This window comes from Lygodium microphyllum, chromosome 4 (assembly GCF_053477565.2).
Source record: "Lygodium microphyllum isolate KBCC chromosome 4, Lygodium_microphyllum_v1.1.10, whole genome shotgun sequence".
Lineage (NCBI taxonomy): Eukaryota > Viridiplantae > Streptophyta > Polypodiopsida > Schizaeales > Lygodiaceae > Lygodium > Lygodium microphyllum.
This window is the reverse complement of record NC_141138.1, coordinates 43,336,071-43,408,159: the sequence shown is the minus strand read 5'-3', so window position 1 is coordinate 43,408,159 and position 72,089 is coordinate 43,336,071.

Sequence of the window (72,089 nt, the reverse complement as noted above, 5' to 3'; positions counted from 1 at the left end):
AATAGATGAGCTTCTTGATCGTCTTCAAGGTGCGAAGATCTTCTCCAATATTGATCTCAGGTTAGGTTACTATCAGATAAGGATCAAGGAAGAAGATATCCCAAAGACGGCCTCCAATACAAAATATGGGCACTTTTAGTTCCTAGTTATGTCATTCAGGCTTACGAATGCACCTGCCACCTTCAATAGGTTAATGCAGGATATCTTTAGGCCATATCTTGATGATTTCGTGCTTGTCTTCTTCGATGACACTTTAGTCTATTCTAAACAGGAAGAAGATCATGAACCCCAACTTCGGATTGTCCTTGAGACAATGAGGTCAAATAAGTTGTATGCTAAAATGAAGAATTGTGCATTCTTCAAGCGTCAGATTGAATATCTAGGATTCATAGTATCAGCAAAAGGAATCTCAGTGGACCTAGCCAAGGTCAGAGATGTGCTTGAGTGGCCAATACCAGCATCCGTCAAAGAGATACGTAGCTTTCTTGGATTGACAGGATGGTATAGGGTCTTCATCAAAAACTATGCTTTGATTGCAGCACCTTTGATGGACTTATTGAAGAAGCAAACTTCCATTGCATGGTCATCTCCCGAACAAAACAGCTTCGATAGATTGAAGCAAAGTTTAGTATCAGCACCTATTCTAAAACTTCCAGACCTCAATAAAGAGTTCGAGGTAGTAATAACTTATGCTAGCATACTCGCCTTGGGGTGTGTACTTATGCAGGAAGGTCATCCAATAGCATATTCTTCAAGGAAATTGAAGAGACATGAAAAGAATTATGCTACGCATGATCTGGAATTGCTAGCCATCATCCATGCTCTAAAGCTTTAGAGACACTACCTGTTGGGTAATAATTTTACGCTAGTTACTGACCATAAGAGTCTCAAATGGATCTTTACCCAGAACTAGCTCAACATGAGGCAACGTCGATGGATCAAAGTGTTGGAGGAGTATGACTTTGAAATCAAGTACCGACCCAGAAAAGAGAATGTAGTTGCCGATGCACTCAGTCGCAAGGCATTCCTTAATTCTCTAATCCTACAGAATCCATCAACAGCTAGACCTCTAGCTACAAAAGTATCTATGCTAAATAACCCTATACTTGAGTTAGCTAGAGAGGAAGCATGCCATGATCCGGTCTACCAAACAATGCTAAGGGAAATCTCTATCAAGGATCAGAATCAAAAGCTGCATGCTAAGTATCATGAATTTTCTATCAATAATGGACTTGTCTACTATAGAACAAGGCTATGTATACCAGCAAGCCAGTCACTTAAGTAGAAGATATTGTGGGAAGCTCATGATTCTCCTTTTACAGGACATCCTGGCTATGCTAAGACTCTTAATGCAATTAGGAGGAGCTACCATTGGGAGAGGCTCAAAGGTGACGTTCTCAAATATGTCACCGAGTGTTTGTCTTGCCAACGTATCAAAACTGAACATGTCATGATGCCAGGGAAACTGCAACTGCTTGAGATCCCCCAAATGAAATGGGAATTCATCAGTATGGATTTTGTTGTAGGCCTACCCCAAGTCTAGGGAGGATACAACTCCATTATGGTTGTGGTTGACATGCTTACTAAGGTTGTACACCTTATTCCAATAAAGACAAACTATAAAGCCTCAGACATTGCAAGATTGTTTATCAAGGAGATATTCAAGCTATATGGTTTACCCAGAAGAATCATTAGTGATCGTGATTCTCTCTTCACATCACACTTCTGGAGAGCTATCTTTGAAGCTATTGGGGCTCAACTTGACAACACCTAGAAACAATGCCTAGCATTGCAAAATTTTTTAGCAATATTCTATACAATTGACACATTGTTACCAAATTTTCACATTAATTTAATGCAGATGTGATCATAATTTCGTCTTTGGAGGATGTGTCTCTGTAGTCCAATTTAAAAATAAAAAAAACTTTTAAAATATTTTAAATGGCTTAAAAATTATATAGACTCGCGATTGGATCTCAAGGCCCATATACTAGTCTATGGGTGGAAACTTGGAATAGTGATCCCTGTGGATTGCTAAAATAGCCTTCGGGCGGATTGTGGATAAGCCTACAGGCGGGACTCTTTGTATTTCAAAGATAAATATGATGACATGTTAATAAAGAACTTGTCTAATATTATTTTTCTATGTCAAGTGATAAGATTACGTGAAGGAACTAGTGCCTAACGGGTTAATTAAAGAAGCTGGTTGTTACATGTCCAACTAATGTGTTAGATAATTAAATAACTAAAACAACCCGAGGAAAGTGCGGAGGATGGGCCATAGATCCGTCCTACGGATGGGTGGTCCCGGTTGGCTAGAAACTTTTCTCCAATCACGAGGAACAACAGGATGATGGTCAAAGGACACGAACAACAAAAGCGTTGACCTAGAGTTATGATTTAACCTGATTTACACTGTTTTAGGGGAACGGAATGGGACTATGCCTTATGGCAGAGAGGTTGAGCTTTGCATCCCTCTCATTTCCCATTCTCCTTGAACCAAGTGCAGCATGAATCCGCTTTGAACCTGGCGTTTCTGCGTAAAGTAGCTCGCTTGGGTCCGATGCTAGTGGCTGTTAGGAAATGACCAATCAAGAAAAACCCTAATTCAGGTCGATCCTAAGTGGGAACGGCCCGAATACTTCCGCTATGTGGCAGACGCGGAAAGCCCTAGATCGCAAACTCCGTAACATTTCATGGTAGTGCCGGGCGGAGCTTTCTAGACATCCTTTCTGATGGACTGCTAAAGACATGTCCTGGATGATACCAGTGGACACGTTACATCAATATTGAAAACATGACTTCTTGCATTGTTGAAAATACTCTTTTTGTTGTGAATATGAAATATATGATTTGTGTAATGTTTAAAAAATTCTCTTAGATGTGAATATGGAATAAATGGTTTGTGCAATGCTCTTATCAATGAGTGCTTTCAAAATACTAGCCTTTCTTTCTATTCTATGATTCTATATACCTTAAGATTTTTCCTCAAGGCTAAACCTGGCCTTATATTTGTTGTATCATTCTGTAATATTAGAGCATTTTATCAAGTTCTTATACATCGTATTATACTTCAATATGCTATATACCTTAAGATTTTTCCTCAAGGCTAAACCTAGCCTTATATTTGTTGTATCATTCCGTAATATTAGAGCATTTTATCAAGTTCTTATACATCGTATTATACTTCAATATATAGAACTTTCCATTATACTGTATTTTCATAGTAAAAGCATTACCATCAGATTTTATGGTTACACTCTTTATAATTTTGCAATAAGCATATGGCTATATAATACTTACAAATACTCAATATGATTTTTCCATAGGATGTAACTTGATCTTCTAGCAACACATATCATGATCTTTCATCAATTTATAGATTAGACCATATGGTCAAAAAATTTCTTGCAATATAAGAAGTACTTTTTGTTATTTTATTCAATACAGTCTGAGATTTGGCCATGAGGTCAAATCTTTTCTTATAATATAAGAAGTAATTTATGTTTTTTTTTCCAATATACTGTGAGATTTTGCCATGTGGCCAAATCTTCTCCTTAAGCTATCTGTTGGCTAAAATAAGGACTCTTGTAGTATCATAATATCTTGCAACCAATCAAGCACTTTGTTCATTTTACTACAATAATGACATTTTGCTATTTGGTCAAATGCTTTCTTATATTATCAACCCTTGCCTACTTCCAAAAGGAAAGGCTAGTTTCTACTAAGAATTCCTTACTTTCTATAATTTGGCCATGTGGTCAAATCTTGTCTTGCAATAAACAAACCACTTTTTTGGAATTTGATCCTAAAAAATAAGACTAAATCTATGGTGGGTTCAATCACACAAATTTTGGGTATGCTAGATTTGGTTGTATGAAAAAATGTTCTAAGAAAAACATCTTCTATATTATCTCCAAAAAAGGAAGACCATGTTCTACTTGGAACTCCTTGATTACCTACTATATTTATAGGAAGTTTCACCATGTGTTCAAAACTTGTTGTGCAACAAACAAACCACTTTGTTTCCATAAACCATTTCTTTCATTTAAATTTTTCATAACTTTCTATAAATATCATATCATTTTGCCACAAATTAGCCACTTTTTCCATTCCACTACAAAGTAAAAATTGGCCATATGGTCAAATCTTTCATTTTGTTATCAATGCTAGCATCCAAGAATCCCCCATTCTTGTTTTGTTCAGCCATATGATCAAATCTAATCTCATAAATCTTGCAAACCATGAGACCACTTTTTCATTCCACTATAAAACAATATTTGGCTATATAGTCAAATCCAATTTCACAGCATGTTACAACAAATGAATCACTTTCTTTACATGGTTATGAAACTAGATTTGGCCATATGGTTAAAACCAGTTTATAGAAATCATCTTCTCTTGTAGGTTTCGCCATGAGGTCAAATCTCCACCTCACTGTTTTCTCTCTGTCTCTCTCTCTCTTCCACGCAACTCTCTAACCTGAGTGTTTTCTTTGTTGCGTTTTTACAGTTGCAGGTTTCACATCTTTGATCCTTTGTGTTTTTATCTCTGCTCCTGTCGCCCCTCTCTTACTACAGGTGTTGTAGCCCTAATCTTTGGCGATTCTATCCCCCTCATCTTCTTTGACTACTCTCCACTGTTTCATGTTCTCAAATTGAAACAGGTTGTGCAATGCAATTTGTGGTTCGAATCAGGGTGTTATGACCAAAATTACGTGCATCTTCAAATCAGAAATCTTGCTCCAAGGCTTTAGCAATTCAACAAGGTAGTGAATGATCGCGAGTCCACACCGTGCTTGCTCTAATTCGTGGGTGATTTTTTTTACGTTCGCACACATTACTGGCCTACTAATTACAACAAGTTTTCCACTTTTCCCTACTTCATTTCTAATTTTGAGTTAAACTACATTGATTATGACCACTTCAATCCATACAATTACTACAAATCACACTACTACTCTTTTGTATGATTAGTATTGAATAATATTAAGATCAAACACCGAAAGCATTTTCTAAATAAGAATCATGTATGAAACTAAATGCAATATGTATTTTTGTATATGTATTTCTGTAGCAATGAGATTAGGCACTCACTCTTGAGAATTCAATGTCTTCTTCTTCTTCTCGATTGCTTGATTGATCTCTTGGAGCGCTTGTCTTTTTTGTTGTCCAACCACTATCTTACAAGGGATAGCTTCACTCTACGTCAATTGTAACAACTCAAAAAAGGATGAAAATACCATTCACATAGGAAACCCTCTTAAGGGCAGGATAATTATGGGGATAATTCCTTTAAAAGAAATAAATGGCAAAATTTTTTATTATTCCCTTCCCCAGCCGATTGTCGTGCTGGAAGGGGAGGGGAATAGAAAGAATGACAAAGATCCTTGGTGGAGCTCGGTGCTTCCAGTTGCCATGCACGACGACACGAAGAGAGGGAGGATTCCCTTCCCTCTCCCTATAAAAAGCCCCCCCACTCAAGGGTGAAGAAGGGGAGGATGAGCTGCGATGCCGCCAGCCTGAATCAAACTGAATACAGGGGAAGGAGGGAAGAGCTGCCTCCACTAAAGCCAACGCCGCCGCCATAGACTATCCACCATCGCCCCGTCGACTGATGGCCGTTGCCTTCTGAATATGCCGTGACTGCCTTTTCAACCCCCCCCCCCCCACGTAATCTTCTGGAAGTTAGAAACTTCCAAAGGGGGGGACCTCCTTAACCCCCCTTCCTATACCTTAATCCCCCTCCCGGTTTTAATCCCCTTAAGCCCCCTTTTACCCCCCCTTGTTGTTGCCTCACTAAATCCTTTTCCCCCCCGGGTTTAAAATCCTCCTAACCCCCCCTTTCAACCCCCTTCTTCTTCCTCACCAAATTCTCCCTACTTTCCCCCCCCTCGTGTTTGAAAGGATCATAAGCCCCTTTTCTCCCTATAAAGAGTGGGCTTAAAGGTCATATTATTACACCCCCGTGCTTTTTAAAAGTCACTTAGCCCTTTTCGTATTTTATAAATCCTCAACCACCACCCCTCCCCCCCCCCCCCCCCCGTGTAATTAAACCCCTATCCCTTGGCTTTGGAACCACCCATCTTTCCTCCGTATTTAAACCTTCCCTAGCCCCTCCCCTTGTGGCATATTGAAACCCCCTTTCCTCCAAGTTTGATCTAAGGGTCCTTCGACCTTACTTATAACCTTTACAGTTACTATACTCCCTTAGAGTTCTCTCACGCACCTTGTGTCTTTTCCATCCCTTTTCATTCCTTGTTGAACGAGTCATTATAAGGCCGTTAAGCCTTCCCCCATGGCTTCAATGGGTCTAAGTCGTAAAGGATTCTAAAACACCCTTTTTGAATTCCCGACTTCAAGGAGGGAGCCTTTAAAAAAAAAACTACTTTTGACAGTCGGTGCAAGGGGAGCAACGGTGGAATTCTAAAGAAGAATCGTACAGCTGCTTCCACGTCCGAACATCTACAAGTGCAATGCCTCCTAAGAAAGTCCAAGGCGTAGCCGCAAGAGGGTCATCTCCCGGTATCCATGTGGATATCTCACCCCAAACCCACGTTTTCCTTCTTAATTTTTATTTGATATTGTTAATTATTAAAAATAAGATATATTTTGTCCTAGTTGTTCATGAGGAAGGAACTTAGCCATCAATACTTTTAAATGAAACATGCAAATGAAGAAAGCATAAACGCATTTCTAGTAAATAGCTTATGCATTGAAATAAATTATAAGACTAGATTAATACCCATTAAAATAGTATACTTCAGTTAAGCCTAAAAGTATAACACTGCATCTCGCACTATTAGCCCCTATTATTTTTGCAATGAATCATTATGGAAAGTGCAAATCATGAAATGATTCTTACGATGCATAAACTCTATCAAATTATTATTGTCCCAACTGCATAAATTAGCAAGAGAAAGGTTGCTTATTTAGCATGAATTTTGTTCGCAAAGAAAAGGGAAGATTAGTTGAAATTAACCTTGCCTGACCTCAAACTGATAAGTTAAGAATTGAAAAATCAATTTACACATAGTCAACAAATCATATGGAAGTAATCTTGAAATTATCTTCTAGAGTTAACCAAATTGGCATAAAACCTAAACACCTAAGCCGTAGAATACTCATTCGGAATAAGTTAAATTCCAGGAAACGCTTATACCTTAAATACTTGCCCACATTCAGTGAATGTAGGGACAATGAATTGTAGTTATAAAATGAACTATGGTTTGTCCCTTGGAATCTTACAAAATGAAACTTGGAAACCCTAGGTTTAACGACGTCAGTCTAAAGAACCTGAAACGAATTGTTTTGTGACTCCATTGTCGCATAGTAAGATGCGACACTTGTGCAGCAAGCGCGGAGTCATATAGTCTTGTGATTGGATCACAAGAAAAAGGCCAAATTCTCGCAACGAGGATGGCAGATCCTTACGCAAGCTATCTTGCAAGAGGATGAATACTTTCGTATCCTTCTTAGGTAAGGAAGATTGTTTAGAAACTAAAGACCAGCCGATTGACTGAAGTAACCAATGAACTCAAGGTTTGACCAAGTTGGGTTAATAGGGTATGCCCTAACCCAAGATATAGGGGATCTTGCCAAGTTGCAAGTCATCCCGAATCGAGTGCTGGATGCATTCAAAAGGAAGGATTCATTCCTTAGCAGTTTGCCAGCAACAAAAACGATCAATGGAAATGTTTGTGCTTGCTATAGATTTTAGAGCACTATTTCGCTTTGTTCGATCAATAAATTAAAAGATAAATGGATATCTATACTTCAGGTTGATGTCCTGAAGGGAGAGGTAGCTTCAGTTACCCCCGACTGCCTGTCTGACCCTAACCAAGGGGATTGTTGACCGCACAGAGAACGTGGACCGAACCCGCCATGAGAGGTCTCTCCGTTGAGCTCTACTTGGAGCAGGAGGACGCTTGGGTGCCAGAGGGGGCTCTGGCCATAAATCCCTGGCCTTCTGGGTCCTACACAAGAGGCTAACGTGACTCGGTATTGGATCTCAAGGCCGACATACTAGTCTACGGGCGGAAACTTGGAATAGTGATCCCTGTGGATTGCTGGATAGCCTTCGAGCAGATTGTGGATAAGCCTACGGGCAGGAATCTTTGTATTTTAAAGATAAATATGATGACATGTTAATAAAGAACTTGTCTGATATTGTTTTTCTATGTCAAGTGATAAGATTACGTGAAGGAACTAGTGCCTAACATGTTAATTAAAGAAGCTAGTTGTTACATATCCAACTAATGTGTTAGATAATTAAATAACTAAAACAACCCAAGGAAAGTGCGGAGGATGGGCCATAGGTCCATCCTACGGATGGGTGGTCCCTGTTGGCCAGAAACTTTTCTCAAATCACGAGGAACAACAGGATGATGGTCAAAGCACACGAACAACAAAAGCGTTAACCAAGAGTTATGATTTAACCCGATTTACGCTGTTTTAGGGGAACGGAATGGGACTATGCCTTATGGCAGAGAGGTTGAGCTTTGCATCCCTCACGTTTCCCATTCTCCTTGAACCAAGTGCAGCGTCAATCCGCTTCGGACCTAGCGTTTCTGCGTAAAGTAGTTCGCTTGTGTCCGACGCTAGTGGCTGTTAGGAAATGACCAATCAAGAAAAACCCTAATTCAAGTCGATCCTAAGTGGGAACGGCCCGAATACTTCTGCTACGTGGAAGACGCAGAAAGCCCTAGATCGCAAACCCCATAACATTCCATGGGAGTGCCGGGCGGAGCTTTCTAGACATCCTTTCCGATGGACTGCTAAAGACGTGTCCTGGATGATACTAGTGAACATGTTATATCAATATTGAAAACATGACTTCTTGCACTGTTGAAAATACTCTTTTTGTTGTGAATATGAAATATATGATTTGTGTAATGTTTAAAAAAATCTCTTAGATGTGAATATGGAATAAATGGTTTGTGCAATGCTTTTCTCAATGAGTGCTTTCAAAATACTAGCCTTTCTTTCTATTCTATGATGCTATATACCTTAAGATTTTTCCACAAGGCTAAACCTAGCCTTATATTTGTTGTATCATTCCGTAATATTAGAGCATTTTATCAAGTCCTTATACATCATATTATACTTTAATATATAGAACTTTCCATTATAGTGTATTTTCATAGTAAAAGCATTACCATCAGATTTTATGGTTACACTCTTTATAATTTTGCAATAAGCATATGACTATACAATACTTACAAATACTCAATATGATTTTTCCATAGGATGCAATTTGATCTTCTAGCAACACATATCATGATCTTTCATCAATTTATAGATTAGACCATATGGTCAAAAAATTTCTTGCAATATAAGAAGTACTTTTTGTTATTTTATTCAATACAGTCTGAGATTTGGCCATGAGGTCAAATCTTTTCTTATAATATAAGAAGTAATTTATGTTCTTTTTTCCAATATACTGTGAGATTTTGCCATGTGGCCAAATCTTCTCCTTAAGCTATCTATTGGCCAAAATAAGGACTCTTGTAGTATCACAATATCTTGCAACCAATCAAGCACTTTGTTCATTTTACTACAAGAATGACATTTTTCTATTTGGTCAAATGCTTTCTTATCATTTGGCCATGTGGTCAAATCTTGTCTTGTAATAAACAAACCACTTTTTTGGAATTTGATCCTAAAAAAATAAGACTAAATCTATGGTGGGTTCAATCACACAAATTTTGGGTATGCTAGGTTTGGTTGTATGGAAAAATGTTCTAAGAAAAACATCTTCTATATTATCTCCAAAAACGGAAGACCATGTTCTACTTGGAACTCCTTGATTACCTACTATATTTATAGGAAGTTTCGCCATGTGTTCAAAACTTGCTGTGCAACAAACAAACCACTTTGTTTCCATAAACCATTTCTTTCATTTAAATTTTTCATAACTTCCTATAAATATCATATCATTTTGCCACAAATTATCCACTTTTTCCATTCCACTAAAAAATAAAAATTGGCCATATGGTCAAATATTTCATTTTGTTATCAATGCTAGCATCCAAGAATCCCCCATTCTTGTTTTGTTCAGCCATATGATCAAATCTAATCTCATAAATCTTGCAAACCATGAGACCACTTTTTCATTCCACTATAAAATAATATTTGGCTATATAGTCAAATCCAATTTCACAGCATGTTACAACAAATGAATCACTTTCTTTATATGGTTATGAAACTAGATTCGGCCATATGGTTAAAACCAGTTAATAGAAATTGTCTTATCTTGTAGGTTTCGCCATGAGGTCAAATCTCCACGTGAGTTTTTTTTTCTCTCTCTCACTCTTCCATGCAACTCTCTCTCTCTCTTCCAGGCAACTCTCTAACCTGAGTGTTTTCTCTGTTGCGTTTTTACAATTGCAGGTTTCACATCTCTGATCCTTTGTGTTTTTATCTCTGCTCCTGTCGCCCCTCTCTTACTACAGGTGTTGTAGTCCTAATCTTTGGCAATTCTATCCCCCTCCTCTTCTTTGACTACTCTCCATTGTTTCATTTTCTCAAATTGAAACAGATTGTGCAGTGCAATTTCTGGTTCGAATCAGGGTGTTATGACCAAAATTATGTGCATCTTCAAATCAGAAATCTTGCTCCAAGGCTTCAGGAATTCAACAAGGCAGTGAATGATTGCGATTCCACACCGTGCTTGCTCTACTTCACGGGTGATTTTCGTTACGTTGGCACACATTACTGACCTACTAATTACAACAGGTTTTCAAGTTTTCCCTACTTCATTTCTGATTTTGAGTTAGACTACATTGATTATGACCACTTCAATCCATACAATTACTACAAATCACACTACTACTCTTTTGTATGATTAGTATTGAATAATATTAAGATCAAACACCAAAAGCCTTTTCTAAATAAGAATCATGTATGAAAACTAAATGCAATATGTATTTCTGTATATGTATTTCTGTAGCAATGAGATTAGGCACTCACTCTTGAGAATTCAATGTCTTCTTCTTCTCGATTGCTTGATTGATCACTTGGAGCGCTTGTCTTTTTTGTTGTCCAACCACTATCTTGAAAGGGATAGCTTCACTCTACATCAATTGTAACAACTCCAAAAAGGATGAAAATACCATTCACAGAGGAAACCCTCTTAAGGGCAGGATAATTATGGGGATAATTCCTTTAAAAGAAATAAATGGCAAAAATTTTTATTATTCCCTTCCCCAGCCGACTGTCGTGCTGGAAGGGGAGGGGAATAGAAAGAATGACAAAGATCATTGGTGGAGCTCGGTGCTTCCAGCTGCCATGCACAACGACACAAAGAGAGGGAGGATACACTTCCCTCTCCCTATAAAAAGCCCCCCCACTCAAGGGAGAAAAAGGGGAGGACGAGCCGGGATGCCGCCAAGCCTGAATCAGATGCATTACAAGCGAAGGAGGGAGGAGCCGCCTCCACTAAAGCCAATGCCGTCGCCATAGACTATCCACCATCACCCCGTCGATTGATGGCCGTTGCCGTCTGAATATGCCATGACGGACTTTTCAAACACCCCCCCCCCAACATAATCTTCTGGAAGTTAGAAACTTCCAAAGGGGGGGACCTCCTTAACCCCCATTCCTATACCTTAATCCCCCTCCCGGTTTTAATCCCCTTAAGCCCCCTTTCACCCCCCCTTGTTGTTGTCTCACCAAATCCTTTTCCCCCCCGAGTTTAAAATCCTCCTAACCCCCTGCTTTCACCCCCCTTCGTCTGCCTCACCAAATTCTCCCTATTTTCCCTCCCCCCTCATGTTTTAAAGGATCCTAAGCCCCTTTCCCCCTATAAAGAGTGGGCTTAAATGTCCTATTATTACACCCCCCTGCTTTTTAAAAGTCACTTAGCCACTTTCCTTAAAACCGTTTTTCGTATTTTATAAATCCTCAACCACACCCCCCAGTGTAATTAGACCCCTATCCCTTGGCTTTGGAACCACCCCTCTTTCCTCCGTATTTAAACCTTCCCTATCCCCTCCCCTGGTGGCATATTGAAACCCCCTTTCCTCCAAGTTTGATCTAAGGGTCCTTCGACCTTACTTATAACCTTTACGATTACTATACTCCCTTAGAGTTCTCTCACGCACCTTGTGTCTTTTCCATCCCTTTTCATTCCTTGTTGAACGAGTCATTATAAGGCCGTTAAGCCTTCCCCCATGGCTTCAATGGGTATTAGTCATAAAGGATTCTAAAATACCCTTTTTGAATTCCCGACTTCAAGGAGGGAGCCTTTCAAAAAAAAAACTACTTTTGACAGACGGTGCAAGGGGAGCAACGGTGGAATTCCAAACAAGAATCGTAAAGCTGCTTCCACGTCCGAATGTCTACAAGTGCGATGCCTCCTAAAAAAGTCCAAGGCATAGCCGCAGGAGGATCATCTCCCGATATCCATGTGGATATCTCACCCCAAACCCAGGTTTTCCTTCTTAATTTTTATTTGATATTGTTAATTATTAAAAATAGGATATATTTTGTCCTAGTTGTTCACGACAAAGGAACTTAGTCATCAATACTTTTAAATGAAACATGCAAATGAAGAAAGCATAAACGCATTTCTAGTAAATAGCTTATGCATTGAAATAAATTATAAGACTAGATTATTATCCATTAAAATAGTATACTTCGGTTAAGCCTAAAAGTATAACACTGCATCTCACACTATTAGCCCCTATTATTTTTGCAATGAATCATCATGGAAATTGCAAATCATGAAATGATTCTTACGATGCATAAACTCTATCAAATTATCATTGTCAATAACATAAATTAGCAAGAGAAAGATTGCTTATTTAGCATGAATTTTGTTCGCAAAGAAAAGGGAAGATTAGTTGAAATTAACCTTGCCTCACCTCAAACCGATAAGTTAAGAATTGAAAAATCAATTTACGCATAGTCAACAAATCATATGGAAGTAATCTTGAAATTATCTTCTAGAGTTAACCAAATTGGCATAAAATCTAAACACCTAAGCCGCAGAATACTCATTCGGAATAAGTTAAATTCTAGGAAACGCTTATATCTTAAATACTTGCCCACATTCAATGAATGTAGGGACAATGATTTGTAGTTATAAAATGAACTATGGTTTGTCCCTCGGAATCTTACAAAGATGAAACTTGGAAACCCTAGGTTTAACGACGTCAGTCTAAAGAACCTGAAACAAATTGTTTCGTGACTCCATTGTCGCATAGTAAGATGCAACACTTGCGCAGCAAGTGCGAAGTCATATAGTCCTACAGTTGGCAAAGACATAGCACTAGTTGATTAGTGTAGTCGATTATGCACTATTTGACTTAGTAGGCCACTTTCCTTTATGTCGTATCTTATCTATACTTTGTGTACATTGTATAGTGGGTAAAAGAATAAGAAAAAACCAGCAAGAAAACGTTTCCGCCTTCATCTCTCTTCTTGTGTTCTTGAGTGAGCTTTCTCTTGTGTATACAGTGTGTGTTTGGCGCAGCAACTCAAGCAAGTCCCCCCACCACGGGATTCTTGACATGGTATCAGAGCCGCGCCACTGAGAGAGGCTGATTTTGAAGGCTAAAGTGAAGGAGAAGAAGCAAGGTTCGAGCAAGCAAGCAACGGGTAAGAAGCTCTCCCATTCTTCTACTCTCTCTTGGATAGTGCTTGTGGAGGCACCGGAAGAAGGGTCGAGCAAAAATCTTAGATTGCTGTGAGATTTGGTGAGCAAGCAGATGAGCCCTTTAGGGCTTTCCTGTAATTATTTTGGGCATATGAGGCCATTTCAGGCCCCGTTTTAGAGCCGCAAGGTTGTGGACAACAGCTTTAGGGTGCATTGTGATTTCGGCTATATTGACCGAAAGTGGGTACATAGGTTATAGATTGCAAATCTGTAATTTTTGAGGTGTTTGCAGGAAGCAAACATAAGGTTTATCTACAAATAGGTTGCAAATTACATGTACTATTGAGCAATCAGTGAAAAAGGTTGCTTGGTGTAGTGTTGTGCACATGTTGTGAAGGATTGCAGAAGACTAGCTTGTTGTGTTGTATCCTTGTTTGTGATAATGGTAGAGAACAGTGGAAATCTCATTATTGAGAAGCTTGACAAGAACAACTACCCTTCATGGAAGTTCCATGTGATGAACTTCCTCATTGGAAAGGGCCTTTATGAGTTTGTTTCAGGTGAAGAAAAGGAGCCATAGCTGGGTATCCCTCCGACTGTAGATGAATTAAAAGCATGGAAAGAATGGAATGCAAAAGACAAAAAGGTGATGTATTGGCTATCTGCACTCATTGATAATACTATGCTGGGACATATCAGGAATGCAAAAACTTCACATGCATCTTGGACAATTTTTGGGAGTATGTTTTCAATAAATACAAAGGCACGAAAGATTCAGCTCAAGCAAGAGTTGAATGCCTTGAAGAAAGGGAGAATGTTTGTCAATGAGTATGTGTTGAAGGTGAGGAGCATTGCAGATGCTTTAGCAGCGATTGATGCAATGCCGGATGATGATGATTTGGTTTCATCCACTATGAGTGGCGCTAACAATGAGAAGGCATGGAAATCATTTGTTACGTCACTATATGTATGAAAGCCATTCCACATTTTGATGAACTGATCTCTCTCATGATTATTGAAGAGATCAATATGCAGGGTGATTTGTCTAAAAGAAATGGTGAACAGGTCCAAGCATTTTACTCAAGTTCAGGAAGGGGACGTGGTAGATCCTCTTCGAGAGGTTGTGGTATGGGACGTGCTAACGATAACCAACAAAATATGTTCAATCAACAGTTTGGTGAAATGCAGGTTTCTGGAGGCAGAGGAAACTTTAGAGGAAAAGGGAGCTCTAGAGGAAGAGGTGGATGGCAGAATAGAGGTTCTGGAAATTCTGCTATTGTTTTCCATTATTGTGGCAAAACAAGCCATATTGCGGCCCATTGCTATGCAAAGAAGGATGATATTCGTAGTGGTAAATTGTAGCAAGCAAACTATTCATCGTCTTCATGACAAAATGAAGACAAAAATGAGCATCTGTTTGTTATGCAGCATATAATGAATGCAGTTACAGGAAAGGAGACACATGATGATGTATGGTATGTCGATTCAGGTGCATCTAATCATATGACCAATCATGTTGAATGGTTTGGAGAGATGCAAGACTTACAAAACCTAGGTTATGTGTAGACGGGTGATGATTTATGCCACCTAAATTCACACATTGGAAAGGTTCCCTTGCCCTTCTCGCATGATAGAGAAGTGAGCAGGAATATACTTGATGTAGTTCATATAGATGTTTGGGGGCCTACGTAGAATGTATCTCTTGGTGGCAGCAAATACTTTGTGACATTTATTTATGACTGTTCAAGGAAGCTATGGGTATACTTCATGAAGGAAAAGAGTGATGTGTTTGAGCACTTCAAATCTTTTAAGGCAGTTGTTGAAACAGAAACATGCTTAAAAGTGAAGTGCTTGAGATTAGATGGAGGGGGAGAGTACCTCTCTAATGAGTTCAGTGGCTTCTTGAGGACTCATGGGATAAATAGGTAATTTACTTGCCGGTATACCCCACAACAAAATGGTGTTGCAGAAAGAAAAAATAGGCATATTGCAGAAGTTGCACGGGCATTCATGGCTGAAAAGCATATACCCAAACATTTTTGGTCTGAGGATATCCATACTGTTGTTTACATTAAGAACAGAAGTCCCATAGCTGCAGTTCATGGGATGACTCCTGAAGAATGCTTTACTGGAAAGAATCCTGATGTATCGCACTTGAAGGTATTTGGATGTGTTGCATATGTTCATGTGTCAAATGAGCTACGGAAGAAGCTTGATGCAAAGGCTAAAAAATATATTTTTATTGGGTACTCTTTAGAGCAGAAAGGGTATCGCTGTTATAACCCTGTTACAGGTGAGTTCAGAGTGAGCACGGATGTTACCTTTGATGAGATGGGCAGCTGGTATGCACCTATTGGTGATGTTTTGGATGATGATAATGATCAAGACAGCTATGTGTAGAAAGATAAACATTAATCAGAGAGTCTTAGTGGACCAAAAACATCATCTGCTACTACATCTACAGTGAGCCCTTGATCTAGGAGACTAAGGAGTAGCCCCATACTTTCAGGTGGATCTATAAGTGTTGCAGGGAAGGACAAAGGAAAGAAGAAAGTGCTGGATGGTAATGATGCATCTACCAGTCATTTGGGATTTGATGGAGATTCTAGTGGTTCGGAGAGTTTGGATGATGAGCTTGTCATACCTTCAGTCATGACGCCAAGTGTACATAGAGCTCATAGTAATGTAAAGGCTCCATTGAGTGATCTGGTGGTACACTGATCTAGCAGGGTCACATACCCTGTTAAAAGATTTGGTTTTGAAGGTTATGCAGCTCACCATTATGCTTATATGGTGAAACTACTTGAGGATGTTGAGCCTACCTGTTTTGAGGCTGCTGTTGGTCATGCTCATTAGGATGCAGCAATGGATGAGGAGATGGCTGCATTAGAAGCCAATAAGACTTGGGATTTGGTACCCTTACCTAAGGGTAAGAAAGCTATTTGTTGTAAGTGGGTTTACAAAGTCAAGCATAATGTAGACGGTTCAGTTAGCAGGTATAAGGCTAGGTTGGTTGCAAAATTCTATGCTCAAACATATGGCATAGATTATGAAGAGACATTCAGTCCAGTTGCTAGGATGGCAATTGTTAGGTGTGTGATTGCCTTAGCACAGCAGCCAAAGGTTGGAGTTTGCAGCAAATGGATGTTAAGAATGCCTTCTTGCATGGTGAATTGCAAGAATAAGTGTATATGGACCAACCAGTAGGTTATGAGGATTTAGACATCCCACATATGTGTGCAGGTTAAAGAAGGTGCTCTATGGGCTGAAGCAAGCACCTAGAGCATGGTCTGACAAGATTGAAGAGTATCTTGTCAATATTGAATTTTGTATTTCTGATGCTGATCACTCACTTTATGTGAGAAAGGGAGATGCAGGTTTGGTCATCATAGTCATCTATGTTGTATTTCTGATGCTGATCACTCACTTTATGTGAGAAAGGGAGATGCAGGTTTGGTCATTATAGTCATCTATGTGGATGACTTGATTATTACAGGTCATAGTGACAATGGGATTGTTGAAGTTAAGGACTTATTGAAAAAGAAGTTTCTGATTAAATATTTGGATGAGCTGAGATACTTTCTTGGTATTGAGATGATCAGATGTGATGATGGTATATGGCTATCCCAAAGGTATTATGGCTTGGATATGTTATCCAAGTATATGGTACGACAGCATGTAAGCCTCTTTCAGTACCATTGGAGCAAAATGTGAAGTTGAGTGCTAATGTTGGGGATGAGATAGAAGACCCTACTATGTTCAGGAGGATAGTAGGGAGTTTGATTTACATGACTATCAGAAGGCTAGACTTGAGCTATGCCATTGGCCTTGTGAGTCAGTTTATGCAGATTCCTAGAAAGCCTCATTTGGATGCAATTAGACATATATTGAGGTATGTGAAGTCCACTTTACATTATGGAATTTTTTATGAGGCAAGTAAGAATGTACAGGTCTTTGGATACATAGATGTAGATTGGGACGGTAGCATGTCAGACAGAAGATCTACAAGTGGATTCATGTTTTCCCTTGGTAGTGCAGCAGTTACATGGAGCAACAAGAAGCAACCTACAGTTGCTTTATCGAGTATAGAGGCTGAGTATAGAGGTGTTGCTATGGAGCATGTGAGGTGGAATGGTTGCAAAAGTTATTAGGTGATTTGGATGTGTAGGGAGATGGTCGAGTTGTCATTCATTGTGACAACATGAGCAGCATACAACTAGCTAGGAATCCAATGTTCCATGCTAGGACAAAATACATTGAGGTGCACTACCACTTTGTGAGAGAGAAGGTACTTGCGGGAGAGATTGACTTGGTATATGTCAGCAGACAAGATCAAATAGTTGACATTTTCATAAAGGCATTGGGTGCAGAGAATCTTTGAAAGTTTTGAGGCTTACTTGGAGTTGCAGAGATAGAGTTGAGCTTAAGGGTGATGGCAAGCTCAACATGTGCGGACATTGATGATGGAGCGCCTCGCTAGATGGGTCCACACGTCTACACTTAGCACGTTGGTGGCCATTATGATACTCACATGGCCACTGACTTATCACTTATTATATTTAGTTTGTTACACCTACCTACAACTGGCAAAGACATAGCACGAGTCAATTAGTGTAGTTGGTTATGGACTGTTTGACTAAGTAGGCCACTTTCCTTTATGTTGTATCTTATCTATACTCTGTGTACATTGTATAGTGGGTAAAAGAAGAAGAAAAAACCAGCAAGAAAATGTTTCGGCCTCCATCTCTCTTCTTGTGTTCTTGAGTGAGCTTTCTCTTGTGTATAGAGTGTGTGTCTGGCGTAGCAGCTCAAGCAAGTCCCCCCACCATGCGATTCTTGATAGGAAATAGGTCTCCTGTCCTAAACTAAATGCATCAAATTGTGACCCATCCCTCCTTCATAGATAATAAGAAGAGGCATACGCATAACATGTCATCTGATCAACCTATGGGTCCAAGATAATAGTGGTAGATGGATCTCAACCACTCTTCGCACATTACCCATACCAACCATCACCTACCATATAATGCATGGTCTAATGAAATTCCCCACAAATGACCAAGTCTTGCCTCATTATCAATAGCAGTATTTGGACTAGGACCACAATTGAAGAAGAGGTTCTCTTCATAAGAAAAGTTGGCTAATGAATCTGAAAACTCATTCCAAGAACGTGAAATCAGCTGAATAGATACTCTCTCAAATTCATCAAGTAGGGTCATAGTAGTTTGATGATACATACAAAGGATAGGATTCCGGACTGCATATGTCTTATTTAGTTTATTTAAGATCAAGTGGAAATTCCCTTTTACTAATGTTAACCCTCAAATGAACGAAGGTGGAAAATCCGCAAAAGCTAAAGCAGAAGACAAAGGCCAAGGAAAAAGTGAAAGGAAAGACGAAGGCATGCCAAGAAAAATATGGAAGTACAAGAAATGCAGAAAAGTCCTAAATAAAGGAAAAGGGCACACAAGAAAAAGCGTGAATCAATACTTTTGTAAAAGAGTGCAAGCACGTCATGGTTTAATTTAAAGAGTGCTGGGCTCTCACCCATGCAATTTGTAAATGTAGACAGGCGGTGGAAAGGAAGCTAGGAAGATAGAAGGACAATGGGAAAAAGGGCCTAGGCTAGGGCCGGCCATGTAAAAAAGGGGAAAAGGGGATGACCGCCCAAAAGGGATTTAGGGTTTTGTATATAAAGTTGAAAAGTGAATGAGAAGCTAATTCTTGTGTGTGGCCAAAAGTAGCTCTCCTCCTCTTCTTCTTCTTCTTGTTCTTGCTTGCTTGAGCTTGTGCTTGAGAGAGGGAGTGTGAGAGTGTGAGGGAGTGAGTGTGTGAGGGTGAGGGACCATGGGGTGGAGAACCTCTCCATCTTCTCCTCTCTTCTTCTCTTCTCTTCTCTTCTCTTATCTTGCTCGCGGCGATGGAGCTTGGAGCTTGGAGCAGGAGGATCGGGCTTGCTTGAAGCTTGCACTTGGATCGTGCAGCTACCGGAGTGTTCAGGAGAGAAGGCAACTCGATCGGCATGAAGGTAAGCTCACTGCACTTATAGGATCGACGATGCGTCGGCTAGGTGAGAGATAGCCATTAGAGCTCTCTTGAAACACTTGAAGCAATAAGCGGTCCATGGGTCTTGGCGGTTGAGTGTGAGCTCACACTACAACTAACAACTGCCAAACACCACCTTTCTTGGAAATGTTAAGTCTCATAATCAAGGCTTTATATTTTGCCATGTTTTTGGTGAATCGTACCCCGAGATAAACATCTAATTTCATTGTAACTCTATATCAGGGATCTCGGATAACTACTACAATGTTTCCTTTTTTATTAGGGCCCTTGGATGCTCCATCAAAATATAATGTGTATGTCCACAAAGGGTTTACATAGCCAACCATCAAGAACTCCCCTATTCATAATTATGATAGTCAAAATTCAATATACTTAGAGGATGAACTGACGGCTCTATCCCACCTTCTTCATTAAGCTCAACAGGAATGCTTGTCAAAATTTGTAAACAATGATGGCAAAAAACTTTGATTTCCCACACAAAGGTTCCGTCTTCTTGCTCAATCACTTTGTATCCTTTGCTCCACCAAATAAGCTTCCCTTGATGACATCTTTGCTCTAAATATGGGTGTTCCAAATAGGGAATTAACTGCCCCATCAACGAGTTTAAGCTCTTTTGTAGGTCTCAGATCAACCCCAGCATGGACCTGTAATGCATTTATCACATTAGCATATTCAAAAATAATAAGGTTTAATCTTATTTTTAAATTTCACTCCTGGTAGATCAGCTAGTAAAGCCGTGGACTTATTTTTACCTATCCTAACTACCTTGTAAGGGCCATCCCATCTAGATTTCAGCTTCCTTGGAAATAGCTCCTTACACGCATCGTAATACAGAACTAACTGTCCTTTTTCAAAGGTATATTTTTTTTCTTTTAGATCATGTAGCCACTTCATCTTACGTTTAGCTACTTCTTGGTGCCACAAACTCTGCAATTTGAGTTGATCCAAGTGGGCTATGGTCGTAAAATGCTCGAATAGGGCATCTTCATCACCCAAATAATGATTGATTGCGAATCTTATGGTTGGCAGCTTAATTTCAAAGGGAAAGACACACTCCTCCCCATAAATTAATTTGAATGGGGTGTGGCCAGTGGCTTGTTCAAATGTTGTATTGTATGCCCATACTACCAAATATAATTTCCTATCCTAGTCTTGTTTCTTTTTGGCGACTATCTTGGACATGATACCCACAAGCTGCTTATTGGTGCTTTCAACTTGTCCATTTGCTTGCGGGTTATAGGGGGTCATCTTGTTATTCTTGATTTCCAAGCTTCAGTTGACTTTTAATCACCTTATTTGAAAGTGAGTTCTAGGTCCGATACCATTTTCTTTGGTGGTCCGAAATGGTAGATGATTTGCGCAAGTAGGAAATTGGATGCCTCTTTTGCATTTTCCTGCCTTGTTTGCCATGCTTCTGACCACTTTGTAAACCAATTAGTTTCTACTATAATATATCTCTTTTGAGTAGTAAACAATGGGGTAATAGAACCCACAAAGTCAATGCCCCACTTTTCAAATGAAAGGATAGCCATAATAGGTGTAAATGGGTGCTTCCTATTCACTCTACTCTCATGTCTTTGACATTTTTTGCATCTCTTAACATACTCGAATGAATCCTGGAGGATGGACGACCACTAGTATCCAGCTCTTAAAGCCTTCTGTGATGTCAACCACCCAGCAAAGTGCCCCCACAAGTAAAGTCATGGCACTACTCCAAGACAAATGGAACCTCCTGAGGCATCACACATCGGTGATAGATATCATCAACACTGTGTCGATATAGTGTTCCTGCGATCAAGGAAAATTTCAATGCCTATTGTTTAATTTTCCTTTTCTCAGATTTTGATAGGGTAGCTCCAGTCTCTCCTGTAGATAAATAGTGCGTTTTAGCAACATACTAGGAGGGAATATATGCCGTATCAATCTTAAACAATGTTTCCATGTCACTTTCTTTAGCCAAGTCCTCTCTTGGCTCTCCAAAATCCACAAGACATTCTACAATGCCCTGTAGCTTTAGTGGCTTACTCTTAATCTTATAATAAAATTCTTGCAAAGTGATTAACCACTTTGCTAAATGATCATGCAATTGTAACTTGTTTAGCAATAGTCTAAGTCCTTCTACCTTCATATAAAAAACACCTTCTCATAGGGAATGTAATACCATTTCAAGGCACAACTTCTCCATATAGGTAGAGTTAATTTTCAATATGCCCAACTTTTGACTAGCAAAGGCTATCGAATGGTACCATTTTTCCTCCCAAATTTGGACTAAATAACAGCTTATACTATGCATGGTAGCTGCTGAAAATTTATAGAATATTTTCCCCCTTTTGGATGCTTTTAAAAAAAGTGCTTTGGCAAGCTCCTGCTTCACATCATCAAAAGATACTTTGCAAGCATCACTCCATATAACAAGAGAACCTCCACAAGGCACTGGATGTATCCACCAGTAGGAGGCTTTTTCGCATCCCTTTAGGTTACAATGGCTTGTGGAACCACCTTTCAATGAGATTGCAGCCTAGAAAGCCCTTCCCTGTCCTCATTCCTAATTGACCTTGTCAGGAGTGGGACCTTGCAAGTCGACTCTAATTGGAAAAGGCTTTGGATAATGAAGTATACTATCTTATGATTAAGGACCACCATTGATTGTTCAATAAGGCGATTTAGCAAGTTCTCTTTGCAAAGTTAAACCGGACATGAATCTCCTGCAATAGATTAAACTGTCTCCAGGAGTACGCAAGGAATTCAAGAAAATCATGTGCATTGGATATATTGTAGAACCTTTGGGCATAGCACGAGTGGGAGAAGATTGGCTTGATTTGTTAGAAATCAAGCTCACCGTCAGTGTGTCTTCATCTATGACCGACATCTATGACAACTAGTGTGTACAACTATCTACATGTGACTACATTAAATAAGTCAGGTTAGTAGTCAGTCAGTGACCTGACTAGAGTTAGTCAGTCTAGTCTACATTTACACTAGGTCACTTTATCTTGTAGTGTGTGTGTGCTTTTCAGTATAGTGTGTGGAAATGAAGGAATGAGCTTGAGAGCCTGAAGGCTCATGGATATGGAGTCTTTCCCTTTCTCTCTCTCTACTCTTTGAACATGGTATCAGAGCTTCATCCATGAGGCTGTGGGAGAATGGGCATGACAACTTGCAGTGCAAAGGAGATGGAAGTAAGGAATGAGGAAGAAGCTGGACACTTGCAAATGAAGCCATAGTCAAAGGAAGGAATCAACATGGACTGCCTTCTGAAAATCGTGGACTGTCTCCTGAAAATCAGCAACCTGTGTCTGAAAATCGTGGACTGCCTCCTGAAAAACAACAACCTGTATCTGAAAATCTGTGCCTGCTGATCTGAATGGACAGCAACCTATATCTAAAAATTTGCACCTGCTGATCTGAATGGAGAGCAACCTGTATCTGAAAATCTGCGCCGCCTGCTGATCTGAGTGGACAGCAACCTGTCAATCTTCAGTGGGACACTTGGACAAGGTTCATAGAGCATGTATGCTCACTATTGAAGGTATTTGAAGTTGCAAGGAGTAAATGCTTGTGTGGGAGCTCTGTTATGAGCTGGAGTGACAGACAGAGACCTGTAATCATTTTTGAACTGCTGTAAACATGAATGAACAGCATGCATTCAGTCATTACTGACACACAGGAGCCTTGTACTACACTCAGAAGGCATCTTTGGAGCACAAGAACGTGTCAAAGCATGTATACATTGGATCAAATGTCTTGGAGCTGAGATCTCTTGCTCAGAATACTCAGATCTGAAAATCAATGACAGGCTGAAAACTGTCATACACAGTCAATGACAGAATACTCAGATCTGAAAATCAATGACAGTCTGTCATACACAGTCAATGACAGAATACTCAGATCTGAAAATCAATGACAGGCTGAAAACTGTCATACACAGTCAATGACAGAATACTCAGATCTGAAAATCAATGACAGGCTGAAAACTGTCATACACAGTCAATGACAAGTACTGTGCATTATTGAAGCAATACAGGTTATCTTGGGGGTTCCATCATCTATATGAACTGACCTATACATGCTGAATGCATGGAGAATTGAAGCAAGCAATGAGCATAATTGAAAAATGAATTTTGAAGCTGAAAATCAATGACAGAATACTCAGATCTGAAAATCAATGACAGGCTGAAAACTGTCATACACAGTCAATGACAAGTACTATGCATTACTGAAGCAATACAGGTAATCTTGGGGGTTCCATCATCTATATGAACTGACCTATACATGCTGAATGCATGGAGAATTGAAGCAAGCAATGAGCATCATTGAAAACTGAATTTTGAAGCTAAAATAAATGCAGTTACACTGTCCTGGTTAATTACAAACAGCTCATGAGGTTTATGCCATTGGTCAATGAAGACAGGTTGTCTATGCCTACTCAGATGCTCATGTATTGAACCTGCCACTACAAAGTAAATGTATGACATGGTCAAAATACATTTTGGAGCTGCTTGGAGCTTGGTATGCTGAATTCTGGTTGACTGCAACCTGAAACTGAATTTGTTGACACACTCAGTTTTGGACTTGAAATTGCTGTTGTTTACTCACAGTTTATAGTTTCGGACTGCATGTATGTACCCTAGCAGTGAGGTTACATAAGCTTAAGCTGAAGCAAACACATAGCTTATGTATTGACAGTTATATCTACAGTTGAGAACACTTGTTTGAGGGTTGTTTTGGGGTGTCAGTGGGCTAAAATACCCTGGTTTTTTTTTGCAATTTAGTGCAGAAAACTATCATAAACTGTTACGGACTCAGTCATACTTATTGGATTGCAGGGAGTCAGAGACAGTCTATTGCATCATGGCTAATGCACATGGGACTGACAATATCACTCAGATAGTTGGAGAGAAGTTGGATAATAAGAACTTTACATTATGGAAATTCAGAATGAAAAACTTTTTGGTTGGCAGAGGTTATTGGGATTTATGTACAGGAGATGAAGTTGCTCCTGAGTTGCCTGCACACAATCCAACAAATGAACAGAAAAGAGCCTACAGGCTATGGAATGAAAGAGCATGCAAGGTGCTGCATTGGTTTTCCTTATGTATATCTGATGCTATGGTAATTCAAATCACTGGATGTGAGACTCCGAAGGATGCTTGGGACATACTGATGAAGAATTATGGAACCATGACACATGCAAGAAAGATCCAGTTGAAACAACAGTTCAACAACATGCCTAGGAATGGCAAGAGCATCCAGACGTATACCATGGAGATTAAGACCATGGCTGATCAACTTGCTACTATTGGCTCAAGTGTATCAGAAGATGATATGATTGCTGTTGCTTTGAATGGCTTAGGCAAAGAGTACAAAGCTTTTGACACTTCCATTTCTGTTAGAGAAGAGCCCCCTAGCTGGGAAGAGCTAGTTGCTTTGTTGCTGCATGAGGAATTCAAACTTGGTTTGAATATAGGTTCTAGTGCATCTCAGAGTAGAGACATTGTGTTGTACTCTAGCCAGTGTGGTAGAGGATCTAGAGGTCGTGGTTCATTTTGAGGTTGTGGTGACACTCGTAATACTTATGGATAGTAGCAGCAGCAGAGTAATTGGCATGGTGCAAATACACAAGGCCAGCATGGATCTGGTGGGTTTAGAGGTAGGGGGAGATCACCCCGAGGTAGAGGTGGTGGTTCTAGTTCATGGCAGTCCTCTGATTAGTCCAAAAGGACAAGGACTGCCATTATTGTGGCCGGTATGAGCATATTGCAAAGGATTGTTACAAGAAGCAAGGAGATATGAAGGCAAAGGGCAAATAGCATGGTCATTATGCATCCTCCAGTGGTGCTCATGATGAGTCAGTTGATAGACTCTTTGCCATGCAGCATGTATCTAAAAATGCATCGAGACATGATAGAGATGACAGATGGTACATTGACTCTGGAGCGTCAAACCACATGATCCCGCATGGAGAGTGGTTTGATGAGATGGTTACAGGTACACATGGTCATGTATGTACTGGGGATGATACCCAACATGACATAAAGCATAAAGGGATTGTTTCATTGATGATGCCTGATGGCAAGAAGAAAGGCGTGCATGATGTCTTACATGTACTGACCATAACAAAGAATTTGTTGTCTGTGGGTCAAATGGCAGAACAGAATCTGCAAGTGAGGTTTAACAAGGATGGATATTTCATTGAGGAGTATGGAAATGGCTGCAAGCTAATTGCCAAGGGCAGAAGGGATGGCAGGATGTTTACTTTGGAAGCGACCATTCTTGAACTTAAAGCAGCTATGTTTGCTCATGATGAGAGTGCCATCAGATATGTAGAGATCTGGCACAAGAGAATCGGACATTTCAATGTACAAAAGCTGAAATCTATGCAGCAGAAAGAAGTAGTACTTGGATTACCTAAATTCAAGTATAATGATTTTGGTCATGTATGCCCTGCATGTCAGTTTGGGAAGCAGGCACGGTTTCCTTTCATGAGACATGTAAAAAACAACACTAGGCCTTTACAGTTGGTACACTCTGATGTCTGGGGTCCTTCACATAATGCTTCCTTTGGCGGTGCACGATATTATGTCTCATTTATTGATGATTTCAATAGGTACACTTGGCTTTATATCTTGAAACATAAGGATGATGTGTTTGATGCATTCAAAGACTTCAAGAAACATGCTGAAAATGAATTGGGCTGTTACATATCATGTTTGAGATCAGATGGAGGAGGTGAATATGTCTCAAACTACTTTGACAGGTATCTTGCTAAACATGGAATCAGAAGACAGCTCACATGCAGTTATACACCGCAGCAAAACGGTGTTGCAGAGAGGAAAAACAGGGTTTTGATGGAGTCAACTAGAGCTATGCTGAATGAAAAATGTCTGCCAAATGGTTATTGGGCTGAAGCAGTGGTGACTGCTGTATATGTGCTGAATCGAACCCCTACAGTAGGGATTCATGATGTCACTCCGTATGAATAGCTGTATGGTCATAAGCTTGATATTTCACACTTGAAGGTATTTGGCAGCATTGCATATGTGCATATACCGGATGAGAAGAGGAAGAAATTGGATCCTAAGGCAGTGAAAAGTGTATTTATTGGATATGCACAGGAACGGAAAGCTTATAAGTGTTATGTACCTTCTACGCATGAGACACTCATAAGCAGAGATGTGGTATTTGATGAGTTAGCATCTTGGTATGGGAATCATGTTGCAGTGCCTACTGATGGCTCACCCAGTATGAGTCATGCTGAAAATACTCCTGCAGAGAGTACTTCCATGACTAGTCAGACAGGTGATGTATCATCTACAATGAGTCCTTGGACAGGACAATTACGGAGTCGCACTACTGCATCCACTGACACGGATATGTCAGTGAGGGGGAGAACAGATAAGGGAAAAGAAAAGGTTTTTGAAGATGTAACAGGTCCACTCACTGCAGGTTATGATTCATCTAGCAGTGACAGCTTAGATAGTGAATTGGGGATTCCGTTTGTTATGACGCCAGGTGCTAGACAGAGCCGTTATGTGCCGCCTCATGAGAGGCAAGCTCACAGTGAGCCACAGCTCAAGAGATCAGAGAGGGTCAGACGACCTATTGACAGGTATACTTACACTGGATATCCAGCCCGTCATTATGCTTATATGATGAAAGTAATAGGTTTTAGAGAACCAAGTAAGTTTGATGAGGCAGTTTCAGATGAGAATTGGCGTGCTGCTATGGATGAGGAATATTCAACTTTGGCTGAAAATTGTACATGGGATTTGGTACAGTTGCCTGAGGGCAAAACACCTATTGGATGCAAGTGGGTGTATAAGGTAAAATGTAAATCAGATGGATCATTGGAAAGATATAAGGCCAGGCTGGTTGCAAAAGGGTATGCGCAACAGTATGGTCTTGATTATAAGGATACTTTTCAGCCCTGTAGCAAAGATGGCTAGAGTTAGAACTGTGATTGCTTTGGCAGCAGCTAGAGGCTGGAAACTATGGCAGATGGATGTAAAGAATGCATTTCTCAATGGAGAATTACAGGAAGAGGTTTACATGGAACAGCCTGAAGGCTATGTACATCCAGAATTTCCAGCACATGTATGTCGGCTGAAAAAGGCATTATATGGGTTGAAACAGGCACCCAGAGCATGGAATGCTTGCATCAGCAGTTATTTATAGCAACATGGTTTCCGATTGGGAGATGCTGATCATAGTCTGTTTGCGAAGAAGACAGATAGTGGCTATGTTTTTCTAGTTGTCTATGTTGATGACTTAATCATTACAGGAGATGATGAAAATGGGATTGCAGAAATAAAGACATGTTTACAGGCTGAGTTTAAGGTCAAGGATCTTGGAGAGCTGAAATATTTTTTGGGAATTGAGGTTGTCTCTACACCTCGAGGCATATGGCTGCTACAGAAGTAGTATGCTCATGACATGTTACAGAAATATGGTATGGCTGATTGCAAGCCTGTGGATACGCCTTTGCAGCAGAATGTCAAGCTGCAGATTGATGTTGGGACAAAGATTGAGAATGTTACTATGTACAGACAGATGGTAGGTAGCTTAATCTATCTCACGATCACTAGACCTGACTTGAGTTATGCTGTGGGACTGATCAGTCAGTTCATGCAGAAGCCTCGCAAACCACACTTGGATGCAGTCAGAAGAATTCTGAGATATGTAAAGAGTACCATAGATCATGGGCTATTTTATGCATACGGAAAAACCCTTGACTTGATGGGGTACACTGATGCTGATTGGGCTGGTTGCACATATGACAGGAGGTCAACCAGTGGCTATGCATTTGGATTGGGTAGTAGCATGATCAGTTGGTAGAGTAAGAAACATCCTACAGTTGCATTGTCCAGTACGGAAGCAGAGTATCGTGGTGCGGCCTTAGAGGCCTATGAAGCTAAGTGGTTACAGAAGTTATTGGATGACTTAGGAGTACACTTGGACAGCAAAGTCAAGCTGTACTGTGACCATTTGAGTAGTGTTATGTTAGCAAGCAATCCTATTTATCATGCAAGATCAAAACACATTGAGGTTCACTACCATTTCATCAGGGAAATGGTTTTAGTAGATCAGATTGACTTGGAGCATGTGAAGACTGAAGACCAGGTAGTAGACATCTTTACCAAATCACTTGGTAAAGATAAGTTCATTCACTTTAGACAGCTACTTGGAGTGATGCAGATGATTTGAGTTTTGTTTTTGAGCTTGAGGGGGAGTGTTAGAAATCAAGCTCACCGTCAGTGTGTCTTCATCTATGACCGACATCTATGACAGCTAGTGTGTACAGCTGTCTACATGTGACTACATTAAATAAGTCGGGTTAGTAGTCAGTCAGACTAGAGTTAGTGAGTCTAGTCTACATTTACACTAGGTCACTTTATCTTGTAGTGTGTGTGTGCTTTTCAGTATAGTGTGTGGAAATGAAGGAATGAGCTTGAGAGCCTGAAGGCTCATGGATATGAAGTCTTTCCCTTTCTCTCTCTCTACTCTTTGAACATGATCATGCTGAAAAGTATTGTCCCAAGGTTCCAGTATATGTGGATGGAATATTAGTGAAGCATGCTATTGTGGACACTGGATCGTTTGTCAATATCATGAGTTCAGACTTGATGGAGAGGTTAGGTCTAGAAATCCAAAAAGATGGCTCCACACTTCTTAGGATGATTGATGATAGTCTACGACAACCAGAAGGTTGCATCGCTAGAGTCCACATTACCGTTGCAAGCATGGAATGCTATCTAGACTTTAGGGTGATATAGTTTGCAAGACATCCTAGCTATTGAGTTTTTCTAGGCATGCCATGGATTTTACGAACAGACTGTCAATTTGATATACGTGCTGGTCAAGTGATTCTAGGTAGAGGTGCCAATCGTGTAATAGTTGATGCTTACCCTGCGTCTCCTTGGAGTGAGAGAGCTCCTTTATCCTCTACTCAACTAAAAATAGTAGATGATCCATCTGATAGTGAGATGTCATCGAGTGATGGATCTAAAGAAGGATCCACTACAGAGGACATTTATCAAATAACCTTGCGAGAGCCGATAGAACCTCAAGATTGAATAAGAGATGTAGATGTAATTGAGTTGGACCTTGGTACACCAAATGATTCGCGACCATATGCTCAATTCGAAAGAAAGAGAGGACTATATGTCCTTACTTGAAGAGTTCCATGGCATCTTCACTTGGAGCTACGATAAACTCTGAGGCATTCCTCCCATCCTAGTTGTGTATACCACCCCTCTAAAGAAAGGAAGTTAGCTTGTATATCAAAAAGTAAGGAGCATGCCTTTCGAACTAAGGGACAGGCTGTTTGAGGAGCTACAAAAGTTGCAGAAAGCGAATTATCTCCTTTGGTCTACAAACCGGCTTTGGTGCCTCTTTTTTAAATTTTGCCTTCCTTCTTGGCAATTCTTGATCCTTCTCGGGATCGACTTTACTATCAACAGGGCTTAGGGGTCCACCTTCTATATCAAGATTCAGGACTTTCTTTCCATTAGCATCTTGCTTAGGGTTTCCCTCGGCAAGTTTTACATTTCCTTTGTCACCTTCTCTAGTATTTTGACCTCTTGTTACAACTCGTAGATTAGAAGTTTCAGTGTCATTGACACGTACGGCCTCAATAAGACTGACTGCACTGCCATGAGGCAACTCTTCTACAGTAGCCTTTCGTCTTTGTAGTATTTGTCTTGGTCCATCATCTTGTTAGAGATTATTCCCGTATGCACGATGGTTAACTAGACATGGCTGTTTACTTCCTTGTTGGAGAGAAGTGATCCTACTACAACAAGTAGTAGCTAAGTGGCTAGACTTTTCGCAAATATCACATTTGACATTTGAACAATTCCTAGGAAAATTTTGGCCACCACACCACTTACAGTTGAATCTTGAGGGGGCACCCTCTTCAGAGCGTCAACTCCCTATAAAATTATGCTACTTCTTAAGGAAATTGACATCCACAAATATTTTTCTATACTATTTGCTAATCATGTCAATGTAGTGCTTCATCATATCCTTGACTTCACCAAGGACATTTAAGGCACTTGACTCATATCCGCGATCGTCTATCTGTCATCCCATTGATCTAATCCCTTGATTAGGAATCAGTTGTTGACTTACTGGGACAACATTCGAGTTTGTTGTTTGGCCTCCACCATTCAGTGGGGCCATTTGACTAGCCATAGGCATAGTCACACTAGGAGGAGCTAGTAACATAGGCAAATTTTGCATGATACTCCCTCTTCAATTCGTATTTGACATGGGGTCCCCTTGACTCCCATTTGTCAATGCCAAATTATTGCCTTTCCAATTTACCCTTGCTGCATAAGCCACTTGCAAGCACGACTCTACTCCTTCTGCTTAGGTAATGACAGTGTCAATGTCAACCAAAGAAACATTACTAAGCTACACCATGATGTTGAAATCTAATCCATGTATGAAATATTGCAATTGTGCAGCTGGAGAGGAATGGGAATATAAGTATCAAGTTTGCAAAGAGCTTGCTTTAGTTTCTTGGCATAGGCTTGAATATTCTCATTTCATTCTTGGCGTGTTACATTCAAGACACACAACTAATATTGTCCACCCTTCTCAAGGGCAAACTCTCTACGGAAGGCAATGAAGAATTGGTCAATGCTAGTTATGGTTCTAGCTTCTAGATTGTGATACCATACTGCTGCCTCAAGCAAGTTACTATATGTATATCCTCTACATCACGTGCATTCAAAGCCTATTTATAAATATCCTTATTTGTAAATTTTTATTGATTAAAACAAAACTCTTTTCTATTCAATCTATAAATAACCCCTTCATATTATACCTTTCTATATGTAAAAAATGTATAAAATTAGTATTTTAAAAATCCCTTATTTTGAACCCACGTGATACACACATATATTCATGGGTTATTTACCTGAGATAGTTGCCCTTCCTTTTATTGTCATGTTGAAGAACATCATTAAGTGTCCTTTGTCTTGGATTTGATAGTTGAACATGAGTTTTTGAAACTCATTAATATGGAGTTCTCCATCTTCTTCTGCTAGCCCACGGAAGATGGGAAAAGGTGCTGCTAATGTCGGTAAATCTGGTGTCCTTGCTGAAATTGAAATGGGTTGTGCCATAGCTACAACCAGATTGACAACAGGAGTTTGTATAGGTAAAACTATACCCTCACTTGAAGTGGGTTGATTAACTGGAAGAGGGGAAGTATTAAGACTTCCTCTTGCACTCAAAGGGTTGCTTTTGACACTTGGGTTATAAAAACTACTACTACTTATGTATATCTTGTTTCTCCTTTGAGGAGAATAACGCCTTGATAGAATATCAACCCTCCATTTGGCCCTCTCAATACGTTCCTCTTTTTGTATTTCGGCTTGATGGTTCTTGTCAGAGGACATAAATTGACTATTTGGTCCCTAAAGACCCTAGATTTGGAACCACCACTTGTTGGAAGCTCCTGGCAAACGCACCACCTATCGAGACCTAAAATGGGCCCGACACTGGCTCTCTAGGACTAATCTGATCTGTAAGACACTCAAGACATCCTGCACGTCCTCACCGCTTAGAGTGTCTAAGGGTCATGCTACACTCAACCCTAAAATTGAAATTGTGTTTATAATAAGAATAGTCCAACAGTTTCCTTCCCCTACTCCTTAGAGGGAGATCCCACAAGATATAGGCATAATACCTCATAGCACAAACATATCGAAGCACCTCTCGACTGATTGCCTGGTCTCCACTGCAGCTCTCCTACATCAAGGGGATTGGCCCCAAGATGTGCTACCTCAAGATATAAGACACACAATACATAGTCCACTCTTTTCTTGTTTTGTACGATCTAGGAGTATATAGATTCTCACCAAACAGTCCCAAGGAACCCCTTGTCTAACCTTCAGCAAAGGACTTTCTTACACTCTCAGTGTTGGTCAATGTTCAACATACAAGTGCTTTGCATCCAAGAGATTATACCATATGGCATGCAAAATGCAAAAGTATATGCCTATTGTGCAAAACCAATATTTATTAAATTAACATTTTGTGATGTGCAAAATAGCCCTTTCATGATCTTCACTAAACGTATGCTTTGATGTATGGAGACTAGCACTGATTTCTCGTGCTACTAGCCCCTTAAAACTTAAATTATTATCATCTTATATGATGTGCACAAACAAAGGATCCGACTTTACTTCATTTTCCGCACTTAAACACTTGCACAATCCTTCTCTCCCCCTACCACTTATGTGTTGCATCGTTGCATGGGGGGATCAAACGATCTCCAATCGATGAACCGAGACTCACATTGCATTCCTCATGTTGAAATGCATCTAGGAAAACTCTAGCTTGGTCATCTTCCACCGTTTGATTTTTCATGAAAATTTGGTCTTTGGTGCTTTCCGGCACTTGGGCACTTCTTGCTCAAGAAATGGCCTCAAATGCTTTAAACACGGCTCAAAATTGGCTCTTAAAATCCAGCTCTCATTGGCGACCATGGGATAGGAAGACTCAGCCCGTCGAATCCCATGAACAAATATGCATAGGCATAATCATGAAGAGCATCAAGCTCATATAAAAATCCACAACAAAACACATCATAGATCTCACCCTACCCCCTGAAAAAATTAAGGCATGAAATTCCACAAGGGATAGACCCAACATAATCTGATAAAAATCCAAAGCGAGTCTCCAACCAACTACTTGAACACGGACTAGCTAAAAATCCTATCAAAGAGGTCATCCTAGTGGTGGTCTGAACTACCTGCCTAACTTATGACAAATGGACTAGGACCTCCTACTAGGCGAGGAATCCTATACCTTGGTCATCATATATTTCTTGTAACACATTTTCTTCCCAAGGTTTCCACACTCCAGCATGGAAAAAGGAGGGAGCTGAGTGTAGAGTGACCCAAGGAGAACAAGGCATCGATCCTAGGTCTTGTCTCGATACCCAAGAATCTACCAAGATCTCGTGAGGTGACACTTAATCATTTTTTATCATTCACTTTTATTTTCACTCCTGTCTTCCTTTTCTTTCCTTTTCTACTAGCTACTACCCCTAGAAAGACAAGGCATCGGGCCCTTACTCGTTCCGGGGAACCTACCAGGTCTCCGCAAGGTGATAATCATTTGATCTCACATTTAGGTAAATCTTTTTTACTACTTTGAATGCCTTGATTTAGTTGACATAGGTCTTTCTTGGATGAATTGTTGTGTTAGTTGCATTTACTAGTTATCATTATTTTTGTTTTTGTTACAAGTTTTTCATCACTAGATAAATTCTGTGCAAAATTTTTCGAGGGGAGTGGATCATCTTGGATCAAGAAACCTGAGATGAGACACATACAACTCTCATAGATGTGGTTATATTGTGGAATGGTCATAATCCTTTTGTGGTTAGTACAAGAGGCATTGGCCCATTTCTTTTCTTAGACAAGAAATCCAATTAATGCCCAATGAGCCCCTCTGCAACTTCTATTTCAAGTTAGATAATAGAAAAGTCAGGATTTGTAGTGAGCAATCCATGACATGTAAACAATGTGCTTCTCCACATATCCTTGAGATAGTGGAATCCTTGTAATTTTTTTTAAAAAAAGAACGAATAATCTTGGTTTATTGTGATCAAAGCGTGCAATAATACATACTGTTATTAGTCAATCGTGTTGGTTAAAATCAAAATTAAATTGCAGGCTGGAGTTCTATAATCTATGTAATATTGTCTTTGAATAATGATATATTATAGTTCATCTCTTCTACTCATTTCTTAAATTAAAATATTGAATTGGATCAAAGGGATTTTGAAGATCTTTTAAATTTATTTTCTTAAGAAATTTCTATATTTTCTCTAGTTGGACTCGAATATACTTAGCGATCCAAGTATATTCAAGGATATAATAATGTACAACGAAGTGTTTATCTATATGAGTACTTTTAACGTCGACTTTAAAGCATTGAAATAAAGAAACTAAGGAAAGAGTTCTAATTTGAAACTTTAGGGTTAAAAAAGAACCTTTATTTAAAACCCTAAATACATAAAAGCTATAACTCCAAACTCATTTTCACTTTCATTCTCTACTTCCCTACACTTGTGCTCTCCTTCCTTCTCTCTTTGTGTGCCATGGCTACCACTCTCGCCTTCGCTGCATGGATTAGCTCCATACGCTACGCACACATAGGAAACCAAATATACCCTAGGTTTTGCATGACCTTGAGTCTAGAGAGCTTGCTTTTTGCCATTGACCCTAGCTCTAGTAGAGTGGCATCATTTTGTGATGTGGGAAACCCTCTCACTTGCTCTATTCCATACTTTGCTCTTAGATGGATGCCCATAGATTTATTATATAGTTTACGTACTAGATCGAGCCATGCAAAGGTGATTAATCGAGCCCTTGTGCATGTGGGATAGCATCTCCACGCCAAAGCAATGCCCACCCCATCCCAGGATTACGCCACGATGGATCTCATCGAGCACGATGCAGCATTTGCCATATATGTTTTGTGCAATGAGGTGAAAGAGGATAGTGATGAAGAGATCGAGGCACCCTCTTAGCCACAACTAGAGTATTTTGAGAGGGAACCCAAAGAGATCGCACTTGATCTAAGCGTAGAGGCAGCAAAAAGCTTAATAGCCATTGTGCACCCACCTCCTTGCCATAATGAGATGCCGACAAGTAGTGAGCCACTCCTCGCTTCTCTCCATGCTATCATCATCAAGGGGGTGGAATATCTACTCATGCAGGATGTACTACAAATTTTGGAGCTAAAAGAAGAAGAACTATATTGCATCATGGTGCGTGATGCACATGATGATTTTATAGATTTTGATATACAAGATGCCCTAGCACATGTTGATGTGGTGGCTCAATACGATGACATGAGTGTCAATGGCATCTGTGTGGTTGTGAGCATCCAAGAGAAGATTTAGGATGCACCGCCACAATATGATATCTTAGATGAGGAGTTTGAGTGATTGCAAGAAAGAATTTTTGGACCTTGACCTGGCTACATAGTACCTTCCCAAGAGAGAGATGAGGGTGGCCCAATTGCAAGGAGCAAGACCTAGATGCTACATTATAGCAGCAGATAGATGATGTAGAGAAGGTAATGTTAACGGATTAATGTTATCAAATGCATGCATAAATTTACTAGTAGGGCCTTTAGGGCATCGAGAGGACGGAGATAAAATTTTTCCAGGATTGGGCTCCCAAAGCAGCCCTAGAGAGAGCCTCTTGTTTGGGGGACTTGAAGCTGCAAGCCCCTAGACAAGCCCTAGGCAGAAGCTCGCATCTAGGGGCCCAAATCTGCAAGCCCCCAAAGTAGCCTTGGCTGGAGGCTCCTGTCTGGGGAACCTGAATGTGTACTATGCGAGCCTCCGGCCAGGGCTGCTCTGGGGGCCTCATCTCGATAAAATTTTATCTCCATACTCCCAACGCCACCTCCCAATGCCCTAGAGATCCTACTGGTAAAGTTTTGTGCAAGTCTAATGTATATATCTTTAGCACACTCCATGCATAGTAAGTATGACAGAGTGAGTCTGACATTGAACTCATGTGATGCAGGACATTTCTATATAGATGAATTTTCATCTAGACAAGGTGGCTGATCTAGTAGCTAAGGAAGGGTGTAGGACTCGACATTGAAGCAGTATATCGGCCAGTTTGTGAGTGACATTATTGTATTTGATAAGACATGCTCTCCATCTTTTGTTGAGAACTTCTTAAAGTTGAGGGCACTAACAAAGGTTGGGTCCTTCAAGGCCATCCCAACAAAATCTAGCTTGGAGAAAGTAGTGTTTCTTTAACATTCGAAGCCCCTCTACTTATTCTCTAGTACTAGGTCTGGACTGCTTTTTTTCATGGTGGCCCGTGGCATCATTGCTGGTGTTCAAGTCCCCAATGTCATTAGGGAGGAACTACTAGGGCAAAATGTGTTGCTTCATATGATCAAGAAGACCATGGGGAGTGTAGCTTGAAGAAGCCTAGGAGAGAGTAGATGTACTTGTTACCAAATGATATGTCATCACCAATGTATTGTACTTTGTAATGTTCTCTTGAAGTAATGAAAACCGATATTTGTTGGATTTGTGTGCAATGTAGTTTGTCATACATGGCCCCCATGGTTTTGGCACTATCAAAGATTTGGAAATTTGGCATAAGAGAGTGGGACATGCGAATTTGCAGAGGCTGCAGATTATGCAGAAAAAACATATTGTTACAGGTTTACCCAAGTTTCAATACAGAGATATTGGTCATGTATGTGATGCTTTCCAGTTTGGTAAGCAGTCGAGGTTGCCATTTGTCAAGCATGTAAGGCACAGTGCATATCTGTTGCAGTTAGTGCACTCTGATGTCTGCACAGGCCAGCCCATAGTGCATCACATTCAACATGCATACTTGCAACATTTAAGTTACCTGACACGTCAGGTAACTCTATGAGGACTGCTGCAATTGGGATAGGTGGATGCTATAGATGAGATGCTCTTGCACGTCTTCTGTCATTTTAGGTCCTTGCTATTGGAATTCTTCTCTCAATCCTATGCCTTGCCCAAAGTTCATAGTTTGGTCCAACAAAGTGTCCTTGACCTCCACAATAGTGGCATGCTCCCATTTGAGGAGTTTGCTACTATATTCTTAAATTTATTGAAGGTTGTCTTTCTTGCATTCTTCCAGATCCCCTAAAAGATATTTGAGGCATTGTGTTAGTTATACCCTGATTTAGTACAACTCGCTGCATAGGTCTTAAGCTAGACTACCCCATTGGCATCTATCGTGCCATCCTAACATTAGGATTGTACCAACATATCCTCATTTCATGGCCATTTCTTTGGCATATCTCATAGTACTTTTCCTTCATCTTAGTGTTTGAAATACCTAAATATTTCAGCTTCTCCTTAATCTTCTTATCCACTTTACTCTCCTCTGCTTTTCTTTTACTTCTGTCTTTTGTTTTCTTCTTTTTAGACTTGGCTGATCCTGATTTTTTTTTCTTCTTCCTATGTTTCTTCCTACTAGACTCCTCATCATCAAAGTCACTGGAATCATTTTTTGAATCTGAACTATTCTCACTATCATCATCATCAATATCACTTTTAGATATTGAATCTAAATCTGAACTTGAAAAGTCATCATCTTTATGTGTTTTTGAACGAGAAGTACCCAACCTTCTCTCAACTCTCATAGTAGCCCTAATCATGGTATCTAGTGTACCATTTTTCCCCCATTTCTACATAAGCAATTGGGTTCTTGATTTTACTCCTCGAACCCTTAATAAAGTAAGTAATTTGCATCTCCACTGATGGTGCATCAACATTATTCAACCTGTTCAATAGGTTCCTAAACTTTTGAGCATAATCTTCCACCAACATACTCTTTGCTTGATCCTCTTAATCTTTCTCAAAATATCCCCCGGGGTTTTATCTTTTCGAAACCTGCCCAAAAATGCATTTTTAAGTTCATCATATGCATTAAATGCTACCATACCATAACTAGAAAACCATTCCATGGCTTTTCCTTGCAGAGTGGCTGCAAACTGCTGCTCTTTGACTTGATCTCCATACGATTGATTAAATCCACTTTCTGTCCACCTTGTTTCAAACTGAGCCACATATGGTAGTCTAGATCTTCCTTCTTCTCGCTTGAAAATTTAGACGCTCTCACATTTGGGTTGAATAGTTGATTTTGAATCATATTTTTTGCTTCTTGGGCTTCCTCTGTGGTGGTAAAGGGTTAAAACACAAAGATTTATTTATTGGAACCCTTGCATTCCTTAACAGGAATGTCCTTCCTAGCATGGCATGCTACAATCTTTCAAGTGCCTTCCTCGGAGGAGTACCTTGATAGTTAGGAGGAAATATTTCTTCTTCATTATCTGATAAACCTAGTATGGTTGAAGGAGTTGGAGGTGTTGGGGGGGACTCTATAGAGGTAGCAAGAGAATGGTATACTGTTGAGGTACCGTGAAGTACCCTCAGAGGAACCCACCCCCAAGGGATTCTATCCAATATCTATGAACTCAACTCTTCTTCATCGAGCCTACCTAATTACACTGCTTCATCTGTATCATTAGGCCTTGTAGTTTGCTCTTACTATCCTGAAAACACCTCCCTCAATTCTTGAGATGTGCTCCTTGTGAGGATAGGATTGGATAAATAAGGATAATTATCTAGCATAAATACTGCCCATGCAAGGCACCTTGTACATCTCTAATGCCATTAGCATCTTGAATTCCTGCTACCCAATTTTGTTATTATTCTTTCCAAGCTTGATGCCTAAATCATGAGAGTTATTCCCATGAAACTAGCAGGATCATCAAAGTGTTATGGCCTATCAAGACCATAACAGAAAATGTACTGGATGCTCACTAGATGAGGACCTAATGTATTTTATGTAGATGAGTGCCAAATTTGGTGTCACACCAGATGCACAATACTACTGTTGTATGGTTGATCTCTTTGATCATGCAGGGGAGTTTAATGAGGGTTTGTAGTTATTGAAATGATTCCATCTAGTGATTATCTTTCAGTGAGTATGGCTTTGTTGGGTGCTTGTTAGAACCTCCGTCGGTTCTCTTGCGGCCTCGTCCTTCTTCAGACTCCTCGGATGGTTCCTCCCTTCTCATCGAAACTTTGTGATCCTCTTCTTTTTTGACATCGCTACGGCCTCAAAGCTCTCTTTCAACACGTCATCACTTTACTCTTCTTCTTCTTCTGCTTCACTGCGGATTCGTTCTTCTTTTGTTGTTCGATGATGCTTCTTCCTCCTTGTGCTAGTTGTCACCTTCGTCTGGACTGATGTTTCATCTTCAAGTTTGTCAACTTAGTCTTTGCCTTCAGCTTCTTCTCCATTCCCTTGCTTTTCTACACACCCCTATCGATTTATAATCAACACCACCTTTAAAAATATCACATAGTTACACTAGAAAGCCATGGCGTTTCCATTACAGGTTGAAGCTTTTTCAAATCCCGTATCTTTTTTAGCATGCTTTTGTTAATTTTTCGCTGGCCTGACATCATTGACTATGTCAATCATGGCACCTCTTTTGCAATGCCTACGTCATCCTGTGTACGTTCCAGAAAATCACCACCTAGTCTCTTTTGCTATGAATTATTGATCACCTGATTTCATCTTCATATTGAAACCTAAGTTCAAAACTTGTTGAATGGTCTCATCACTGTCATCCTGGAGGATCCAAAAGGGGCAATAGACCACAAATTGCCACAGCCATTAGAATTCTATTCCTTCCTTTCAGGCACTTCATGTAAGGCAACGAAAAGTGATCGTAAGCCTTGCTTGGTGAAGTAAAATATAGCTCTACTTATCAAAGCTGGACTAATGATCATGCTCAAGTCTAGCTCTATCAGCACAATGTCAAAAGCACTCCTTGCGGCATTAGTTGCATCAATAACAATAATACCAATATCAATCTTTTTTAAGCAAGAGCATCATTTACTCCATCACTACTCATTCCACATATGTGCTTCTTCTCTCATAGCCATTTAATGATTTCAAATTTGTGCTCTAGAAATACCTAGCAAAGCCATCTACCTTCTCAATAAGTTCATCCTACTTGAAAGCTACAACAACAGACTCATCCTTATTTTGTCCTAATAAAGAAAATAGCATATACATGTTGATACCCATACCCGGCCTGCGATCAATGGCAGTGGCCTAGTAAGGATAGAAAGATCTTTTAGGTAAACCTAGAGCTTTGATGGTACAAGCCATTAAACTTCAACACTTTAAACAAATATAAGGTGAATCTTTATCAATGACACCACTATTTGAGCTCCAAAAATTGGCCAACTATGTCAAACCTAACAGTAGCTCCATAGTCAAGCTCCTCATATGGTTTTTACCACCCTTTCAAACCTTGATTAAATCTTTTGTGGATTCGATCAAACTGAAATTTCCTTTATGTTTCTTCCATGTAATGTGCCCTAACAAAACTATGCTTTGGAATATAACTTTGTGCCTAGTTATTCATGCAATTTACAAATTAAAATCATGTAATGCAATCAATCAAACAATGATCCACCAAAAAATTATGAAAGCATTGAAGAAATTGTGCCAGTCCTAACTACATGTGCTCGTGCATCATGCAAATGCAAATAAAAAGACACACACAACAGAAAATAAATTCCTAATGACGTCAACTAATATGTTCAAATTCTTGGTGAAAAAAACTCTACCCTCAGATTTGTAGGGGTGGATACCCAGCATCATGACACCGCATGGCAGCACAACATCACGACCATAGGTATGGATACAAGATATTAGAATTACAAGATCTCCCTCGGGCTGGAATGAACAAGATACAAGATAGTACTAGAGAATATCTTGTACTACAAGATTCCAAGGTGAAAGGACGACAAGAGTATAAAGGAAGACAAGACAAGACTAGATACCATATTAAACAAGAACTAGAGCTGGAACTCGAAGTTACTTACTCAGTGGACTGGACTCCTTGAGCTCCCAACACTAGCATTAGTAAGATTGACAAGCTCTATGGTGAATCCCTCCTTTTATATGTGTTGGAGAGAAGCTAAAGATATTCTAAAAATGTTCCATGATGACATCATAAATGATGCAAGCAATGACATGGCATATCTTCTAGAAGATTCTATGATGGCATGGCAAGGATGAGTTTGGATGGTTGACTTGAGGATGTCCCATTAACGGTGCATTTTCTCATATATTTGGTGACAACCTCAACCCGTCACGTCGCAAGCTACCCCCCGTTCCATCTGATCGCGCTCGCCATAGCTCGACTGCGCCATCGCCAACACCTAGTGTCTAACAACTCGCCCCCCCACATTCAATCCCCCATCGCGATGACTCGCACTTATGTTCGGTCGGCTGTCTTTTAGCCCCACCCCAACATTTTGCCCTGTCCTGCTCTCAACAGCGCCCCCAACAAATTCGGGCCGCTCCAACATTTTTGGCCAAGGATTTGTCCTTCCCTCCCTGCACCAACGGAGTCGTCTTTCCCCCCCCCCTCCCCGCTTCCACTGATTCGATCGCCTTGTCTTCTGCACCCTCATTCTGCCTGCCCACCATGCTATTCCCGCCATTTTTCCCCCACCCTGCTGTTTCTGCCATTTTTCCCCCGCCTGCCCTTTTATCCCCCCCTCCCCCCTCAAGCCACCTTCGGCTATAGACTCCCCCCCCCCCGGTGCGCTGCCTTAGTCTCGGCTCCGTCAGCGGTGTGAAGCAACCCCCACTCTCAGTGCCAAAAAGAACGGTTCCCTCCCCCACCATCCAGTTGCTCCCTTTATTTGCAGCAACCCCCCCCCCCCTTTCCCCCCCTAGGTAGTACTAGGACACGATCGGTTGTTCTCTTAAAAGGGACACACAATGAAAACCTCTAGTCAAACACCGGCGCCCTCAGCAAGTGCCCCATAGCTAAATACCTTGTGTGTCATCTTCTCTGAGGAGTAACTCTTAGCCGTCTGAGCTAAGGAGCTAGAGCTAAAAATAACAACGATTTATGGTCAAGTAGTAGGACATTCCCCAACCAGGCCCAGCTTCGCGAGGACTGACTTCACTCCACATTGCGCATTGGCACATCGTAGATTATGGAGGCTGTCCTAATGGGCCAAGGGATCTTCATGGTCCGGCTTAGTTTGACAGAAGTAATTCGCGAGCTACTTGCTAGTTCACCATATGCATCCACGAAGGGGGTCATATACATGGTTCCTTGGTACAGTGGCTTTGCTGTGAAGGAATTTGAACTCCATAGTAGGTTTCTTCAGCACCCGATCACCCTTCTTTGCTCTGGCGTGGTGATAGAGTATTGCTAGTTGGTGGAAGACTTTGGACGGCTCTTCAACAGTATCCTTCCCATGTCTTTCACAGATACACTGACAGCAGTAGGAGTTCCAAAGGTACGGGTGGCAGTGAAAGAGGTCAAGAATATCCCACAATTCCTAGAGATTGAGATGGGCAAGCATGCCTCGAGGCATGAGGTCATTGTGATGGGGCATCCAAGGCAGTGCCTATGCTGCCATGACTTTGGGCATTAGGTAGTAATGTGTATGTGTTTCGGAGCCAAGGCAGCTCTGTCGACAGGCCCATAGGTGGACACTGATGGCTTCACATGGGTCCAGAGATGACAAAGAGGGAGATGTGAGGGGGGGTAGCCAGCTCCTTAGACCCAGCCTCAATAGCAGGGAGCAAGCGAGCAAGCGACATCCCCTCAGCAGAGCACTCCATAGTCCCCCCTTGCCCGCCCCACCCGGCAAGACTGCAGCCCCCTACATCCATCGCCCATGCCACAGACTACCTCATTCGAGCTACCACAACCCCGAGCTCCCACCCCCACCACATCCCATGACCCCCCTGTTGACACTTGCCCACAGCTCCCCCTCTCTAGGGCCACCAACCCCCCCACACTCGCCATGCACCTCTGACCATCCCTCGATCCTTCTCCCCCCTACCACCTCCCCTACCGAGCACCCCCCTAATCTGCGCGCGGTACAGTTGTTCCCACATACACCCACCCCCCTCCTCCCACAGGAGGTGATAAGCCACACATGCCTACATCCTCCCCGCACCAGCAATCTTCCCCCTCCCATACAGCCACCATCTCATCTGCCCCTGCCACTCATCACACTTTCCCGAGACACGCACAACTGTTGCCACATAGGAGTTCTTCTAGAGTGGCCCATGGTCCTACCTGAGAGTTGCGGAGCGTAGAGAGTTCCCACTACCTCTAGAGGTGGGGATCTTTGTGGTTCGTAAGTCAAGGAGGGGCAAGGTCCATCTACTAGCACCAGCAGATGGACCAAACTATGCCTTTTTTCTTCAATCCTCTCACTCAAGGGGAGTGGACAACTACATACATAGAGAAAGAGTTGAAGACTTAGGTAGCAGATCACATCTCCCAGTGGATGGGAGAAGAAGGACTTGAGCATTATCTTTTGAGCTCCCACACTTGAGCATTATCCTTTTGAGCACCTCCATAGTGGAAAGCTCTGAGGGATGTGATGGAGTGGCCCCTCGCACTGGGGGTCGGTTTCTATCAGTCTATAGAGTCATGATTCTCAGTATGGCTGATAGAAGCACTCGAGGGGGTCACTCTATACAAATCCTATATATCACGTGCGTTCATGGTATGTTTTATATATCCCTATGTGACCTTTTTTGTGATATTTTTTTGACCCTTATGTGTTTTTTACCATAATTTTTAAATCCCTTTCTGTAAGTTTCTTTTTTTATACAAGAATTTAAGACACTCTTACGTAATAAATGCAAAATACTAGTTCTATCTTAGAATTGATCACAAACTAGTTACATCAATGCCTATCTGCCACACCACATGATTTGCTACATTTTATTCCTTTCCATCATTGCCAAGCTATCAACTCATCAGCACTGCTATGTTTGCTATTTTTAGCATAACCTCCTTCATCAGACATTGATCTAACCTTCTTGAGCTGTGTTTACTGCTGCACGACATCTCTGGAGATATTTCGCTGTGTTTTGGGATTTGTCAAAGTATGACACACTCTTCAACTCATACTCTTTGCCTTGGTCCTTAAGACACGAGAGTTCAATGTTTAATATTCACCCTACATAGTGTGTTTGTTGCATTGATAATGATATATATATTCATCCTACAAATTGTTGAATGGGTTTTTGATGACCTCAATAGCCATATGTCGTCCAACAAGCAGACGACTAGTAGGGTAGCATATCTCGACAACAAACACGTACAATAGCTCCAAGTTGATGCAGTAATTGCAAATGTTGAGAGTGCTAGAGGTAGTAGGTAGACCGTGAATTAACTAGGCAACAATTAAATAGTCATGCAATAGCTCAAGAGTGTCCCAAACCAACCAAGCAACAACTATATACTAGGAATAGTAGTAGGATAGCTAGTAATAAGGCTGGCAATTAGGTCACTTGGCACTGTAATAGTTGTGGACAGTAGGATAGTACTTCAACAAAACTCCACAAGCTGGCAATGCCCTTCCAAAGGAGTGAGGCCAGTACTAGGCATCAGAGGGATGAATGATAGCTAGCTAAAATAAATCAATACTCTATAAATAGAATCCGATTTATAGAGTATTTGAGATGTAATCTACTACCAAAAACAAGCAATTTAATAATAATAATAATAAAATAGCACGGATGTGCTTTTGGGGTTGGTTTAAAGAGTCTTAGCCATGGATTACTAGACACCCCAAAATTAGTGGCTAAACAATTACTCCATGGCTACGACAGCTTTCCATGCCTTAGTAAGTTACCTAGATGTTTCCAAAAGGCCAATATACAAGCAAAGTGATCTAGAGTAGGTGTCATGTTGTGGTCTTTATGCATTAGCTTGAAGTACTTCACCCAAGGGGACTAAGCTAGCATGGACGCATGCAACAAACACACAAGTATGTAATGGAATCTACCTTAACACTTTGTTGTGGCATGTGCTCAAAGCAATGTTTGAACATTTCATCCTCCCGGTTTTCACCATACGTCTTAATCATTGTTGTCCATGCCACCACACCTTTTGAAGGCATCTTGTCAAACACTCCACAAGATTTTCCTATCAAGCCATATTTTTGATACATGTCTATCAACATAGTATCTACAAAAAAATCATTGTCTAGAATTTCTCTGACCTCTGCTATCATGGCATGTTTCGATAGCTGCTAAGGTGCTACAAGATTCAAGCAAAGAACATATGTGGGAGGATCTATAAACATGCCTACAAATTACATAATCTAAAACAGTCCAGCACCTCCTTGGCACACCCCTATTTGGAGTATCTTGCAAAACTCAAAAATGGTTAAACATGTTTCTTTTATGGACAAACCACTGAACATAAGTGAGCCACATTGGTGAAGTGGGATTGTGTAAAAGGATGTCTTAGTAATGATAATACTGGTTGGAATCTCGAGTGACGGCACCATGTTTGTGGAGTTCTTTCATCTACACTATTTTAATAAAGGAAAAAAGAAATAAGGGTCCTCTATGCTATAGAAATCTTCAAGGATGTAGCATGAAGCTGACATCTTCAAGGAAACCTATGCTTATTCAAGGTAAATTTGAAGGATGTAACATGGAACAATGCATTAAAAAGAAAACTTGGGTTACCTATCCTAGAAGGATGGAGAAAACTATGTAGGTATCTTGGAAACATTTGGTTTCTATTGCAAGCAAGTTCACAAAACTTGCTCCTCCTTGTCACCATCACCATCCTAATTTGTCTCATGATCACAATACCACATGTTGTTTCTTTGCTTTACTAGATCCCTTGCTTAGCTCTCTGCAAAAGCCAATCAATAAAATTTGAGGTGGAATCTTGTGGGTTTCTAAATGCATGGAGACCAACAACAGCTACATCAAGTACAATACATTTACTAGATTATATGATAACATCTTATACCATAGCAACTATAGTAAGTAGGTCTACAATAGATACAACAAGTAGAATATATGATTGGAGCTAAGAGGAATTGACTCTTCATCCAAATTGTTCATTTTCATGGAGAGGAGATCTTGCCATGGTCTACATCCAAGAAAGTTGAGAAACATGGACAATACCCTATTTGCATTCATGAAAGTCGGAGAGATGTACAAAGCAAACATTATCCATGACCCTAGAAACCCTGCCACAGTGCACAACAAAAAAGTCTACTCTCTCCATTCTTCCAGCTTCTATCACCATCCCAATACTCATTATTTATGTCATGGTTCTTGTGATGATCTTTAGTAGTCATATGATAAGTATCATAGTGGTCATGTTTTTTATCATTCCATTTGGTATTCCTATCTCCATCTCTATCCCTATCCCTGCACATGTCCCTCTCATTGTACCTCCCCTTGTCCCTATCCTTGTCTTCGCCTCTGTGTCTATCCCTATCCTTATCTTTGTCTTTGTCCCTGTTCCTATCACCGTAAACCTAAGTGACTGCATGCATTGAGCATGCAAACAAAGCCACTTGGGTTTGGAGACATGCCCTTACATTGCATCTGTTCAAAACAGTCCAACACATCTACACTACGGGCATGAGGTTGCATACCCTGCAATTAGAGCATTCCAAGAGACCACAAGACTTCAATCTCCCGTGCATCCTCTTACACCCTAGCTGCTACATAAATATTAGCCATATAGATGTAGGCTGAAGTAGCTATTTTATCTGTCTAAAGGAGACAATCAAAAGATAGTCTCCCAAGCATCACATTCTTCAACTTCTAACAAGCACCCAACAAAGCCATACTAACTGGAAGATAATCACCAGATGCAATCATTTCAATAACTGCAAACCCTCGTTAAACTCCCATGAATGACCAAAGAGATCAACCATACAACAGTAGTACTATGCATCTGGTGTGACACCAAATTTGGCACTCATCTACATAAAATACATTTGGCCCTCATCTAGTGAGCGTCTAGTAGACCTGAGTGATTGCATGCATTGAGCATGCAAACAAAGCTACATGGGTTTGGAGACACGCCCTTCCTTTACATTTGTTCAAAACAATCAAACACATCTACACTACTGGCATGGCAGCATACCTTGCAATTAGTGCATTCCATGAGACCACATGACTTCAATCTCCCGTGTATCCACTTGTAGCCAAGCTGCTGCATAAATATCAGCCATAGAGATGTAGGCAGAAGCAGTTGTATTATCTGTTAGACTCTATTAAGAGAAATCCATGTACTTTATTACTGTCATGTACTTCATTATTGTCTCAAGAACATGCCAACTATCTCAAGTACCTCTCTCAAGAGCATACCAGCTATCATAATAAACCATAATACTGTATTCAGATATCCATGCCAAATACATTTCCTCACATCTTTAGAGCCTTCTTGCAAAGATCATTACGAGGTTCCTGGATACACAAGAACCCAAGTTACTTTGATAGCCTATCTCAATAAAGCTAATAAATCTTAGCAATGACAATTGCCCAATCACCACACTATGTTAAGAGAAACCCATGGGAAGTATGGGCATTGCCCAAGCACCTAAGACCAAGCACATTTTAGCTATAAAACTAAAATATAAGAATCTCCATTGTACTACCTTCCACCATGTTGATAGATTCGTGGCCCTATTGAAATTGTACCAGCTCTAGAAGGGCCCCTCCCCATCTCAAAAATGTGTATCTAAAAACTTGTTTGATTCAACGGGCTACAAAAGCAACAAAACAAAGGACTCCACAATTTCTATTTCTATGAGACACTGATATTGACAACAATATTGTAACGTGTCCACCTGTTCCCTTTCAGGACATGTCTTAGCAGTCCATCGGAAAGAGAGTCTAGAAAGCTCCGCCCGGCACTCCCATGGAATGTTATGGGGCTTGCAATCTAGGAATTCCCACGTCTGCTACATAATAGCGGAAATATTCCGGCCATTCCCACTTAGGACCGACCTGAATCATGGTTTCCCCTAATGGTTATTTCTTAAACGGCAACTAGCGTCGAACCCCAAGTGAAATACTTTACATAGAAACACCAAGGCCAAAGCGGATTCATGCTACACTTGGTTCAAGGAGAATGGAAAACGAGATGGATGCAAGGCTCGCCCTCTTTGCCATAAGACATAGTCCCATTCCGTTCCCCTAAAACAGCATAAACCGGGATTATTGTAACCTAGACTCTAGGTCAACGCCCTTGCTATTCATTTCCTTTGACAAGATCTCCTTGCTGTCCATTACGATTGAGAAAAGTTCCCGGCCAACCAGGACTACCCATCCGTAGCACGAACCCATGGCCACATCCACCGCACTTTTCTCAAGGTTGCTTTAGTTTTCTAATTACCTACCACATTTACTTGGACATGCATCAAGCAGCTTCCTAATTAGCCCATTAGACACCGGTTCTTTCACGTAATCTTAGCACTTGACATAGAAAAGTAGTGTCAAACAAGTTCCTTTACAATAGGTTATCTTATTTATCTTATGAATACATCCATAAAGTCCAACCATCAGGCTTATCCATAATCCGCCCGAAGGCTATTCATAATCCACCCGAAGGCTATCCAGCAATCCATAGGGATTACTAATCCAAGATTCTGCCCGTAAACTAGTATGCGGGCCTCGAGATCCAATCCTGAGTCACGTTGGCCTCTTGTGTAGGGCCCGAAAGGCGAGGGATTTACGGCTAGAGCCCCCCCTGGCACCCCAGCGTCCTCCTACTCCAAGTAGTGCTCAATGGAGAGACCTCACGTGGGGGTTTGGTCCACATTCCTGGCACACCTAACAACCCCCTTGGTTAGGGTCAGGTAGACAGTTGGGGGTAACTGAAGCTGCCTCTCCCTTCAGGCCTTCAACCTGAAGCATTAAATAACTTTCCATCTTTTAGTTCCTTGAGCAAACGATGCAAATAGTGCTCCTAAACTGTTACAAGCACAATCATTTCCAATGGTTGTTTATTTGGCCAACTGCTAAGGAGTGAATCCTTCTCTCTGAATGCATCTAGCATTCGAATTGGAATCAATTGCGACTTGGTGAGATCCCCAAAAGTTTGTCTATTCTCCCTTTTTTCCTTGGGTTAGGGCCGTACCCTATTAACCCAACTTAACCAATACCTTAGGTTTTATTAACAGTAAATCATGGCAACTATGTCGGTCCAAATTATTGATTGGTCCTTTGCTTCCAAGAAAATACCTAATTTCTCTTAACTTGGCAATTTTTCCCAAGAAAGGTGATATAACAGGATGACTACTCATCCTCTTCCAAGTTAAACTTGCACAGGATCATGCAATGTTGCAACTTGTTGCACAAGTGTCGCATCTATTCCCATGATGACTACTCATCCTCTTCCAAGTTAAACTTGCACAGGATCATGCAATGTTGCAACTTGTTGCACAAGTGTCGCATCTATTCCATGGGATCATTTCACCCATCGAATGACGTCTTCTGGTCACATAATCATTATTATATAAGAAGCAGGGTTTAGGTTGTCTTCTTACCCGACCCATTCCCAATTGCACTAGGCCGACAACGTTCGGTCCTAGGAATTCCAACTCAATCCGAGTTTAATCATTTGAACGAGTGATCCTTAGGGTAGAAACCCTAGATCATTTCTTGCAAGTGCGTCCAATTGTCCCTACATTCCGTGAATGTGGGTAAGACCTTTGGGTATGAGGGTTTGGACTTGGCAACAAGTGAGAAACTAGATCAAGTCCATAACGTGCTAAACCCTAGTTAGCACTTGGAGTATATTGTATCGATTGAACCATCCTATGCGAATCCTTTGCGATTTTAGGTGTTCTAGGTAATCCAATTTACTTGTCTTGCGACAAGGACGAACCAATCCTAGGGATGTTAATTTGATCTAAAAGGGGAAAACTAGTTCCATTACGTCACAATTCACGTTGTCACAGAGTTATTTGTTCATAATATAAATCATAGAATTCTTATGTTTACAGAAGAACTTTATTATGATTTATATGAGGAATTTTCATACACAACTCAATCATTGTTACCCAACAACCAACTTAGATATCACTTAGTTTCATAAGTTCTTTTGTAACTGTCATACAATTTTCAGTTGTACCATGTATATTGACAAAAAGTAAGACTATGGGAACCCACAACTTGATCAGCTAGAAGAAATTGACAGTTTGCAGGCTAAGTCACATTGGTTCAAGAGGACAATTCAGTTGGAAATCAAGAGAAGTGCCAAAGGTCTACTAGGTTCATGTGGGACTAGAAATAATGGACTTAAATGACTTGCAAGTGACCTAAATGGTCAAAATGAAGAGTGAGAGCTGAGCAAGATGCAGCCCGCATTTTTTGGCGCAAAAAACGGACTTGCATACCTGTGGAAGATGGAGGATGAGCTGTGGGCTATGGTGCATGCTCCAAGCATGCAAACTCAAGGCAAACTGAAGCTGAAGAAGGAGATACAAACAAGGAAAGTGAGAGCTCTTCTTACCCGTCCATTTGCTATCACGAAAATGAGTGGTATGACAGTCCATAAAAGGGGAAAACCTGAGAAAAAGTATTCAGCATGCTCTTATGTACGTCTTTTCTCATTCTTTTACCATATTCATGGTCCAATGAAGCCCATCTTGTACCCAAGTACTTGAGTGACTTTGGGGGCAAGCAAACGGGAGGATTTTGACAGTGTATGGGATGTTTTGGACTAAAGAAACCAATCATAAACAGGGCAGCCCACTGCTCTTGTCCGTTTTGATGAGCAAATAAGTGTTCTATGTGGTTGTAAGAGAAGAAATTGACCTTTTAACATCACGGCTTCACTTGTGTATGATTAGAGGAGCTTATTCTTGGGATTATGTGCACTTTTGGAGCTTGATTATGGGCTGGAAATTTTTGTTTTAAAACAGGGCTGAAGTTAAATTTATGTTTTTTCAATGCATTTCATGAGTTTTTGATCTATGTCTTGGATGTAATTGAGTCTACCATCAAAATACTTGTATCTTGGAGTTGTTATCCATCCATGTTCATGAAATGAAAACCATTTGAGCTTGCATTTGAAATATGAATTTGGATTAAAACTGAGATTATCCCTAAATGTATTGGCATATTATCCATATATGCATTTGATGTAATCAAGACAAAATCTTTAATTCCATTCATGTATGCTAAATAAAAAGAAAAAGATTGATATCTTCTTCTTCAACTAAGTCATCTCTAAAACCCAAATCTTATTAAACCCCAATCTTTTCTCCTTCTCCAAACCTTGAACCCCACACTCCTCTTCTACTCTAAACACTGGTGGAAGACCTTCACCCTCCAACACGACGACAGTGGTGAACCCGACGTGAAGGCCAGCCCCGCCGCGGAAGAGGACGTACAATGGGAGATTCATCAAGTTAGGGAGGAGATGCATTGCAGCAGTTGATTCATCTGATGCAAGAAAGCTAACAACAACAGTTGCAATTTCAGCAGCAGTTGCAACTACAACAACAACAGAGACAAGATGAAGAGTGAAATGATGTCGCTACCATTAAAGCTTTGAAGCAGTTGGGCAGGAGCTCAAGCAATTTAACAGGAAAAATGTGTCCTCTTTTATCCGCCTCTATACTGACAAGATGGTCTTCTTTGGAGTTCCTCATCATGCTTGGAGCTGATACTTTGCCGATTTGGCCGTGCATGGCCTCCAGGACCAAATTCAAGGTCCTTTTCAAAAAGATACGGGATGGTTTGCATTCAAGAAGGCTCTTCAAGAAGAATTTTTTCTTGAAGATTCTAGCCTCGTGACGAAGAAAGTCTTCACTGAATGGGTTGAAAGGCCAAATGAGGGATTAACTGCCACTGCTCTTCACCGCGAATTTGAAAGAAAATTCACTCAACTAGATCCTAACGATCAGCAGGGTATGGAAAGCCACAAGATTGAATTATTTCTAAAGGCTGCGGATCCTTTTCTTCAAGAGAAGCTAACTGATCCACTTGAAGATCCTGACTCTGAGATGGGATTGAAGATTTCTTGGAGTGATGTCACTGAAGTGGTTAATATGTTTGCTCGAAGAGAGCGGATGCACCTAAGGTGGGGATCTACCTCTGCACCAACTGAATCCATGAAGGAGCCTGTTCTTGTATCTCGACCTCCTGTCTCTATGGCCGAGCAACCAAGAAATCTTGCTATTCCACCTCCAAAGAAGGATGTCATGGATGAGCTAATTAAGAGTATTCGGGATCTCCATCTTAATCTAATGGAGATTAATTCCAAGGTGGAAAGGCTTGATATGAAAGTGGAAGAAAGAGGACAGACAACTGCCCAAAGACCCGTATGAGAAGGCTTCAAAAGACGCTGTATCTGGTGTGATAGCCTACAACATGATAAGAGGGAGTGCACTGCATTCCATGAAGCTGAAGCGCAAAAATTAGTCTTTTGGAAGGATGGTAAAATTCATGCAACCGAAACCGGGCTTCCTCTTGAGTCAAATTTTGGTAACGGTGGCATGAAGAAAAGACTGGAGGATTTAGCAAAAAGAACAGCCTATGCAACTGTTGATGCAACTACCTATGGACTGCAAATTGAGCCAACTAATGAAATTGTTAAAGCATGTACAACTGATGCAAAATCTAAAGTGTGGATGTAGGCCTTAGATCGCATGGAGCAAGGCAAGGCAACCAAAGATGATTTAACTACTGCCAGTGAATGCATCTGAGGAAGAACCGGATGGACCAAGCCAGTTGATTCATTTTCATCTTTTGCTCGGTTGGCTGAAATTAATAATCATGAAGCTTTGATAGAAGAAAAGAGAAGAAGAGATGAAGATGTTGCCGATCCCTCCTCTTCGGGGCCAACTAAACGTTTGACAAGAAGTAAACCGAATCAGCAGAAGGCTGCTGAAAATCCACCACCGCCAGAGCTTGATATGGGAGATGTCCCTCAAGCAAAGAAGACGGAAGAGGAAGAAAAGGCAAACAGCCTAGCTACAAGCTACAATCTGACATAGAGACTGCCATCTCAAGCGAATCCTAGAAGAAAGGATTCTTGGAAGAAGAATTGAATTTACATTAGGTGAAATTCTCAGAATTGCAAAACGAGGATTTCATGATGTAATAATTGATATAATTAAACGGAAAAGACAATATGTTGGTGAGGAAACTGAAGAATCTGTGCATGCTTTTTTGCAAGCACTCCATGTGTATTTTCAAGATGAAGAGAAGCTGAAAACTCAAGGGATTCGATTGGAGGCAATCAAAGAAATGATTGTAGCCATAGAAGCCAAAGATGAAGATATCTATGAAGCATAAATTGAAGAAGCTATTGCAGAGAATGTTATGGTGGGGTCTTCTCAATCCAAAGAGCAGCCCATGCATAAGAAAGAAGCTCGTCTTCACAACATGCAAGAAGAAAATGATGCTTAATTTATTCCCAGTAGTCACTACTCCCGTACCCATTGGGCAAGGGCGACCACTGAAACCGTCGTCCAGATTGGAGAAAAAGAGACTCCATGCATTGCCCTTATAGACCATGGCTGAGAAATCAATGTCATGTCAAGAAGTCTCTACGAGAATGGCGGATGGCCCATAGATGTGGACCCAGGATGGTGCATGAAAGCAGCCAATTACTCCTGTGGCGATCTCTATGCAGCACGCCCTTATGTACAAGTTACTATTGGTAATGTAAAAGATGAATTTCATTTCTTTGTTCAATATTCTTGCAGCTATCCTATCATTCTTGGCCAACCTTTTATTTCTGAGTCTCTTTTGGAGACAAAGGCCCTTGATGATGGTTCATCATATGCTCGGATAAGAAGTAAGGATAATGACAAAGCTGTCCAATTTTTGACTGTATGTGTAAATCATCATCGGAATAAAGATTGATTGAGGGATCATCCTGTACCTCCTAATGTCCGAGAATTTAAGGGTTTTCGAGTAGCACTGTTGTAAGTGGAGGCTATGGTGGTGCTTCATGTCATAAAAATTTGCCTCCACATGTAAAGGGGGCTATGCCAAAAGCTGAATTGCAGGTTTTTACGGCCAACAGTGTGGGCTGTTATAAACAATTTTCAGCCATGAATAGGGCTGAAAGAAAGCATTTATGTCATGTGGAACGAGAGCTGAAGAAAATTGATGTTTTGGCTGAAAATGAAAAAAATTTAGGGCAGTTTCATATGCTGATTTATAATGATACATTGACTGAAATACATGCAGCTATTCATGCAGAAATTCAAGCTGGAAATCAGTCCACACAGGTATGCACATTGGATATTTATGACATAATTCAAGAATTTGCAAATCAAGAAGCTTTTGGATAGCCAAACAAGGATGAGGTAAGAGTAGAAACAAAGTATAAGACAGTTGACAAGAATTTCAAACCGGTGGCTACTCCACTACCTCCCGAAAGTGAAGGACTGGCAGAAAGGGTATCCAAACAGCCAAGCCTTCGTGATCCCAAAGATATTGGTCACCAATTTATAGCTGAAAGTTTACAAGAGCTAAAAATTGGTGAAGACTCTTTTCTCTTACTAAGCTGAAAAGCAAATCTTCATGCAAATGTTAAAGAAACATGGAAAATACTTTAGCCACATGAAATTGGCTGTGTGGATCCAAGTGTTGTGGCACCAATGGTAATTTTCACGGTCCCACATGTTCCTTGGAATATTAAACCAATTCCGGTACCAAGGGCTCATTTTCCTAAGTTACTGGAGCTTTTAAATGAAAAGATAAAGATGCGAATATTGGAGCCATCTTCAGCTCCATATTCCAACCGATGGTTTACCGTGCCTAAGAAGAATGGATCTTTGCGATTCATTCAAGATTTACAGCTTGTCAATAAAGTCACTATTAGAAATGTTGATTCGGGGCCAATTGTTAATGAATTTGCTGAGGCTTTTGCAGGTAGAGCAATTTATTCCATGGGTGATTTATATTCGGGCTGTGACCAATTTCAGCTTGCTTTGGAAAGCCGAGACATTACCACAATGAAGATGCCTCTTGGTTTTGTCTGCATGTGTACTCTACCTCAAGGAGCTACAAATTCATTAGCTCACATGAGGAATGCCATGCATAAAGTGTTGAGAGATTATATTCCCCAACTAACTCTTCCTTTCCTTGATGATGTACCGATCAAAGGATGTGAAGTTCATGAGAAGAATGAAAAACTCAATGAGCTTGGATGTCGCAAGTTTGTTTCTGATCATATTAATGATTGTGCTCAAATCTTGTCTAAATTGGAAGAAGTCCATCTTACTCTTTCAGGTGCTAAATCTATTTTTGGAGTCGAAGAAGTTCTTGTGGTAGGGCATATGTGTGGTCCATATGGCCAAAAGCCTTCTCCAACCAAGATTGATGCTATCAGCAAAATGCGGGAAATATGCAAAAATATTTCGGATGTGAGAAGATTTCTTGGAGCATGTGTCTTCTATCTTATTTGGATCCCACATTTCACTCATGTTGCTGAAAATATTTATCAACTACTAAGAAAAGGCCAAAGGTTTATATGGGAAAAAGAGAATACTCAAGCTATTCGGAAATTGAAGGAATTGCTGATTTCTGCCCCCACCTTAAAGAGGACTAATTACTCTAATGGACAACCTATCATACTCACAGTGGACACAAGTCCAATTGGAATAGGATGGGCAGTCGGTCAAGATGACCTTGAGGGAAATAGATATGCAATTTGCTTTGGAGCGAAGGTTCTCAATGAACGTCAAAGAAGGTATGCTCAAATTAAAAGAGAACTTTGGGGAGTTGTAACTGCATTGAAATGTGATCGGGAGTACTTCATGGACGCACATGTAATAGTTGAAACAGATTGTCTTCCACTCTTGGGCATGATTGCCAACTGCTCCACTCCCGACAAAGCTATGCTAAGATGAATAGCCTATATTAAATTCTTAAATCCTGATTTGAAACATATTGCAGGAAGAGATAATCCAGTTGCAGACATGCTTTTGCGTGCCAAATATAAGGATGAAGAAGAGATGATGGATGAGGAAGAATCAGAGTCTATATTTGCTAAAAATGATACTGTAATTGCAGGTTCAGATCTAAAAACAGCAAGTACAGCTGTACCTAATAATGGTTCAGCTGTCAAAAATGCAGGTACATCATTAATTATAGCAAGTCCAACAAGTTCAGCTGCTGTAACAAAATTTAGAGTAGCAAAGAAAGAAGAAACAACCATGGAAGGATGGTGGGCAACTGAAAGAAAACATGCTCAATGTTTTGTTATGGTTTGTTCGCACTTTAAAGAAGAGTATTATGCAGGTGATTGGCTAAAAATTGGCCAATTTCTAAGCACTATGACAAAGAAGGAAGATTGGACTAATGAAGAGTTCAAGAGAATCAAGAGAAAAGCTTATGGCTTCTTTCTCAAAGATGGCTACCTTTGGAGGCATGCAAAAAAGAAAGGAAGGGCACCTGTTCGTTTCTTAGGAGGCAAGAAGACTCAAAGACAGGTCATGCAAGAATTTTATGAAAGCCTATCGGCTGGTCATAGAGGCATATGAGGCACTTTTGCCAAAATAAAAGAGAAAATTTGGTAGCAAAACATGTATAAAGACATTGAGCATTTTGTTGAGTCTTGTCATGTTTGTCAAATGTACTCTATGGTTAAGCATAGAGATGGGCTTTAGCCTACCTTTCCTTTATCCATTCACTATAGATGGGTTATTGATTTAGTAACCATGCCTACAGGAATTTGGAACATGAGATATCTAGTACTTGCTAGAGAAGATCTCACAAATCAGGTGGAAGGAAAAGGCTTGAAAACAAAGTCTACTCAAGCCGTTTGTAGATTTTTACTTGATGCAGGTATGGCTGTGTTGCCAAAGTAACTGCTGATAGAGGAGAATTGGATGCCGATGAGGCTCGCCATTTCTTTGCTCAATCAGGAATCAAGCTATCTCTTACCTCAGCCTATAATCCTGAAGGCAATGGTAAGAGCGAAAGAGGTCATCAACCAATTCTCAAAGCATTGGTGAAATCTTGTAGAGGAAAGATGAGAGAATGGCCTAGAATGCTTCCATTTGCATTATGGGTTGATAGAACTACCTATAGTGCAGTAACAGGTTATATGCTGGCTGAACTAATATATGGGCAGCCACCTATTATGTCTATTGAGGAGTCTATTTTCACATGGAGTATCTTGCCTTGGGATAAAGGCATAAATAGAGAAGAGCTGCTGATTTTGCACATAAGGCAGCTTGAAAGAAGGCCATAAGATGTCAAGACAGCCATTGAAAGACTGAAGGCAGCAAGATTGAAGAATAAGAAAAGGTTTGACAAGCATCATCGACTCCGTCCAAGAGCTATTTAAGAGAAATGATTGGGTACTTGTCTATAACATCAGCCTCGACAATCAATATAGTGCTCATAGGAAGTTAGCCAAGCGATGGTTTGGACCATATGTGGTGAAAGTAGTACATGATAATGCTACTTATACTTTGGCTGAAATGGATGGAACCATGGTCAAGGTACCAATAGCCGATAAAAGTATCAAGCTCTTCAAACGAAGAGAGTCTTCTACTTATGAGCTTGATGACTTGGATATGAACCATCTAGACAAGCAAGATGAAGAAGACTTAGAGGATGAAGATGAAGATATGCCAGAAGAAGAGCCTCCTTAACCTATAATTTTGTGAAATGGCACATGTCGGAGGATGTATAGGTTAGGAGGGGGTGAATGTCAGAGAGTTTTTTTGTTCATAATATAGATCATAGAATTCTTATGTTTACGGAAGAACTTTATTAGGATTTATATGAGGAATTTTCATACGTAATTCAATCATTGTTACCCAACAACCAACTTAGATATCACTTAGTTTCATAAGTTCTTTTGTAACAGTCATACAATTTTCAGTTGTACTATGTATATTGATAAAAATTAAGACTATGGGAACCCACAACTTGATCATCTGGAAGTAATTGACAGTTTGCAGGCTAAGTCACATTGGTTCAAGAGGAGAATTTGGTTGGAAATCAAGAGAAGTGCCAAAGGTCTACTAGGTTCATGTGGGACTAGAAATAATGGACTTAAATGACTTGGAAGTGACCTAAATGGTCAAAATCAAGAGTGGAAGCTGAGCAGGATGCAGCCCGCATTTTTTGGCACAAAAAACGGGCCTACATACCTGTGGCAGATGGAGGATGAGCTGTGGGCTATGGTGCATGCTCCAAAGCATGCAAACTCAAGGCAAACTGAAGCTGAAGAAGGAGATACAAACAAGGAAGGTGATAGCTCTTCTTACCCATCCATTTGATATGACAAAAATGAGTGGTATGACAGTCCATAAAAGGGGGGAAACCTGAGAAAAAGTATTCAGCCTGCTCTTATGTACGTCTTTTCTCATTCTTTTACCATATTCATGGTCCAATGAAGCCTGTCTTGTACCCAAGTACTTGAGTGACTTTGGGGGCAAGCAAAGGGGAGATTTTGAAGGTGTATGGGCTATTTTGGACTAAAAAAACCAATCATAAACAAGGCAGCCCACTGCTCTTGTCCATTTTGATGAGCAAATAAGTGTTCTATGTGGTTGTAAGAGAAGAAATTGACCTCTTAACATCAGGGCTTCACTTGTGTATGATTAGAGGAGCTTATTCTTGGGATTATGTGCACTTTTGGAGCTTGATTATGGGCTGGAAATTTCTGTTTTAAAACAGGGCTGAAGTTAAATTTATGTTTTTTCAATGCATTTCATGAGTTTTTGATCTATGTCCTGGATGTAATTGAGTCTACCATCAAAATACTTGTATCTTGGAGTTGTTATCCATCCATGTTCATGAAATGAAAACCATTTGAGCTTGCATTTGAAATATGCATTTGGATTAAAATTGAGAATATCCCTAAATGTGTTGGCATATTATCCGTATATGCATTTGATGTAATCAAGAAGTCTTTCATTCCATTCATGTATGCTAAATAAAAAGAAAAAGCTTGATATCTTCTTCTTCAACTAAGTCATCTCTAAAACCCAAATCTTATCAAACCCCAATCTTTTTTCCTTCTCCAAACCTTGAATCCCACACTCCTCTTCTGCTCTAAACACCAGTGGAAGACCTTCAACCCCCAACATGACGACAACATAAGCATGCAATTCATTGCCTCTACGTGTGACTAGATTCACAATCCCTAACTTTTCTTGTTAAGACCAAAGCACATGTTAAATTACGGGATAATTTCCATTGATCCTTCTAGAAATTGCATTCATGAATCATGCCACTAAGCTTTTAAAATTTTATGCTTAAATGAACCATGCAGCCTTTCCCTAAGTGTACCCTTGATGAGTGAAATTCTTACGTACGTCAAATGTGCAACATGCAACCTTTTCCTAACTACTGCGTAGTTAAATGAGATTCATGCCAATTGAAGCTAGAGTTAACCTATTTCATGCAGCCCTTAGAATCTTTTCCATGCTTTGCAATTTCCTATGGTTGCTAACGACTTCCTTAATGAATCATTATGAAGAAGATTTTTCTAAAAATGCGACATGCAATTTAATCTTTCCATGCATAATCAAAGGTGCACTACAATAATTTTGACTTTGTAATGATAGTCATTAGTTGTTCTAGACTTGTCACTTTGCAATGCACAAAAGGCAACTTGCTAATAAGGTATTAAAATGCATAGACACCTTATGTTCTTTTTCGTTCATTCCATTGAAAGTACAAATGACCAATCTTCATATCGTGAGTTACTTCTAGTAAATTTCAAATAGCCAATTTATTTCAATCGCATTTAGCTAGGTGGATTTGACAAGCATAAGTGCATCCTAGTTCCATGAAATAACCATGTATAATTGCAATCAAATAGGAAGAAAACCTGGACTTGTGGGCTCGATAAGATATCCACACGAATACTAGGAGATGATCCTCCTGCAAGTGCGCCTTGTGACTTTTTAGGGGCCATCGTGATTTTGGCTTCTAGTTTGCCTTTGTGGATTACGAATTTCTTGCCTTGGTATGTAGCCTTAAGATCTTTGCCCGTCTCCCTCATGCACGGAGATTCCCTTTGAAGTACGGATCCTTGACAAAGTACTGGCTTGCGGGATTTGGCTTATGGAAGGCCTTAGGGTTTGGAGCTTGGGCCTTCTTTCGTTCGGAAAAAGAGGGGGTTCGCGAAAGGATTCTTGTGAAGGACCTTGCGGGAATGGAGACTTTAAATCCCAAGCCTAGGGGTGGCTTGTGGGTGATTGGTGGGAAGGGCCTTATAGGCTTCCCCTTCTTCTCTTCAAATTCCGAGCCTAGGGGGGCTTGTGGGTGATTGGTGGGAAGGGCCTTATAGGCTTTCCCTTCTTCTCTTCAAATTCCGAGCCTAGGGGGGCTTGTGGTGGGTGATTGGTGGAAAGGGGCTTTATAGGCCTCCTTTTCTTCTCTTCAAAGCCCAGGGGGGGAAAAAATGGACTTATGGAGGATCTAGTGGGAAGGGGGGCTTAGGGAAGCCCTTAGAAGCTTCCTAGAGAAGCTTCTATGAAGCTTCTGACTCAGACAACAGCCATGTAATGGCGTGGAGGTAGATGATGTTATTCGCAGGAGGAAGGACGGTGGACTTGACGGGGGATGGTGGTGGCGTGATAGCCTGTGGCGGAGCTGGCAGCGGCTGTCAAGCCTCAGGCGGTGGCGTGAGGATGGCGTTTTCCAAGATTGGTGGCGCACAACAACTTCTCCTCCTTCAACCTCCTCTCTCACGACTGTCCTCCTGCAGCCTCCCTCTACCTTGTTACCCCCCCTAGTTGGGGGGGGGGGGGGGGGGTTTATAGGTCAAGGGCCCCAAGAGGGGACCTCCCCCACGTGGGCTGTGCATGCAGCCCACGACTCCCCCTTGGTTACCACGTCTCCCACCTAGCCATCCCCTTCCCTCAGCCACGCATGGGCTAGGGGAAAATAAGTAAAAAAATTTGCAATAAATTTCTCCTTTATCCACTTAACCTCCTCCCAAGAGGGAGTTTTCCCGCAGTTTATGTGGTTTTGAATCCCGGTCCTAGTTTGCCAATGCGGAGGCCTTGATTCTCACGTGCGGTTTTTATAGGTTATACTGCCGGTAATTCCAATACTGAGAATAACCTTTGCATGAGTTTCACGCGGTGTGCGAAAAGTTGAACTAGTAATATTTAAGTGGAAATATTACATTCTCTCCCCCTTGGATGAATCGAGATGTCCTCATCTCGAGATGAACTGGGGATATTGTTGGTTGAGAGTGCTTTCATCCATCCAAGTGGCATCCTCCTCGGGATAATATTTCCACTAGATGAGGCATTCTCTCAAGGTTCTAGATCTCAGTTGTCTCTCCCTAACATCTAAGATCCTGTCAGGCCGTAGCTCAAGGACTCCTTGGCTAGGCATTACAACTTGTTGGTCATCAAGTACATGGCTAGGATTTGGTACATACTTCTTTAGTAGGCTGATATGGAATACATTATGAACCTTTAGATTCTCAGGGAGTTGCAGTCTATAAGCATTGGGTCCTAAGCACTTGAGGATCTTGTATGGTCCACAATACTTGGAGTTAGCTTCTTGCAATCTCCTAAGGATAGGAAACTCTTCTTTGGCCGTACGCAAATGAAGACCATGTCTCCTTCCTCGAAGGTTCTATCTGGATGCTTCAAATCTGCATATGCCTTCTGTCTATCCTTGGCTACTTGGATGTCCTGTCTAATTGCCTTCATTTGGTCATCAATCTCATCCAGCATCTGCCTTGAAGATTCAACACTCAAGGTTGGATTTGAGAAGTTTAGGGACTTCTACAATCATGCCCATACAATGCTTGAAAAGGGGTCATCTGAATGCTTTGTTGGTAAGAAGCATTGTAGGCAAACTCAACCAGTGGCAAGTATTGAATCCACCTTTTTGGTTTACGGCAGCAGTGTGCCCTCAGCATATCCTCAATGACTTGATTGACTTGCTCTATTTGGCCATTAGTTTGGGGATGGTAAGCTGTACTAAAACAAAGTTGAGTCCCAATGGCTTCAAAGATAGCTCTCCAGAAGTGTGATGTGAAGAGGGAATCACGATCACTAATGATTCTTCTAGGCGACCCATGTAGCTTGAATCCCTTGATAAACAACCTTGCAATGTCTGAGGCTTTATAGTTTGTCTTAACAGGAATAAGGTGTGCAACCTTAGTAAGCATGTCAACCACAACCACGATGGAGTTGTATCCTCCCTGAACTTGGGGTAGGCCAACAACAAAGTCCATACTGATGAATTCCCATTTCATTTGGGGAATGTCAAGTGGTTGCAACTTTCCTCGCATTTTGACATGCAATACGTTGATAAGACAAACACTCAGCGACATATTTGAGAACGTCACCTTTAAGCCTCTCCCAATAGTAGCTCTTCCTACTGCATTGAGAGTCTTGGCATAGCCAGGATGTCCTAAGAAAGGGGAATCATGAGCTTCCCACAGTATCTTTTGCTTGAGTGACTCGCTTGCCGGTATACATAATCTCGTTCTATAGTAGACAAGTCCACTATTGATAGAGAATTCATGATACTTAGCCTGTAGCTTCTGGTCCTATTCCTTGATAGGGATCTCCCTTAGCATCTTTTGATAGGCTAGATCATGGCATGCTTCTTCTCTAGCTAGCTCAAGTATTGGGTTATTTAGCATGGATATCTTTGTGGCTAGAGATCTAGCTGTTGATGGATTTTGCAAGATTAGAGAATTAAGGAATTCCTTGCGACTGAGTGCATCCGCAACTACATTCTCCTCCAGCACTTCAATCCACTGACGTTGCCTCATGTTGAGCTCGTTCTGGGTAAAGATCCACTTGAAACTTTTATGATCTGTCACTAGAGTAAACTTGTTACCCAAGAGGTAGTGTCTTCAAAGCTTTAGAGCATGGATGACAACTAACAGTTCTAGATCATGGGTAGCATAATTCTTCTCATGGCTCTTCAGTTTCCTTGAAGAGTATGCTACAGGATGACCTTCTTGCATGAGCATAAATCCTAAGGCAAGCGTGCTAGCATTAGTTACTACTTCGAACTCCTTACTGAGGTCCGGAAGTTTCAGGATAGGTGCTGATACCAAACTTTGATTTAATCTATCAAAGCTAGATTGTTCAACGGTTGACCATGCAATGGATGTTTGCTTCTTCAATAAATCCGTCAAAGGTGCTGCAATCAAAGCATAGTTTTTGATGAAGACCCTATACCATCCTGTCAATCCAAGAAAGCTATGTATTTCTTTGACAGTTGTTGGTATTGGCCATTATAGAACATCTCTGATTTTGGCGGATTCCACTGAGATTCCTTCCGCTAATACGATGAATCCCAGACATTCAATCTGACATTTAAAGAATGCACACTTTTTCATCTTAGCATAGAGCTTGTGTGCCCTCATTCTCTCAAGGACAATTCGAAGCTGGGGTTCATGATCTTCTTCCTGTTTGGAATAGACTAGGGTATCGCCAAAGAAGACGAGTACGAAGTCATCAAGATATGGCCTAAAGATATTCTGCATTAACCTGTTGAAGGTAGCAGGTGTATTCGTCAGCCCGAATGACATGACTAGGAACTCAAAGTGTTCATATCTTGTGTTGAAGGCCATCTTTGGAATATCTTCTTCCTTGATCCTTATCTGATAGTATCCAGACCTGAGATCAATCTTGGAGAAGATCTTCGCACCCTGAAGACGGTCAAGAAGCTCGTCTATTCTAGGAATAGGGTACTTGTTTTTAACGGTTGATTGATTCAACCCTCTGTAATCAATACACAGTCGAAGCATTCCATCTTTCTTCTTTTGGAACAGCATTGGAGCTCCCCTTGGTGAACTGCTAGGATGGATGTAGGCCTGATCTAATAGTTGCTTGAGTTGCTCCTTCAGCTCAATTTCTTCTAGGATGGACATCCTATAAGGCCTCTTTGCAATTGGCACAACTCCTGGCACTAGCTTGATCTCATGATCCACTCCTCTTTGAGGTGGGAGTTCTGTTAACTCTTCAGGAAATACGTCCGCGTACTCCTTTAGCCATGAAGGTTCTTCACTAGACTCCTACTTCTGATCTAGCTTATTAAGCTTAATCAAGTAGACAGGTAGTCCCTTTCTAACTCCCTTTATAATTCGAGATGCTTTAGCCCATTGAGTTTTTCACTTTCCAGCCTCTCCTTGAGTTGTGACCAATTCCCATTCAGATTTTTGAAAGGAAACTTGGCCCTTTCCACAATGAATGTGGGCATCCTTAGGTTTAAGGCAATCCATTCCGAGTAAACACTCGTGGATACCTAGGTTCATGACCCTGAATTTGACCGAAGTTGACTTTCCTCCCATAAAGAATTCCACCTTAGCAGTTTGCCTGGTACAAGTGACCTCATACCCATTTGCTAATTCCACAAGCAAGGTAGGTGCTTCTACTATGGCTATTCCTAATCTTCTTGCATAAGTTGGTGAGATAAAGGAATACGTATTGGCACAATCAATCAAGGTTTTGAAACCTTTACCTTGATAGTCCGATGGTGTCTGAATCACCAAAAACTCGCGATTTGGGCCTTTCTTGTGAAGGGCAGTATGAACTGTTGCCCTCTCAAACTTTGCTTCCATGGTCTTGTCTTCTTCTTCACCTATTTCTCCTATTGGCAATACAGACAGTTCTTCCTCCACCTCGGGTGGTGGCTCCCTGGCCACAGCTAGTTCCTTGGAAAGGAGCTTGATGATGTCCTCCGCCAAGCTTGGGACGTTGCCTTTTAAAATGACCGAGCTCATTGCAGTGGAAACAATGGAGATTTCAACGATTGCTTTGGGTAGGGACAAAGTTGTTGACATTATTGGTTCTTCTTTTCTTTCTTTGTCCCCGGTTTTGACCTTGAACTCTCTTCACTTGGAGCCTATATGCTCCTCTGTTCTGGTCATTATAAGACCAAGTTTTGTTACTTCTTGGCCTAGCCTGCACCTCCTCAATTATGGGCGCAGCTCAAATGAGTGCGTCCTATAGATCTGTTGAGCGCATAGATTCAAGGCGGGTATTCCTTGGTGGATTTAAACCGGCACAAAATTTCGATACTTACTGTGTCATATCCATATGTGGCGCATACTTTAGGATTGAGACGAATTTTGAGTAGTATGCGTCAAGAGTGAGACCCAGGTGTTTCAGCTCGTAGAACTCATTCATCTTCTACATGCGATACACAGGTGGTAAGTATCTTCCTTGCACACCTTTCTTCTGCTTTTCCCAGGTAACGAATCCTTTCGAAATCCCTTGATCTCAACACCATTGCTTCCACCAAAGCCTAGCTTCGCCGGTGAGCTTCAGCTTGGCGAGCATAGCCTGGTTGGCAGATGCAGTACCGGCTGCTGCAAAGTAATCTTCCATGGACTCTATTCAAATCTTAGCATCCGCTTGGACAATCCTTCCTTTCCCATCAAATTCTGGCGGCTTCATCTGCTTGAGAAGAAACTTCTTCTTCTGGATCACGGCTGTACTTGATGTAGGGGACGGAGTGGGAATCTGTACCTAGGGTTGTGCCTGGATAGAGGATTCTTAATGTTACAACTCGCTAATCGTTATAATTATATCTTATACCCAGTTTAGCTTTCAGCCAAGAAACCAAGCCACTTAACTTTTTCTCCATTCTCATAGAAAAGACAACACTGATAAAAAGAAGTCTTATTTTATTTATATGGGCATAAGCCTTTCAGAGTACAATAATTCCTAGGATGATAGAGCAATTGTTACATTAGTTCGGGGGGAATAATGTTGTCTTACATTTAGCTACGGGAATTGGATAATAGTATGGTTTCAGGTCATGGGTCTTCAAGAATTGATAAGTCATCGGAAGATTAGGGTATCCTTTCCTTTGGTACCCATTTTTCTCGTAGTGTCCCACCACCTTGATCTTGTCGGCGAGGATTATGCGGGTCACTTCCTCGCATACATATGAGTTCAACTCAACCCTCTGACCTTCGATATGTAAAGTTGAGTTTACGTGAGCCTCCAAAAAAACAAACAGCTTCACGATCTTCAGGTCCTCCAATCACTTGATCCTCTTTAGGTTGGTTCGAAGGTACGCAAATCGGTGGGCAGCTATGTAGTAGATTCCTGAGTCACTCGTCCACCTCCGTTCCACGTACAAAGGCGATGGATTATAAATGCGGTCTAGAATGTTCATCATATCGATCCTTTGTCGATAATCCGAGGACTGCATCGCGGTCATAAACATGGCTTGGAACACTAAGAACCTGTTCCATGCTTCATAATTCTACAAGACAGCATCGAAAGTAAGGAAATGTTCTTAATAGAAACATTTGCTTTACTTCTTCTTATTAAGATTTCTTATAAAGACAATTCCTTCGTTGGTTCGCTCTGATACCAACTGTAATGTGTCCACCTGTTCCCTTTCAGAACACGTCTTAGCAGTCTATCGGAAAGAGAGTCTAGAAAGCTCCGCCTGACACTCCCATGGAATGTTATAGTGTTACGCGAGCGGTGATCGAGAACTAGCCTCACTCACAACCCGATAATGAGATGTAAAGGAATGTCGGTTAGGGTAATTGACTTTGTCGAATGCACGGGACAACTTGAAAAATTTAAATATTTGACGAAACCCACAACCACACAAGACAACTCACAAAGAAAGTATCAAAGATTTTGACAATAACCAAATAAATTATATTCTCATCCCTTAATAGCCTCGATCTAAAGCTTGACACCACAAAGCCTAACTTCTTCCTTTTCAACAATAGCATGTCCAAAAATTCTCTCGAGTGCGACCCCCCTTTCACATCTCTCACAAGATGACAAGAAGATATAAGGGAAGGGGGGGCCTAACTCTCTCCTCTCCTCTCCTTTTAGAGTTTTTTGACATCCTCTCTTACGTTGAATCATGCTTTTACTTTCCCAAAAAGCCTTAGGCTTTTTATGCCTTTAAGGCAATTTAACGTTTTTAACATTTAAGATATTAAAGCTTTTAAATCCTGTAAGACATTTTTACTCCATGTGTTAAGTTAACGCAACTCTTGCTGAATGGCCTGCTTTGTCACGCCCTTTTTCTTCTATTGTATCTTCCTGCCTTTACCCGTCATCTTTTGTAAGTCTTTGTCTTCATTTTCGTTCCCCTTCTTCTCAGCAGCAGCTTCTCTTCTTTCGGTCTTCATTATGCCATGCTCTTCATCACCTTTGACTTCTCCAAACTCCTTCTTCGCCATTGTCGCTTCGTCACTTTCCGATCCTGTGAGAGAGAGAGGAGAGGCGATAACATCCTTACAAATAAACAAAGCCGAAGCTTGGACTTCTGAATGCCATGTTGTTTGTTGTCGACTCATCCCTCTCAGCACGTTGTCCTTCTCTCCCTTTGTCATGTCTGTAGCTCGGTTCTTCTTCTCTGCCTGATTGTCATATTCGATAATCCCCTCTTCTGTCGCACAAATAGCTTTCTGCAGTGCACTCCATCTCTGCTCATTCTGCAAACTCCAATCAGCACCTGCACAATGATCCTCCTTTCAACCACTAAATAAAAGCTCATCAAAGAGTTTGTGCACTATTGCTTCCCTCACTACTGCTCGCTCTTCATCTCCCTCTCCAGCTAGTGGCAAGCTTTCCGCAACACCCATATAAAACAAAGAGCCTCCCCCACAGAGAACAGGACCTCTTTCACCTGAATCTGTGGTAGCATTTGTTGTACACGAGGATGTCGTCCTTCTCTAACACAATGGGTGCGTGGCTTCATCGTCTTCATGTTGCAGAGCTCCTCCATCCTTTCAGTCCGTCATTTGGCTACTGTCAATTCATCTTCAAACTTCTTTTCTGCTTCACGTTCATCTTCTTCAACTTTGCTGCAACATCATCCACGCCTTTGTCACCCCGTTCACAGCAACATCCACCGACGAACTCGTTTCCCTCTATCCGCGTTCACCAAGCATGCCTATCAGCAGAGCAACATCCGCCTCCAGTTGCGCTCATGCTGCCTGATCCAACACGGACACCCTTCTGTTCCAATTTGTTGACTGTTCTTATCCAGAAAACTGAGAGGCCCTTCCCACATAATTGTGCATGGGGAGCTGTCCACCATTTCCTCCATTCTACAAGCTTCTCATTTGATTCGTTCCTAACTACTTGAAACCACTGTCGATGCTCTGAGATTTTGCTTTGAAGTTCTTCTGAGAATGAACTGCCGAAAGAAGTTTTTTCCAGCGTGGAGGACCTCTGGATAGAGAAGCTCTTGTCTTGAGAGAACTCAAGTACTCCAATGTTACACTCAATATCTTCATACCCTGTTGATGAAGGACACATGGCAGGCTGCTTCCAAATTCCCTCATATCCACTACTACCTGCATTTGCTTGTCTGGCCCCTTTCTCCACCGGCTTTTCTGGTCACAGAATTCAAGCTGTAAGATGTTGGAAACTGAGTATTTGCTCCCTTATCCAATAAAAGGCCATCCTTGCTGTGGCAAACACCTTCAGAACTAGAAGAATCATCAAGAACATCTACATCTTCCCCTACAAGAACTTGAAGAGCAACAGCCTCAGCAAGTGCCGCCCTTTCTTCGTCAAGCCACTGCTCTTCTTTTTTTAATTTGTTTCTTCTTCTCAACTTCTATTCTAATTGCTGTTGCTGTAGCTAAGGCCTTCTCAAGCCTGTGTTTCTTCTTTTCAATCTGTTTTAACCTGTTTCTCTCTTCTTTTGCCATCAGCTCTTGAGCCTCATAAGACTAGGAAAAGCACATGATGCAGTCACAGCTCTCCATATAACATGAGGTGATGTCAAATAATTTAAACATTGAGGAGGAGGCTCATGTTTTCTTGGGAAAGACAATGAAATGTCAAGAACCCTACTAGTTGTGTCAAAAAACTTCTTGAAATGTCTTTTTGTGGATCAGATTCCTCAACATGTGCTGCATTGAAGAATCGCTAGTAGTGCTCCATTAGTAAAAATCTTCTAACAATGTTGAAGATGCCTCCGAGAGCTGATCAAACAAAGCCCCTCCTTCATTCAATAGGAGTGCAATTCTTCCAAAAGCATGTCTTGTCTCCCTGAAATTTTCCATGTGCAGCTCTGGGTTACACATATTGCCAAGGTTGCAAACCAAATCAGTCCTGAGAGAGAACAACATATCCTGCACAATACCTTTCTTGCATTGTACCCAAGCTCTTGAAGCTGCGGCTAACCAAAGCCTTATCGTACAAAGCTGCATCCTTCTGAATGCTAGGAGCGAAACCATTCTTGGAATTTTTTTTCATGCAATGTGCCCTAGCAGAAATATATTTTGGAAGGAAACTCCGTGCACAACCACACATGGTTTGATAAAACATGCAATTGATCTAATCCATGACATGCTACCATTCAAACAATGCTCACACAAAAAATATGGATGCACTGAAGATATTTGTGCCTGGCCTATCTAGAGGTGATTGTGCGTCATGCAAGATGCAAACAAAATTCCTTGTTAATTGAAAATTCCTTATCCTCACCTCTCAACTCTCTTCAAAAAGATATAACATTTTCCGCTCTTCCCGCCCATCATCTCACCAACACTCTAGAAAGGATGGTCCTCAAGATATTGACCAAATATGAACAACCGTTCTCACAATTGATGGCGTCCTTCATGACCCTCTAACTCTCCCAACCACCTTTCACTCTCAACCAAAGGTTCCTAACTTCATGATGAACATCCCAAATGGTGCGTGTAAGAAATGTGCATGCTCAATGACACGTGCTCTCTCATGTGTGCGTGCATCTAAGATTTAATGCATATAGTTACAACAGACCTCATGCCGTGCTAGTGCTCAATGACGGTGCAAAATGTGCATAATCCCAACCCATGGCATGGAAGTATTTGATAAGAAGAGGAGACCACCCCCGAGTGCAGTGCATCAACAAGTACAACGTGAAGTGCTCGTGAACCCATTATTTTCGTGATGTGCAAGAGTCTCGACAAAAAAACATACCTTGCTCCACAATGTTCAGTAGCTATTAGCAAACTCTAACTTCATCCTGTTCAAAAAAATACCAAGCTCGACCAAGGCTATCAAGTTTCACACTCAACAAATCAAACAAAATGATAGAATCAAATCCTAGGCTTAAACAACACAAGAAATCCAACTACAAAACAAAAAAAACAAACTGTCACACAAACAACTAAGCTAGCAAAAATCAAACCTAACTACAATTTGACTAGGGGATTTCAATTTTCAGAAAAACAATTGACAATGGGGTTTGCAATCTAGGACTTCCTACGTCTGCCACGTAGCAGAAGTATTCCGACCGTTCCCACTTAGGACCGACCTGAATCAAGGTTTCCCCTAATGGTCATTTCCTAAATGGCAACTAGCATCAAAACCCAAGCAAACTACTTTACATCGAAACGCCAGGGCTGAAGCGGATTCACGCTGCACTTGGTTCAAGGAGAATGGGAAACGAGAGGGATGCAAGGCTCGACCTCTCTGCCATAAGGCATAGTCCCATTCCGTTCCTCGAAAACAGCATAAACCAAGATTATTGTAACCTAGACTCTCAGTGTCCTTGCTATTCATTTCCTTTGACAAGATCTCCTTGCTGTCCATTACAATTGAAAAAAGTTCCCGGCCAACCGGGACCACCCATCCGTAGGACGGACCCATGGCAACATCCACCGCACTTTCCTCAAGGTTGCTTTAGTTGTCTAATTACCTACCACATTTAGTTGGGCATGCATCAAGCAGCTTCCTTATTAGCCCGTTAGACACTGGTTTCTTCATGTAATCTTAGCACTTGACATAGAAAACCAGTGTCAAAAAAGTTCCTTTACAATAGGTTATCTTATTTATCTTAGGAATACATCCTTAAAGTCCAGCCAGAAGGCTAATCCATAATACGCTCGAAGGCTATCCCTAATCCGCCCGAAGGATATCCACCAATCCACAGGGATTGCTAATACAAGATTCTGCCCATAGACTAGTATGCGAGCGTCGAGATCCAATCCCGAGTCACGTTAGCGTCTTGTGCAGGGCCCGAAAGGCGAGGGATTTACGGCCAAAGCCCTCCCTGGCACCCAAGCATCCTCATCTCCAAGTAGTGCTCAACGGAGAGACCTCATGTAGCGGGTTCGGTCCACGTTCCCGGTGCGGCTAACAACCCCCTTGGTTAGGGTCAGGCAGATAGTCGGGGGTAACTAAAGCTGCCTCTCCCTTTAGACCTTCAACCTGAAGCATTAGATATATTTCCATCTTTTAGTTCCTTGAGAAAACAATGCAAACAGTGCTCCTAAACTATTATAAGTACATTTATTTTCAGTAGTCGTTTATTTGGCCAACTGCTAAGGAGTGAATCCTTCTCTTCGAATGCATCTAGCATTAGATCCGGAATCAATTTTGACTTGACGAGATCCCCAAAAGTTTGTTTGTTCTCCCTTTTGTCCTTGGGTTAGGGCCGTACCCTATTAACCCAACTTAACCAATACCTTAGGTTTTATTAACAGTAAATCATGGCAACTATGTCGCTACAAATTATTGATTGGTCCTTTGCTTCCAAGCAAATACCTAATTTCTCTTAACTTTGCAATTTTCCCAAGAAAGGTGATATAACAAGATGACTACTCATCCTCTTGCAAGTTAAACTTGCGCAAGAATCTACCAATCTCATTCCGAGGAATTGGCAATTCTCTTGTGATCAAACCACAAGATCATGCAACGTTGCAACTTGTTGCACAAGTGTCGCATCTATTCCATGGGATCATTTCACCCATTGAACGGCGTCTTCTGGTCATGGAATCATGATTAGATAAGAAGCAGGGTTTAGGATGTCTTCTTACCTGACCCATTCCTAATTGCACTAGGCCGACAAAGTTCGGTCCTAGGAATTATGGTGCACAGATCGGATGCCATAAGCGCGCGTAGTGAGAGTCACAAGGTCCCCAAGAACAAAAGAACTCTACTTTTTGCACACAAATCAATGTAGAAAGTTTGCACGACATGAACAAGAGACCAATTGGGTGCAATCTCCCCCCATGCCTTGTGTGAGCGCTCCACCAAGCATGTATTTTATGTATTAATCATCTTCAAGCTCAAATAATAGCCCAAATTACAAAATAGTATGCTTTTCGCTTTTGAGTTTGCTTTTGTGCCAAATAGAAAT